The following is a 70,618-nucleotide window of genomic DNA, read 5'->3' on the forward strand; positions in this document are numbered from 1 at the left end:
GCCAAACGTTCCTGGGTCTGGGTGAGACCATGTGTCCCTGGATCCGGGTGAGGCCTCGTGCACCTAGGCCCGGGTGAGCCCAAGTGGCCCTGGGTCTGGGAGAGGCCAAGCGTCCCTGGGTCCGGGTGAGACCATGTGTCCCTGGATCCGGGTGAGGCCTCGTGCACCTAGGCCCGGGTGAGCCCAAGTGGCCCTGGGTCTGGGAGAGGCCAAGCGTCCCTGGGTCCGGGTGAGACCATGTGTCCCTGGATCCGGGTGAGGCCTCGTGCCCCTAGGCCCGGGTGAGCCCAAGTGGCCCTGGGTCTGGGAGAGGCCAAGCGTCCCTGGGTCCGGGTGAGACCATGTGTCCCTGGATCCGGGTGAGGCCTCATGCACCTAGGCCCGGGTGAGCCCAAGTGGCCCTGGGTCGGGGAGAGGCCAAGCGTCCCTGGGTCCGGGTGAGACCATGCGTCCCTGGATCTGGGTGAGGCCTCGTGCACCTAGGTCCGGGTGAGCCCAAGTGGCCCTGGGTCTGGGAGTGGCCAAACGTTCCTGGGTCTGAGTGAGACCATGTGTCCCTGGATCCGGGTGAGGCCTCGTGCACCTAGGCCCGGGTGAGCCCAAGTGGCCCTGGGTCTGGGAGAGGCCAAGCGTCCCTGGGTCCGGGTGAGACCATGTGTCCCTGGATCCGGGTGAGGCCTCGTGCACCTAGGCCCGGGTGAGCCCAAGTGGCCCTGGGTCTGGGAGAGGCCAAGCATCCCTGGGTCCGGGTGAGACCATGTGTCCCAGGATCCGGGTGAGGCCTCGTGCACCTAGGCCCGGGTGAGCCCAAGTGGCCCTGGGTCTGGGAGAGGCCAAGCGTCCCTGGGTCCGGGTGAGACCATGCGTCCCTGGATCTGGGTGAGGCCTCGTGCACCTAGGCCCGGGTGAGCCCAAGTGGCCCTGGGTCTGGGAGTGGCCAAACGTTCCTGGGTCTGGGTGAGACCATGTGTCCCTGGATCCGGGTGAGGCCTCGTGCACCTAGGCCCGGGTGAGCCCAAGTGGCCCTGGGTCTGGGAGAGGCCAAGCGTCCCTGGGTCCGGGTGAGACCATGTGTCCCTGGATCCGGGTGAGGCCTCGCGCACCTAGGCCCGGATGAGCCCAAGTGGCCCTGAGTCTGGGAGAGGCCAAGCGTCCCTGGGTCCGGGTGAGACCATGCGTCCATGGATCTGGGTGAGGCCTCGTGCACCTAGGCCCGGGTGAGCCCAAGTGGCCCTGGGTCTGGGAGTAGCCAAACGTTCCTGGGTCTGGGTGAGACCATGTGTCCCTGGATCCGGGTGAGGCCTCGTGCACCTAGGCCCGGGTGAGCCCAAGTGGCCCTGGGTCTGGGAGAGGCCAAGCGTCCCTGGGTCCGGGTGAGACCATGTGTCCCTGGATCCGGGTGAGGCCTCGTGCACCTAGGCCCGGGTGAGCCCAAGTGGCCCTGGGTCTGGGAGAGGCCAAGCGTCCCTGGGTCCGGGTGAGACCATGTGTCCCTGGATCCGGGTGAGGCCTCGTGCCCCTAGGCCCGGGTGAGCCCAAGTGGCCCTGGGTCTGGGAGAGGCCAAACGTTCCTGGGTCTGGGTGAGACCATGTGTCCCTGGATCCGGGTGAGGCCTCGTGCACCTAGGCCCGGGTGAGCCCAAGTGGCCCTGGGTCTGGGAGAGGCCAAGCATCCCTGGGTCCGGGTGAGACCATGTGTCCCTGGATCCGGGTGAGGCCTCATGCACCTAGGCCCGGGTGAGCCCAAGTGGCCCTGGGTCTGGGAGAGGCCAAGCGTCCCTGGGTCCGGGTGAGACCATGCGTCCCTGGATCCGGGTGAGGCCTCGTGCACCTAGGCCCGGGTGAGCCCAAGTGGCCCTGGGTCTGGGAGTGGCCAAACGTTCCTGGGTCTGGGTGAGACCATGTGTCCCTGGATCCGGGTGAGGCCTCGTGCACCTAGGCCCGGGTGAGCCCAAGTGGCCCTGGGTCTGGGAGAGGCCAAGCGTCCCTGGGTCCGGGTGAGACCATGTGTCCCTGGATCCGGGTGAGGCCTCGTGCACCTAGGCCCGGGTGAGCCCAAGTGGCCCTGGGTCTGGGAGAGGCCAAGCGTCCCTGGGTCCGGGTGAGACCATGTGTCCCAGGATCCGGGTGAGGCCTCGTGCACCTAGGCCCGGGTGAGCCCAAGTGGCCCTGGGTCTGGGAGAGGCCAAGCATCCCTGGGTCCGGGTGAGACCATGTGTCCCTGGATCCGGGTGAGGCCTCGCGCACCTAGGCCCGGGTGAGCCCAAGTGGCCCTGGGTCTGGGAGAGGCCAAGCGTCCCTGGGTCCGGGTGAGACCATGCGTCCCTGGATCCGGATGAGGCCTCGTGCACCTAGGCCCGGGTGAGCCCAAGTGGCCCTGGGTCTGGGAGTGGCCAAACGTTCCTGGGTCTGGGTGAGACCATGTGTCCCTGGATCCGAGTGAGGCCTCGTGAACCCAGGCCCGGGTGAGGCCACGTGCCCCTGGGTCTGGGAGAGGCCAAGCGTCCCTGGGTCCAGGTGAGACCATGCGTCCCTGCATCCGGATGAGGCCTCATGCACCTAGGCCCGGGTGAGCCCAAGTGGCCCTGGGTCTGGGAGAGGCCAAGCGTCCCTGGGTCCGGGAGAGACCATGTGTCCCTGGATCCAGGTGAGGCCTTGTGCAACTAAGCCCGGGTGAGGCCACGTGCCCCTGGGTCTGGGAGAGGCCAAGCGTCCTTGGGTACGGGTGAAGCCAGATCCTGGGTCCGGGTGAGGCCGTGCGCCCCTGGATCCATCCGGGTGAGGCTGGGTCCCAGGCCCGGGTGAGACCACGCGCCCCTTGGGTATGGGTGAGGCCACGTGCCCCTTAGTCCAGGTGACGCCGTGCCCCTGGGATCGGCCGAGACCAAACCAGAGGGAGTCAGACCTCCATTACCACCATTTGTCCACCATCCAGAGCTGAGGGGTCAGTGCTGACATGTACACATAAGGAACTACTGGATATCGAAATTGGGTCTCAAAAGAACTGTTGGTCCAGGGGGAAGCTCGCTACAGATTGATTCATTTGCCTGTCAGCATAAATATTATTGCTCGTCTCACATTCAGTTCTTATTAGTATATATCTAGTGACATTTGATCTCGTTCATCTAGAGGAAATGAGTAACAACATAGACTGAGGAACAAGAACAGAACCAGAAGCAAGGAGGCATCGATCGGACTATCGGGCCTCAGAGGGAGGATAGGGGAGGGTAGGGGGAGGGTGGGGGGAGGGGGAGAGTTCAACCAAAGGACCTGTATGCATGCATATAAGCCTATCCAACGGTTAAGTTCAACAGGGGATTGGGGCATGCGTGGGGAGAGGGGTGGGATGGGAATGGGGGGATGAGGACAAATATGTGACACCTTAATCAATAAAGAAATTAAAAAAAAAAAAAAGATGTCAAAACATCATGAGACACAGAAAATTAAAAACATGACTAATATGCCTAAGGACTTTTGTTAACATATAATTTGATGTACACTTTCATACACATGAACACATACACATAAACATGTGAAGATCTATACATGACCACAAGCACACAGATATAAAGGTGGTTGATTATTTAATTTCTTATTTTTCAATTACAGTTGGCATACAATATTAAATTAGTTTCAGGTGTACAACCCAATCATTATATAATATATAACTTACTAAGTGATCAACCCGATAAACCTAGTACCCATCTGACACCACAGTTTTTACAATATTATTGACTATATTTCCTATGTTACACTTTACATCTCTGTGGCTATTCAGTAACTACTAGTTTGTACTTCTTAATCTCTCTCCCTTTTCCACTCATCCCCACAACCATCCTCCCATCTGACAACCATCAAAATGTTCTCTATGAATCTATTTCTGTTCTGCTTGTTCATTTATTTTGTTGGTTTTTTTTTAGATTCCACATATAAATGAAATAATCTGGCATTTGTCTTTCTCTGTCTGACTCATTTAATTCAGCACAATACCTCTAGGTTCATCCATACTGTTGCAGATGGCAAGATTTTATTCATTTTTTATGCCTAAGTTATATTCATTGTATATATGCACCACTTCTTTATCCATTCATCTACTGATAGACACTTAGGTTGCTTCCATATCTTGGCTATTGTAAATAATGCTGCAATAAACATATGGATGCATATGTCTTTTTCATTTAGTATTTTGGGTTTCTTCAGATATATACCAGAAGTAGAACTGCTAGGTCCTTCTTTGTCTCTTGTTATATATAACCTTAGTTTTAAAGTCTATTTTATCTGATATAAGTATTGCTATCCCAGCTCTTGTTTGTTTTTTGTTTTTATTTCATAGAGTATCTTTTTCTATCCCTTTATTTTTATTCTGTGTGTGTCTTTCAATCTGAAGTAAGTCTCTTATAGACAGCATATGTAAGAGTCTCCTTTTGTTATCCATTCAGTGTCCATATGTCTTTTGATTGAAAAAATTTAATCTATTTCCATTTGAAGCAATTGTTGATAGATATGTATTCATTGCCATTTTATTACATATATATTTTTTTTCTTCTTCTTCTTAAAAAAAAACCTTTAACATTTCTTGTAATATTGTTTTAGTGCTGATGAACTCCTTTAGCTTTTCTTTGTCTTGGAAGCTCTTTATTTGTCCTTTGATCATAAATAAGTTTGCCGGGTAGAGAAATCTTGGGTGTGGGTCCTCCTTTTTCATCACTTTGAATATTGTCAATCCCTTCTGAACTGCAACATTTCTATTGAGAAATCAACTGACACTCTTATGGAAGCTCCCCTGTGGGTAACTAATGGTTTTACTCTTGCTGCTTTTAAGTTTCTCTCTTTGTCTTTAACCTTTGGCAATTTAATTAGGATGTGTCTTTGTGTGGGTCCCTTCAGGTTCATCTTGTTTGTCTATTGTGCTTCCTGGACTTGTATGTCTATTTCCTTCACCAGGTTAGGAAAGTTTTCTGTCATTATTTTTTCACATACGTTTTCAATTCCTTGCTTTCTCTCTTCTCTTCCTGGCATCCCCATGATATGAATGTTGATTTGCTTGAAGTTGTTCCCAAGGATCCTTATACTCTTCTCAATTTTTTTGGATTTTTTTTTTCTTTTTTCTGCTCTGAATGCATGTCTTCTGCTTCCATATCTTTCAAGCTGATCATTTGATTCTCTGCTTCATCTACTCCATTGTTGATTCCCTGTAATATATTTTTCATTTCTGACCAGTTCTTTTTAATGTTTTCTATCTCTTTTTATGTTTTCCATCTCTTTTTTGATGTTTTCACTAAGTGCATCTACTCTTCCCATAAGTTCATTGAACATGCTTATAACCAGTATGTTGAACTCTTCATCTGGTAAATTGCTTGTTTCCATGTTATTTAGTTCTTTTTTTTTTTTTTTTTGAGTTTTGTTCTGTTCTTTCATTTGGGACATTTTTCTTTGTCTCCTCATTTTGGCAGCCTCCCTGTGTTTGTTCCTGTGTATGGGGGAGAGTTGTTATATCTACTGGGCTTGTTAAAGTGGCCATATGTAGGGTTCCTGTTGGATTCAATGGCATAGCCTCCCCAGTCACCCAAGCTGTGCATCCCAGGTGCACCCCTCTGCATGGGCTGTGTACACCCTCCTGTTGTAGTTGAGCCTTGATTGCTGTTGGCACATCACTGGGAGGAATTTACCCCCACGCCAATCAGCTATGAACACTGGCTAGGACCACTGTGGAGGATCAGCTATGCAGGGACCAGCCTCATGGAGCAGAGCTTACTTCAGAAGGGCTCTGGTGCCTGCTGTGTCTACCCCTTGAGTGTGTAGCTTCTGGAGGTGGTTTCATGGTGCTTCAATGTGATCTGAAGCTGTCCATCAAGTGTGCTGTCTCTGGGGCCTCCAAGAAGGTGCAGGCCAAATCAGCTGCCACCTATACCCTGCCCAGGGCCACCGAGAATAAGCTACAAAGCAATATGTAGATACCAGCTATTTGTACTGGGTTTGGAGGTTCCCAGGAGAAGCCAAGCTGCAAACAAAGACCAGATGCCTCTTGTGCTGGGCATGAGATCACTTAGTTAGAAGTACGGGCATGCTGCTTGTTTGAGAGATGTTAGGTAAGTCCAAAGTATGAGATAAGATAGACAGTTTGAAAATGGCTTGAGTGGGCTCACTAGGTGGATAGGGTGGGGTTTCAGAGAATCACCAGGATGGGTTGAACAATGTTAGCCCTGTTGATGGAGACTCAGATATGGCACCTACGTGCCAGCTGTCTGGGGGGAGGACTCAAAAAAGGAACAATGGCCTCTGCCAGCACTTCTGTCTGGGAGAAAGCTGCCCCTCCAGCCCTTGCCCTAATGTTAGGCAATTAAGTTCCTCCTTGCAGGTCCCTGGTGCCTTCTGAGCTGCTGCCTCCGTACTGGAGCTTCGAGCAAGTGAAACCAAGTAAGTCTGCACGTAGGCCTGGGACTCCAGTAGCCCTCCATCTCACTCAGCTACAATCCCCACTGATTTTTATAGCCAGAAGCTATGGGGACTTCTCTTCCCAGCAATGAAACCCTGTGATGGTTGCTGTGGGGCTGGCATCCCTCCGTCCTCAGGGAGGGACCTCCACAGCTGAGATATCCCAGATTTTTAGCTGCCAGACTTGGTTGTGGGAACAGCCCATTCCACATCTCCACCCCTCTACCAGTCTCAAGGTGACTTCTTTTTTATATTCTTAGTTGTAGGACTTCTCTCTTCATCTAGCTCTCAGGCAGTTCTGAATGATGGTTATTGTATTGTTTAGTTGTAATTTTGATGTAGTTGTGGGAGAATTCAAGTACCACATTTACCTACAGTGTATCTTGACCTGAACCTCCCATAATGGTTTATTAAGCAAAAAGCAATCACGTGACACAAACTATTTTGTAAACTGCTTTCTTGACTTAAAAATAAGTCATAGAAACTTTTTTATACTAATATTAAAATTTTAATTTCTGACAAATATTGACAACTTAATTTCTGAGTGATATTTTAATATATTGATATATGTACATTAACCAATACCTACATTGATTAGCCTTTCTTTTATTGGTGGGTTTCTAGTTTACTTCTATTTTCCTTTAGTATAAATAATGCTTTAATAAACACTTAATAAATATCTTGCAAAATTATTTTCTTAAAATAAATGTCTTTAAGCAGAACTACTCGATCAAAAGTTTTACAAATTTTCAAGGAATTTTTAAATATTGAAAAATTGAGCTCCAAAAAGGTTTTATTAATTTATACTCATACTAAAAGTATACAAGGGTTTTTCATTTTCCTACATTGTTGTCAATACTCAATATTGCTCTAATTTTTGCTAACGTGATAAGTGAAAATGGTATATTCTGTTTGATGCACTTTTTATTATGAATAAAATTTAAATGATTTAAATGTATTCATTAATTACACCCAGGTAAAACAAACACAGTGTCAAAACAAGCCAAAGGAAAATCATTTGGGCAAAAAAATGAAAAAGGATCACAAGTCAAATTTATAGAAAATATTCCTTTATTAACTTTTGGTCAAGAATATGTTTGTATATTTTCAGAAAACAACTCCGAGGCCATGTGGATTCCTGCAACAGAGAGGAATTGACAGGAGTGCTCCAGCCATGAAGTCAGAAGAGAAACAGTCCAGAGATGGAAGACGCTGACCATGCCTTGCCCTACTAGCAGTCAGCAGATGTGCGTCACTGCAGATTGCCCAGGACCAAACCAGAGAGGGTAGGACCTGCATTACCACCATTTGTCCACCATCCAGAACTGAAATATCATTGCTGTTAGGAACACATAAACAACTGTTGGACATAGAAACCGGGACTCAAAAGAACTGTTGGCCCAGAAAGAAACTCACTATAGACTGATTCATTTGCCTCTCAGCATAACTATTATTGCTTGTCTCATTTTCGGTTCCTATAAGTGTATTCCTAGTATCACATGAGCTCACTCATCTAGGGGAAAAGATGAACAACATAGACTGAAGAATAAGAACAGCATTGATCAGACTGTCAGACCTCAGAGGGAAGGTAGGGGAGGGTGGGGACAAGGGAGATAGATCAACCAAAGGACTTGTGTGCTTGCATCTGAGCCTAACCAGTGATCACGGACAACAGGGGGAGGGGGACATGCGTGTGGGGGGGGGGTGGGGAGGGAATGGGGGCGGGTTGATGACAAATATGTGATACTTAATCGATAAAGTAATAAAAAATAAATGTATTAATTATTTGTATGTTTCTTTTGTGAATTGTTTCTTCATATTATTTTATGTTATTTTAGACAAGTCATTTACTCTTGTTGAGGTTCAACTTCCATAGTTGTAAAATGTCAATAGATTGCACATCTCAAGGTTGAAGTACAGATCAAGTGGACTAATGTCAATGAAAACAAAATAATAAATATTTATTTCACAAATATTTACTGAGTACCTATTGTACTAAGCTGTGTATAATACTCAGTGGAAGCTATTAAAGAAATGTAGTCCATGGCTTGTCATGAGATACACTGGTGGGTCTGAAATGATTTTGGAACCCTCAGAGAGTACCTAGATGTTGTCAAATGATGAAGGGATACCTAAAGACAAGAGCTACATTGACAAATTCTCTGAATTGCTTCCCTGGTTGACCTAGTCAAATACATATTGCCACAATGTCCAATAGCTCTGGACATTGAATTTGAATGGAATAAAAAGAATCAGCAAAAACATTGTATGTCTTTCCTTTCTTTCAATTGTAAAAGACTCTCAAAAAACAATTACGTGTTTCAGAAACACTCTTCCTATTGCTGATCAGACAGTAGGCAGCAGGTAGAACCTCTATATCCTGGAAATTATTATGCTAAAACAATAACCACACAAATAACTCTGCAGTCAGCAGGCACTGTACTCAAAAAAAGTCAAAAGACCACAGCAGTAGCTCAGTTCAATAAAGGCAATTCCAAACACATCAGTAGGTACCAGGGTAGACTTGGGGTTAGGTAAATTACCTCTCATAGTTTTTTTAGTTATTATATATATTATGTACTTGTGATTGTACAGGCATTTTTCTCATGTGGTTGTGTATTATTCCATCTATTTGGAAAAAATGCAAATAGCCACTATTTTAATCTCTTAGTAAATGGACATTTTCTCCCTCAATAGAAACAAGACTGGCATTGTCACAGCTTCAGATTGGATTAAATTTTCTAAATAAAAACTTTTCTTTAGTTCCTGTTCTTTTGTGCTTTCAATGATAAATTCAAAATCTGAAGTAATGGATCAGAGGGAGCAGTGGCTAATGTAAATCAGTCTCCATTTGTTGGCTTATTCTTTCCTGCAGGTTTGAACACCTCTTTGTAACTTCTAAGTAGCAATTTATGTCCATTTCCCTGCTAAAATGGACCTTTAAAAAATGCACTTGCCTCCCCCATTCCTCAAAGAGACCTACTTAGCTCTTATTCATTACCTGGGACAATCTATCAGAATATGCCCACCAGCAGGACAGCTGGAGTGATATAGAAAGAGTTCAGTCTGGGGCTAGAGACTTGGGTTCAAGTCTCAGCTCTGCCACTTACTAGCTGTGTGATCTCAGGAAACTCACTTTGAATTTCAATGTGGGGTTACGTTTTTTGAGCCTTCAAGTTTTTTATCTGTGAAAGAGAATGTGAGAACTTAAAAGATTTCTAAATTCTCTTCAGTGTCTAAGAATGCTATATCCTCTGTATTATAAGACATCTAGATATAGAAGTACCAAAAGGCTTGACTTTTCCTATCTTTAATGAAATATACAGGCATTCAATACATATTTATAGAACTCCTCCTATGTGCCAAATATTATGTTCTGTGCTGGAAAAACCTAGAAGAATAAAACAAAGTCACTGCTGTCAAATAAGTCATAACCTAGACTGTGAGACAAGTCAAGAAGAAATTTCAACACAAAGAAATGATGGCTGTGAGGAGATCCCTTTAAAGACCCCTTTCATGTAGCAAAAATTTGAGAGTTGCAGAACTTATCACTTCCAAAAAAGAAAAGGTAGTTAGATATTTGAAGTTTGAGAAGATAGTGTTAAAGTTGAACTAAAAAGTCTTTATATGTACAAAATATTATTGTGCTTGAGATGATAAATAAAAGAAAAAAATTAACTATCACTTATCAGCTATACAAAGTCACACCTGTGAAATAATAGACATAGAGTTATATTGGAAATTTAAAAATAAAAGAAAGCAAGGAAGGAAGGGTGGAAGGAAAAATGAAAACCACTCAAATACAGTATATCTGTTTATATTTTTAAATAGGATAGGTTGCCTAGGGGCGGTGTGGTAGTGATACGTGGAATGGCAAGCTTGGACTCTCCTCACAGGTTCTTGTCCTACAAAGTTTGAAGAACAAAATTCTCTGACTAAAAGATTTTAAACAAAAATGTGGAAGTTTATTGCAAGTGTATACAAATTCTGAGGAGGGATCCCCAAATTGGGAGAGCCTCTCTCAATATAAAATGGGAAAAATCTAGTCTTCTGATTCTCTTTGTCTACAGGTTTATAAATGCTGGAAGCTTCTTTGTCTCTTCATGACACTTTCTAATTGGACCATTCCTCATCGTATGTCCCCAGTGCTTTCCTAATTGGCTACTTTCCCTCTTTTCCCTGCATGGTATCAGTTTCAAAGTTTCAAAGCTCACCTGGTGCCCCCATTTTATTTTTCCCCTCATCTTGTAACATTCTTGTAAACAATCAGGTGGCTTGGAGCAATGCATTCCTCTCCCATGGATTCCCCTTCCCTAAAACTGCTTCTTTTTTTTTAAATTTCTTTATTGATTAAGGTATCACATATTTGTCCTCATGCCCCCATTCCCATCCCACACCCCTCCCCACACATGCTCCCACCCCCCTGTTGTTCCCAACCGCTGGTTAGGTGCATATGCTTGCACCCAAGTCCTTTGGTTGATCTCTCCCCTTTACCCCCACCCTCCCCTATCCTCCCTCTGAGGCCCGATAGTCTGATCCGTGCCTCCTTATTTCTGGGTCTGTTCTTGTTCATCAGTCTATGTTGTTCATTATTTCCACTAGATGAGTGAGATCATGTGCTATTAGAAATACACTTATAAGAACCGAAAATGAGACAAGCAATAATGGTTATGGTGACAGGAAATGAATCAGTCTGTAGTGAGTTTCTTTCTGGGCCAACAGTTCTTTTGAGACCCAATTTCAATGTCCAACAGTTCCTTATGTGTACATGTCAGCACTGACATTACAGTTCTGGATGGTGGAGAAATGGTGGTAATGCAGGTCCGATTCTCTCTGGTTTGGTCCTGGGCAACCTGCGGTGATGCACAGCTGCTAACTGCTAGTATGGGAAGACCAAGTCAGCATCTTCCATCTCTGGACTGCTTCTCTTCTGTCTTCATGGCTGGAATAGTCCTTGTCGATTCCTCTCTGTTGCTGGAATCCACATGGTCTCGGAGTTGTTTTCTGAAAATATACAAACATATTCTCGACCAAAAGTTAATAAAGAAATATTTTCTATAAATTTGACTTGGGATCCTATTTCATTTTTTGCCCAAATGATTTTCCTCTGGCTTGTTTTGACACCTTGTGTGTTTTTCATGGGTGTCTTGCTTTTAGCCTTACAATTAATTTTCTAAAGTATTAATTTTCTAGATGTAATTTACTTACAGGTTATTTTTCCTTACATGATATTCTTCTACTATACCCTCCTTTTTGATTTAAATGTTAGGAGGCTTTTGAAAATTTTATAATGTAGTCTTGATGGCTTTTACATTTTAATTTTTTGCTCTATAGTATTACTGTTTTAGGTTCATTACATGGTGCACAATTTTATCATGAGATGAAGTACCAATAAAAATTTTAGTTAACACTTTAGGAACACCTTTTTGTCCAGTACAATTAATTTTTCTAGAATATTCGCTTGTTTCAACTAGCCAATTTAAATTTGCCTGAAAACTTGACTACTATTTTACTGTCAAATTTGTTACTCTAACAACAATCTTATTTTACCCTGTAAATATTAGTTGAAGGGATTATTTGCCTTCTTGAGTAGGTCCTGAGCATTCCTGGTGGTAGGCTGGATTTAGATATCGTAAACCCACTTCCCCACACCATGGGTATAAGACAACTCAAACAATTCTTGTTGGAGTAAGAGGGCAGCTGTTGTCAGCCAAGTCTCTGTCGGTCACCTGGGTCCTGATCTGAGCTAGGCATGGGAAGCACGAAGCAGCCATGGGTGCAGGAGACCTCCCTCAGAAGGAGATAGGGTTCAGGCCCCTGCAATGTTGGGGCGGGGGGTGAGGGTCTGTGCCCCACCTCTGTTGATCCCCAAATTCTCTCTTGATGGCCCCTCTGTGACTGTGCCTGTGCCTGTCTTAGGTTGTTCCTTCCTTGAGGAATCTTACCTGTCTCTGGCTAACCAGCCATCCTCCGGGGCCAAGCAGGGTGACGTAAGGTTCAGTTTTGTCTCCTTGGTAGCCTATGCCCCCATTAAAACTGCTTCTTTCTGTCTCTAAAGTCCTTTCAGTAGGGACTTGGAGGAGGGGGATATAGGGAGGGAATGGGAGATATCTGTAATACCATCAACAATAAAAATATATATTTTTAAAAAATAGGATAGATTGTCTTTTTTTATGAGAGTCAATACTGTTCTTTGAATAAATATTTACTAAACATGGCCCAGATGCTGGGAAGAAAACAAAGATGAGCCTGGCAGAGGGCATAGAATTGAACCAGGTAACTACTTGGGCTCCTACCCCTAAACCCTGTGATACTCTCCAGAAAGCACTTAAATAATATACAAATGAGTGATCCTCTCCTCATATGTGAAAAGAAGGGAGAGACCCAAGCTGATCCTGGCACCAAATGCAAACATGGAAAATAATTACTGGCAGATAAATCAGTCAATTCAGCCTGTCAGAAAATTTCAATAGGTGAAATGACATGAAAGCCATTATGGCTTTCTCTATTGCACTAAGTATATCATCTTTCTCAGAAAATTACAAACTCATTTTTTTAAAATATATGTTATTGATTATTTTTTTATACAGAGGAAAGGAGAGGGATAGAGACTTAGAAACAGTAATGAGAGAGAAACATTGATCAGCTACCTCCTGCACACCCCTACTGGGAAGTGAGCCCACAACCAAGGTAGATGACCTGGACCAGAATCAAACACAGGAACCTTCAGTCCACAGGCTGACACTTCATCCACAGAGCCAAACCAATTAGGGCAAGCTCTTTTTTTTTTTCTTAAGCAACTTCACTTTCATGTCACCCTGCATTTCTCAGTGACACCCAGAGATTTAAAAAAAAAATGTATCGTTAATCTGTTTTAACTGTGTTTCCTCTATTCTTAGTTTTCTAATCAACTCACCCAAGAAATGCCCTCACTCTGTTGGTTAAGTCTTTGAGGACCAAGTAATTCTTCAATCTTCTATTATTCAGGGCCTTTGAGACATAAACTGCTTTGCTCTATGTTCTCCATAGTTTTCCAGTTTATATTCTTTCAACCAGTTTCTAAAAATAAAATTATTGAGTACTTGCTACATGTACTAGTAACATATTGTTCTGGGCTTGCCCTTCATAGAGCTTCCCCATAGAACCAAGTAAAGGAACAAGCAGAAGCAGTGGCAGTTGTGTTCAGCTTAAAAAATAAAAATGAATAGTGCAGCCAGTATGGAGAACAGCATGGAGGTTCCTCAAAACATAAAAAATAGAACTACCACATGACTCAGCAATTCCACTTCTGGGTATTTATCCAAAGAAATTCAAAACACTAATTCGAAAAGAGATATCCACCACTATTTCATCGCAGCATTATTTAAAATAGCCAAGATATGGAAGCAACCTAAGTGACCATCAATAGATGAGTAAATGAAAAAGTAGTGCATATATACAGTGGAATATTACTCAGCCATTAAGAAGAATGAAATCTTGCCTTTTGTGAGGTTTGGACTTTTATTTTACAGCAGCCAGTGATACCTTGCCTATTATAAAGAGTAAGCCAAACAAAACAAGGCTGAATAAAGGGAGGAATAGTGTTCAAGGAGAAAGGGCACAGTGACACAAAGGTTAGGATGATGTTCAAGAAACTGAGAATCCAATGTTTTTTGGAACATAAAGTAGGAGGAACAGAGAAGTGAGATGTTGGGTTTGAAGTGTAAACAGAGCTATAACACTAAACTATTAAAACCACATCGGGGACTTCATATTTCATTTGAAGAATATTAGAGAGACATTAAAGGGGTCCATGAAGTGGAATGCTAGAATCAAATGCATGCTTTAGGAAGCTCCCCTAGCTGTAATATGGATAGATTCTGGAAGGTCAATACTGTACCGATTGGGGGAGGCGTGGAGACTGTTGCAGCTGCACAGGGAGAGAATGATAATAGCCTGGCCTCAGGTGACAGCAATGGAGATGGAGAAGGGTCAACAGATGGGGGAGTTCAAGTTAAAGTCTCCAGGACTGAACAACACAGAATCTAGCTACTCTAAAGAGACATAAGACACAGTAGGATTCTGTCCCTTTTACCACAGCGGACCACTTCCAGAGACAGAATCAACAATATGAACTAGCATCGGCCATAATACAGGTTCTATATCCAGCAGGGTTTTTTTAGTTTCAAATAATACAAGCTAACCCTAGCAAGTTTAAACAGAAAATAATTCATTAAAGAATATTATGTCACTCAGAGAATTTCCTGAAGAGCCAGAGAAGCGTAATAAAGGTTTCTGAGCCAGGAATCATGTTGACATCACACCATATGCTGCTTCAATTGAAATTATCACTGTCTCCCCGGCTAGCCTGAGGCCTCACAGCTACCCTCTCCACATGGCCGTGGCCATCGGGTATAGGCTCTGTTGCTTCAGAAAATCAGATATAACTGCCACCATCCTCACCACAGTGTTTTTTTCCCCAGGTATCTTTTTATTTGTAGCACTAACTTCCAATTTGAAGTTCGGTGACAGTACTTTCCCTGCCTGCAAGAACCAAATACACATACCCTTTACAAGGAAAGGCAAAAACGCAATTTTTTGACTTCTGTATTGATAGGCGATGATTTATAAGGTAGTAAATTTATCAAATACAAAAGAATGTTCAAAGGTGGCCTAAAAGAATAACAGATGTTCACTTAATGAGGTGATTTTCTAGAAATAATTAGGGCTGAAGTCTTAATTAGTCTGCATAAAGCAAGGAAATCATAGGGTCAGAAACCTATAATGGTCACAGGTAAGTGGACTTCCTTCAAAGCAATCAAGAAACTAAGAAGGGATAACCAATATCAAGACACAAATCCACTCACAATCTTCAAAATACAGGGTATGCCTTTATTTTTATAAATGCATTCTTCAAACTATTTTAAAAAGAAAATATTAAAGAACATAACAGGAACTGACTCTCAAAAGCAATCCTGCAGTGAATCCTTATATAAAGCATTATTCCTTAATGTGTTTCATAAACCCTGGTTGACTATATTGGTTTACTCGAAGTAGGACACAAGTACTAAACAGAAAGAGATACTGGTTATTAATGATGCAAGGAATATCTGGTGAAGGATAATGTGTCTGTTGTTGAAACCTATGACCTGGTTATATAAGAAGTCATATGAGGCCCCTCTGGCAAAGTGCAGAGGGTTACAGAGGGCCAAGGAAATTTAATTTTTGAAAAAGAGAACAAGGTTATGGAAACTGAGAAGCCATGAATTAACTCCTAATTTACTGAACTATTCAACAGAGAAGTCATGTCAACATTCCAGAACCCTTCTCATGAAAACAATACTAGGCTAGGAAGGAACAAATAGGTAGACAATTAACACAGTCCTTACCATTAAAAAACCCACAGTCTAGTGAGGGAGTCTGATCTGTAGACAACAATTATAATAAATACAGAGAGACCAAATAGCTATGAAAAGAAGTCAAAGAGGTATACTGGGTTCAGAAGGAGAAAGCCATTAATTCTGAAATAAATTGAGTAAATAAGAAGGAGAAGGTGGCATCTGAGCTGGTTATAAATATTGCTGTGGTCTGAATATTTGTGTCCTCCCAAAATTCATAAGTAGATTTCTAGTTTTCAAGGTGATGGTATTAGGAAGTGGGGCCTTGAGGAGGTGATTGGGTCATAAGGTGGAGCCCTTATGAATGGGATTAGTGCTTATATAAGAGGCAGGAGGAAGCTCCCTCACCTCCTTCTGCCAGGGGAGGACCCACTTACAAGGCGCACTTAGGAACTACAAAGCATGCCCTCGTGTGACAACAAATCTGCTAGCGCCTTGATCTTTAACTTCCCATCCTCCGGAATTGTGAGAAATAAACTTGTTGTTTATAAGCCACCCAGTCTATGATTTCCCCGCCTTCACCACAGAGCCTGAAAGACTAAGACAACATAAACCCGAAGGACTGACGGCCAAAGAAAGGCTAAGGGGAGTGAGGGATAGACTTAACACCCTTTGAAGAAAGAGACTAATTCCAGTCACGGGCCTTCAGATGCTCTCTTTGACTTATTCTTTCCCAAGGATGGACTCCTTTCTCCTACAAACAGCCTTTTGATGTTTCTTGGGTTTAAACAAGATCATCCACTTTCCAACGGGTCTTGCCTAAACCGATAAACAGAAGCCCAAAGAGGGAAATCCGATCACCAACAGGTTTTCAGCCAGTCATAGTTGTATGGCCTTGGGCAATATACTAGTACTTTCTGAGCCAGCACTATTCAACACATACACAATGGGAGCAAGACACAAAAAGAGCCACCTCTGTAGGTTACATCCTCTACCACACACATTAAAAAGATAAAGAAACGTGTGAAATTAAGTTTGAGAGTTTATTTGAGTCAAAATGTCACTTCAATACGTAATCAATAGAGGTCTTAAAAATCCAGTGAGGCTTTAGCCAGTTTGGCTCAGTGGATAGAGCGTCGGCCTGCGGACGAAGGGTCCCAGGTTGATTCCGGTCAAGGGCATGTACCTTGGTTGCGGGCACGTCCCCGGTAGGGAGTGTGCAGGAGGCAGCTCATCAATGTTTCTCTCTCATCGATGTTTCTAACTCTCTATCCCTCTCCCTTCCTCTCTGTAAAAACTCAATAAAGTATATATATTTTTTAAAAAACTCAAGTGAGCCTTTTTATTTGACGTCATGGTACATTTCAATTTAACCTAGCCATATTTCTAGTTTTCTTTTAAAAAAATTGATTTTTCCTAAATGTATTTTTATGGATTGCAGAGAGGAAGAGATAGAAACCTCAATGATGAGAGAAAACCATTGATACAACGTCTCCTGCATGTCCCATCCTGGAGATTCAGTCTGAAACCCAGGAATGCGCCTTTGACCTGAAGTTAAAAGCAAGACTCTTGGATCCCCAGGCGGACACTCTACCCCCTGAACAAACCGTCAGGTACCCTTTAGCCACATGTGGTTGGTGGTATAGTACTGGAGAGTGCAGTTCTATATCTTAGCTTCCTCATCGGTGAAATGAGGATAACATCGCCTAGGCCACTGGAAGGACCAGGAGAGATCTCTTCCTGGGAAACCCCTGCATCCCGCCCTGCCCTGGGGAAGTCCCCAATCAATCTAGTTTCTCAAGGTCTTTTCTCTCCTGGCCCCGCCCTCCTGCAAAGGGGCCAATAAATGTAGTTTCCCAAGGTCTTTTCTCTCGTGGCCCCGCCCCCTTCAAGTCTCCGCCCCTTTCCCCGCCCCCTGCCGGCTCAGGGAGGAAGGGGCCAGGCCATAAATGCAGTGTGCTTCAAGGCAGCACAGCCTTCAACCACAGTGGGGCTGGCTCCTGCTTCTCGCACCCTTGACCTCCTTGGCTCTGCGTCCCCGCTCAGGGCTTGGGCAGTGTGGCTGCGGCGCTGCTGAAGGGGCCAAGGCTTGGTTGGGAGCGGAAGCCAGGAGCCAGGGTTGCCCCTGCGAGCCGCGCCTGGAAGCATGGATGTGGGCGAACTGCTCAGCTACCAGCCCAACAGGGGCACAAAACGTCCCCGGGATGAGGAAGAGGAAGAGCTGAACAGGCCCAGGAAACACGCTGGTCCTGGAGAACTTGGCCGCTTTCGGGAAGAGGGAACGACGGTGGGAAGAGCGGCGGAGGAGGCCCCCAAAAGGCTGCTTCCGATTAGGGACAGCGAGGGGGAGGGGGGAGAGGAGGAGGAGGAACCATTGGATGCAAGCTCCGTGAAGAAGATGATCCTCACCTTTGAAAAGAGATCGTACAGAAACCAAGAGCTGCGCGTCAAGTTCCCAGACAGGCCCGAGAGGTTTATGGAGTCCGAGCTGGACCTCGATGACATCATTCAGGAGATGCACGTGGTAGCCACCCGGCCAGACCTGTACCCCCTCCTCGTGGAGCTGGGCGCCGTTCGGTCTCTCCTCGGGCTGCTGGAACACGACAACACCGACGTGTCCATAGCTGTGGTCCGTCTGCTGGAGGAGTTCACGGATGTAGACGCCCTCCACGAGGGCGAAGAGGGAGCAGAAGTGCTCATCGAGGCTCTGGCGGACGGACAAGTGGTGGCGCTGCTCGTGCAGAACCTGGGGCGCCTGCAGGAGTCGGTGAGCGAGGAGGCGCAGGGCGTGCACGACACCCTGGCTCTTGTGGAGAACATGGCCGAGTTCCGGCCCCAGACGTGCGAGGAGGCGGCCCAGCAGGGCCTTCTGCGGTGGCTGCTGAAGAGGCTGAAGGCCAAGATGCCGTTCGATGCCAACAAGCTGTACTGCAGCGAAGTGCTGGCCATCTTGCTGCAGGACAGTGACGCCAACAGGGCACTGCTTGGGGAGCTGGAAGGAATCGACGTGCTTCTTCAGCAGGTGTCCGCCTTTAAAAGACGCAATCCCCGCACTGCGGAGGAGCAGGAGATGATGGAGAACCTGTTTGACGCGCTCTGTTCCTGCCTGCTGCTCGGTTCCAATCGGGAGCGCTTCCTGAAGGGCGAGGGTGTTCAGCTGATGAATCTCATGCTCAGGGAAAAGCAGGTGGCCAGGAGCAGCGCCCTGAAGGTGCTGGACCATGCCATGCTGGGGCCCGAGGGCTCCGACACTTGCCGTAAGTTTGTGGACATTCTGGGCTTGCGAACCATCTTCCCTCTCTTCATGAAGTCTCCCAAGAAGATCAAGAAGGCGGGGAGCACTGAGAAGGAGCACGAAGAGCACGTCTGCTCCATCCTGGCCTCCCTCCTGCGGAACCTGAGAGGGCAGCGGCGAACCCGGCTGCTCAGGAAATTCACTGAACGCGGCAGCGAGAAGGTTGACAGACTGATGGAGCTGCATTTTAAGTATCTGGAGGCCGTGCAGGTGGCCGACGAGAAGATGGAAGGGGCGAAGCACCACAGGCTCCTGCGAGGGGAAATGCCAGACAGCGACTCAGACGAGGAGTTCTACCTCCGGCGCTTGGACGCGGGGCTCTTTGTCCTGCAGCACATCTGCTACATCCTGGCGGAGATCTGCAATGCCAAGGACCCCCAGATCCGGCAGAGGGTTCACCAGATCTTAAACATGAGAGGGAGCTCCATCGACACGGTCAGGCACATCGTCGAGGAGTACGCGGAGAGCCTCGGGGACGGCCGGAGCCCGGAGTTCCGCGAGAGCGAGCAGAGGCGCATCCTGGGCCTGCTGGTCAACCTCTAGAGCCCGCCCTGGGCGGCACCCACACTCTCAGGGCCTTCCTCCCAGTTTCCTCTGGGCTCAATGTGACTTCCCGACACAGCGAACCCGTGTTTTGTGTGGGTTTTTTGTTTTAAATAGTACCAAAGAGTGTAAAACATTGTATTACTGTGGTACTGTACCCGTTTCCACGTAGATCGTTAGGAAGGGTTGTTCTAATGAAAGGGTCTGGGCTTGGCAACACATATATTAAAAGGCCTAAAGTTTTCTCTTGCTGTAGAAAAAAAAAAAATCAAAAATTAAAAAAAAAATAAAACCGTTTAGTGTCGTCTCATGTTCTTAGCATGAAATTCAGTCTCCTGATCATGACCCACAAGGCACTTTGAGGAAACTCCCTCCTCTGTCAGGCGCTGTAGGAGGCTTTTTGTAACAGGGTTTAAGGGGGAGCAGGGCATGTAGAACTCCAGCTCTCGTGGACTCTCAGCCAGTAAGTAGAAATTACAAAGGCAGACACGTGCAGTACAGCGGGTGCTAAGAAAGGGCATAATGAGGAGGGGCTGCTTACTCAGACCGAAGGGGACTTGAGCGACTCTAACAAAGTGACATTTGAGGCCTGAAGAATGAGAAAGAATTGGATGAGGAGCGGGGCTGGTGGCCTGACAGAAAGGGGGAGGATTGGGCACTTTGAGGCATAAACATAATTTTTGTGTAATTGGAGACAGTAAAGATGGGCTGTGGAGGATGCTTATAAATATTGCTCTGGTCTGAATATTTGTGTCCTCCCAAAATCCACAAGTAGATTTCTAGTTTTCAAGGTGATGGTATTAGGAAGTGGGGCCTCGAGGAGGTGATTGGGTCATCAGGTGGAGCCCTTATGAATGGGATTAGTGCTTATATAAGAGGCAGGGGAAAGCTCGCTCACCTCCTTCTGCCAGGGGAGGACCCACTTACAAGGCGCACTTAGGAACTACAAAGCGTGCCCTCGCGTGACAACAAATCTGCTAGCGCCTTGATCTTGAACTTCCCATCCTCCGGAACTGTGAGAAATAAACTTGTCGTTTATAAGCCACTCAGTCTATGATTTCCCCGCCTTCACCACAGAGCCTGAAAGACTAAGACAACATAAACCCGAAGGCCCGATGGCCAAAGGCTAAGGGGAGTGAGGGATAGACTTAACACCCTTTGGAGAGAGAGACTAATTCCAGTCACGGGCCTTCAGATGCTCTCTTTGACTTATTCTTTCCCAACGATGGACTCCTTTCTCCTACAAACAGCCTTTTGATGTTTCTTGGGTTTAAACAAGATCATCCACTTTCCAACGGGTCTTGCCTAAGCCGATAAACAGAAGCCCAAAGAGGGAAATCCGATCACCAACAGGTTTTCAGCCAGTCAGAGTCGTATGGCCTTGGGCGATATACGAGGACTTTCTGAGCCAGCACTACTCAACACATACACAATGGGAGCAAGACACAAAAAGAGCCACCTCTGTAGGTTACATCCTCTACCACACACATTAAAAAGATAAAGAAACGTGTGAAATTAAGTTTAAGAGTTTATTTGAGTCAAAATGTCACTTCAATACGTAATCGATAGAGGTCTTAAAAATCCAGTGAGGCTTTAGCCAGTTTGGCTCAGTGGATAGAGCGTCGGCCTGCGGACGAAGGGTCCCAGGTTGATTCCGGTCAAGGGCATGTACCTTGGTTGCGGGCACGTCCCCGGTAGGGAGTGTGCAGGAGGCAGCTCATCAATGTTTCTCTCTCATCGATGTTTCTAACTCTCTATCCCTCTCCCTTCCACTCTGTAAAAACTCAATAAAGTATATATATATTTTTAAAAAACTCAAGTGAGCCTTTTTATTTGACGTCATGGTACATTTCAATTTAACCTAGCCATATTTCTAGTTTTCTTTTAAAAAAATTGTTTTTTCCTAAATGTATTTTTATGGATTGCAGAGAGGAAGAGATAGAAACCTCAATGATGAGAGAAAGCCATTGATACAACGTCTCCTGCATGTCCCATCCTGGAGATTCAGTCTGAAACCCAGGAATGCGCCTTTGACCTGAAGTTAAAAGCAAGACTCTTGGATCCCCAGGCGGACACTCTACCCCCTGAACAAACCCTCAGGTACCCTTTAGCCACATGTGGTTGGTGGTATAGTACTGGAGAGTGCAGTTCTATATCTTAGCTTCCTCATCTGTGAAATGAGGATAACATCTCCTAGGCCACTGGAAGGACCAGGAGAGATCTCTTCCTGGGAAACCCCTGCATCCCGCCCTGCCCTGGGGAAGTCCCCAATCAATCTAGTTTCTCAAGGTCTTCTCTCTCCTGGCCCCGCCCTCCTGCAAAGGGCCCAATAAATGTAGTTCCCCAAGGTCTTTTCTCTCGTGGCCCCGCCCCCTTCAAGTCTCCGCCCCTTTCCCCGCCCCCTGCCCGCTCAGGGAGGAAGCGGCCAGGCCATAAATGCAGTGTGCTTCAAGGCAGCACAGCCTTCAAACACAGTGGGGCTGGCTCCTGCTCCTCGCACCCTTGACCTCCTTGGCTCTGCGTCCCCGCTCAGGGCTTGGGCAGTGTGGCTGCGGCGCTGCTGACGGGGCCACGGCTTGGTTGTGAGCGGAAGCCAGGAGCCAGGGTTGCCCGTGGGAGCCGCGCCTGGAAGCATGGATGTGGGCGAACTGCTCAGCTACCAGCCCAACAGGGGCACAAAACGTCCCCGGGATGAGGAAGAGGAAGAGCTGAACAGGCCCAGGAAACACGCTGGTCCTGGAGAACTTGGCCGCTTTCGGGAAGAGGTAACGAAGGTGGGAAGAGCGGCGGAGGAGGCCCCCAAAAGGCTGCTTCCGATTAGGGACAGCGAGGGGGAGGGGGGAGAGGAGGAGGAGGAACCATTGGATGCAAGCTCCGTGAAGAAGATGATCCTCACCTTTGAAAAGAGATCGTACAGAAACCAAGAGCTGCGCGTCAAGTTCCCAGACAGGCCCGAGAGGTTTATGGAATCCGAGCTGGACCTCGATGACATCATTCAGGAGATGCACGTGGTAGCCACCCGGCCAGACCTGTACCCCCTCCTCGTGGAGCTGGGCGCCGTTCGGTCTCTCCTCGGGCTGCTGGAACACGACAACACCGACGTGTCCATAGCTGTGGTCCGTCTGCTGGAGGAGTTCACGGATGTAGACGCCCTCCACGAGGGCGAAGAGGGAGCAGAAGTGCTCATCGAGGCTCTGGCGGACGGACAAGTGGTGGCGCTGCTCGTGCAGAACCTGGGGCGCCTGCAGGAGTCGGTGAGCGAGGAGGCGCAGGGCGTGCACGACACCCTGGCTCTTGTGGAGAACATGGCCGAGTTCCGGCCCCAGACGTGCGAGGAGGCGGCCCAGCAGGGCCTTCTGCGGTGGCTGCTGAAGAGGCTGAAGGCCAAGATGCCGTTCGATGCCAACAAGCTGTACTGCAGCGAAGTGCTGGCCATCTTGCTGCAGGACAGTGACGCCAACAGGGCGCTGCTTGGGGAGCTGGAAGGAATCGACGTGCTTCTTCAGCAGGTGTCCGCCTTTAAAAGACGCAATCCCCGCACTGCGGAGGAGCAGGAGATGATGGAGAACCTGTTTGACGCGCTCTGTTCCTGCCTGCTGCTCGGTTCCAATCGGGAGCGCTTCCTGAAGGGCGAGGGTGTTCAGCTGATGAATCTCATGCTCAGGGAAAAGCAGGTGGCCAGGAGCAGCGCCCTGAAGGTGCTGGACCATGCCATGCTGGGGCCCGAGGGCTCCGACACTTGCCGTAAGTTTGTGGACATTCTGGGCTTGCGAACCATCTTTCCTCTCTTCATGAAGTCTCCCAAGAAGATCAAGAAGGCGGGGAGCACTGAGAAGGAGCACGAAGAGCACGTCTGCTCCATCCTGGCCTCCCTCCTGCGGAACCTGAGAGGGCAGCGGCGAACCCGGCTGCTCAGGAAATTCACTGAACGCGGCAGCGAGAAGGTTGACAGACTGATGGAGCTGCATTTTAAGTATCTGGAGGCCGTGCAGGTGGCCGACGAGAAGATGGAAGGGGCGAAGCACCACAGGCTCCTGCGAGGGGAAATGCCAGACAGCGACTCAGAAGAGGACTTGTACCTCCGGCGCTTGGACGCGGGGCTCTTTGTCCTGCAGCACATCTGCTACATCCTGGCGGAGATCTGCAATGCCAAGGACCCCCAGATCCGGCAGAGGGTTCACCAGATCTTAAACATGAGAGGGAGCTCCATCGACACGGTCAGGCACATCGTCGAGGAGTACGCGGAGAGCCTCGGGGACGGCCGGAGCCCGGAGTTCCGCGAGAGCGAGCAGAGGCGCATCCTGGGCCTGCTGGTCAACCTCTAGAGCCCGCCCTGGGCGGCACCCACACTCTCAGGGCCTTCCTCCCAGTTTCCTCTGGGCTCAGTGTGACTTCCCGACACAGCGAACCCGTGTTTTGTGTGGGTTTTTTGTTTTAAATAGTACCAAAGAGTGTAAAACATTGTATTACTGTGGTACTCTACCCGTTTCCACGTAGATCGTTAGGAAGGGTTGTTCTAATGAAAGGGTCTGGGCTTGGCAACACATATATTAAAAGGCCTAAAGTTTTCTCTTGCTGTAGAAAAAAAAAAAATCAAAAATTAAAAAAAAAAATAAAACCTTTTAGTGTCGTCTCATGTTCTTAGCATGAAATTCAGTCTCCTGATCATGACCCACAAGGCACTTTGAGGAAACTCCCTCCTCTGTCAGGCGCTGTAGGAGGCTTTTTGTAACAGGGTTTAAGGGGGAGCAGGGCATGTAGAACTCCAGCTCTCGTGGACTCTCAGCCAGTAAGTAGAAATTACAAAGGCAGACACGTGCAGTACAGCGGGTGCTAAGAAAGGGCATAATGAGGAGGGGCTGCTTACTCAGACCGAAGGGGACTTGAGCGACTCTAACAAAGTGACATTTGAGGCCTGAAGAATGAGAAAGAATTGGATGAGGAGCGGGGCTGGTGGCCTGACAGAAAGGGGGAGGATTGGGCACTTTGAGGCATAAACATAATTTTTGTGTAATTGGAGACAGTAAAGATGGGCTGTGGAGGATGCTTATAAATATTGCTCTGGTCTGAATATTTGTGTCCTCCCAAAATCCACAAGTAGATTTCTAGTTTTCAAGGTGATGGTATTAGGAAGTGGGGCCTCGAGGAGGTGATTGGGTCATCAGGTGGAGCCCTTATGAATGGGATTAGTGCTTATATAAGAGGCAGGGGAAAGCTCGCTCACCTCCTTCTGCCAGGGGAGGACCCACTTACAAGGCGCACTTAGGAACTACAAAGCGTGCCCTCGCGTGACAACAAATCTGCTAGCGCCTTGATCTTGAACTTCCCATCCTCCGGAACTGTGAGAAATAAACTTGTCGTTTATAAGCCACTCAGTCTATGATTTCCCCGCCTTCACCACAGAGCCTGAAAGACTAAGACAACATAAACCCGAAGGCCCGATGGCCAAAGGCTAAGGGGAGTGAGGGATAGACTTAACACCCTTTGGAGAGAGAGACTAATTCCAGTCACGGGCCTTCAGATGCTCTCTTTGACTTATTCTTTCCCAACGATGGACTCCTTTCTCCTACAAACAGCCTTTTGATGTTTCTTGGGTTTAAACAAGATCATCCACTTTCCAACGGGTCTTGCCTAAGCCGATAAACAGAAGCCCAAAGAGGGAAATCCGATCACCACCAGGTTTTCACCCAGTCAGAGTCGTATGGCCTTGGGCGATATACGAGGACTTTCTGAGCCAGCACTATTCAACACATACACAATGGGAGCAAGACACAAAAAGAGCCACCTCTGTAGGTTACATCCTCTACCACACACATTAAAAAGATAAAGAAACGTGTGAAATTAAGTTTAAGAGTTTATTTGAGTCAAAATGTCACTTCAATACGTAATCGATAGAGGTCTTAAAAATCCAGTGAGGCTTTAGCCAGTTTGGCTCAGTGGATAGAGCGTCGGCCTGCGGACGAAGGGTCCCAGGTTGATTCCGGTCAAGGGCACGTACCTTGGTTGCGGGCACGTCCCCGGTAGGGAGTGTGCAGGAGGCAGCTCATCAATGTTTCTCTCTCATCGATGTTTCTAACTCTCTATCCCTCTCCCTTCCACTCTGTAAAAACTCAATAAAGTATATATATTTTTTTAAAAAACTCAAGTGAGCCTTTTTATTTGACGTCATGGTACATTTCAATTTAACCTAGCCATATTTCTAGTTTTCTTTTAAAAAAATTGTTTTTTCCTAAATGTATTTTTATGGATTGCAGAGAGGAAGAGATAGAAACCTCAATGATGAGAGAAAGCCATTGATACAACGTCTCCTGCATGTCCCATCCTGGAGATTCAGTCTGAAACCCAGGAATGCGCCTTTGACCTGAAGTTAAAAGCAAGACTCTTGGATCCCCAGGCGGACACTCTACCCCCTGAACAAACCCTCAGGTACCCTTTAGCCACATGTGGTTGGTGGTATAGTACTGGAGAGTGCAGTTCTATATCTTAGCTTCCTCATCTGTGAAATGAGGATAACATCTCCTAGGCCACTGGAAGGACCAGGAGAGATCTCTTCCTGGGAAACCCCTGCATCCCGCCCTGCCCTGGGGAAGTCCCCAATCAATCTAGTTTCTCAAGGTCTTCTCTCTCCTGGCCCCGCCCTCCTGCAAAGGGCCCAATAAATGTAGTTCCCCAAGGTCTTTTCTCTCGTGGCCCCGCCCCCTTCAAGTCTCCGCCCCTTTCCCCGCCCCCTGCCCGCTCAGGGAGGAAGCGGCCAGGCCATAAATGCAGTGTGCTTCAAGGCAGCACAGCCTTCAAACACAGTGGGGCTGGCTCCTGCTCCTCGCACCCTTGACCTCCTTGGCTCTGCGTCCCCGCTCAGGGCTTGGGCAGTGTGGCTGCGGCGCTGCTGAAGGGGCCAAGGCTTGGTTGTGAGCGGAAGCCAGGAGCCAGGGTTGCCCGTGGGAGCCGCGCCTGGAAGCATGGATGTGGGCGAACTGCTCAGCTACCAGCCCAACAGGGGCACAAAACGTCCCCGGGATGAGGAAGAGGAAGAGCTGAACAGGCCCAGGAAACACGCTGGTCCTGGAGAACTTGGCCGCTTTCGGGAAGAGGGAACGACGGTGGGAAGAGCTTCGGAGGAGGCCCCCAAAAGGCTGCTTCCGATTAGGGACAGCGAGGGTGAGGGGGGAGAGGAGGAGGAGGAACCATTGGATGCAAGCTCCGTGAAGAAGATGATCCTCACCTTTGAAAAGAGATCGTACAGAAACCAAGAGCTGCGCGTCAAGTTCCCAGACAGGCCCGAGAGGTTTATGGAGTCCGAGCTGGACCTCGATGACATCATTCAGGAGATGCACGTGGTAGCCACCCGGCCAGACCTGTACCCCCTCCTCGTGGAGCTGGGCGCCGTTCGGTCTCTCCTCGGGCTGCTGGAACACGACAACACCGACGTGTCCATAGCTGTGGTCCGTCTGCTGGAGGAGTTCACGGATGTAGACGCCCTCCACGAGGGCGAAGAGGGAGCAGAAGTGCTCATCGAGGCTCTGGCGGACGGACAAGTGGTGGCGCTGCTCGTGCAGAACCTGGGGCGCCTGCAGGAGTCGGTGAGCGAGGAGGCGCAGGGCGTGCACGACACCCTGGCTCTTGTGGAGAACATGGCCGAGTTCCGGCCCCAGACGTGCGAGGAGGCGGCCCAGCAGGGCCTTCTGCGGTGGCTGCTGAAGAGGCTGAAGGCCAAGATGCCGTTCGATGCCAACAAGCTGTACTGCAGCGAAGTGCTGGCCATCTTGCTGCAGGACAGTGACGCCAACAGGGCGCTGCTTGGGGAGCTGGAAGGAATCGACGTGCTTCTTCAGCAGGTGTCCGCCTTTAAAAGACGCAATCCCCGCACTGCGGAGGAGCAGGAGATGATGGAGAACCTGTTTGACGCGCTCTGTTCCTGCCTGCTGCTCGGTTCCAATCGGGAGCGCTTCCTGAAGGGCGAGGGTGTTCAGCTGATGAATCTCATGCTCAGGGAAAAGCAGGTGGCCAGGAGCAGCGCCCTGAAGGTGCTGGACCATGCCATGCTGGGGCCCGAGGGCTCCGACACTTGCCGTAAGTTTGTGGACATTCTGGGCTTGCGAACCATCTTTCCTCTCTTCATGAAGTCTCCCAAGAAGATCAAGAAGGCGGGGAGCACTGAGAAGGAGCACGAAGAGCACGTCTGCTCCATCCTGGCCTCCCTCCTGCGGAACCTGAGAGGGCAGCGGCGAACCCGGCTGCTCAGGAAATTCACTGAACGCGGCAGCGAGAAGGTTGACAGACTGATGGAGCTGCATTTTAAGTATCTGGAGGCCGTGCAGGTGGCCGACGAGAAGATGGAAGGGGCGAAGCACCACAGGCTCCTGCGAGGGGAAATGCCAGACAGCGACTCAGAAGAGGACTTGTACCTCCGGCGCTTGGACGCGGGGCTCTTTGTCCTGCAGCACATCTGCTACATCCTGGCGGAGATCTGCAATGCCAAGGACCCCCAGATCCGGCAGAGGGTTCACCAGATCTTAAACATGAGAGGGAGCTCCATCGACACGGTCAGGCACATCGTCGAGGAGTACGCGGAGAGCCTCGGGGACGGCCGGAGCCCGGAGTTCCGCGAGAGCGAGCAGAGGCGCATCCTGGGCCTGCTGGTCAACCTCTAGAGCCCGCCCTGGGCGGCACCCACACTCTCAGGGCCTTCCTCCCAGTTTCTTCTGGGCTCAGTGTGACTTCCCGACACAGCGAACCCGTGTTTTGTGTGGGTTTTTTGTTTTAAATAGTACCAAAGAGTGTAAAACATTGTATTACTGTGGTACTCTACCCGTTTCCACGTAGATCGTTAGGAAGGGTTGTTCTAATGAAAGGGTCTGGGCTTGGCAACACATATATTAAAAGGCCTAAAGTTTTCTCTTGCTGTAGAAAAAAAAAAAATCAAAAATTAAAAAATAAATAAATAAAACCTTTTAGTGTCGTCTCATGTTCTTAGCATGAAATTCAGTCTCCTGATCATGACCCACAAGGCACTTTGAGGAAACTCCCTCCTCTGTCAGGCGCTGTTTGGAGGCTTTTTGTAACAGGGTTTAAGGGGGAGCAGGGCATGTAGAACTCCAGCTCTCGTGGACTCTCAGCCAGTAAGTAGAAATTACAAAGGCAGACACGTGCAGTACAGCGGGTGCTAAGAAAGGGCATAATGAGGAGGGGCTGCTTACTCAGACCGAAGGGGACTTGAGCGACTCTAACAAAGTGACATTTGAGGCCTGAAGAATGAGAAAGAATTGGATGAGGAGCGGGGCTGGTGGCCTGACAGAAAGGGGGAGGATTGGGCACTTTGAGGCATAAACATAATTTTTGTGTAATTGGAGACAGTAAAGATGGGCTGTGGAGGATGCTTATAAATATTGCTCTGGTCTGAATATTTGTGTCCTCCCAAAATCCACAAGTAGATTTCTAGTTTTCAAGGTGATGGTATTAGGAAGTGGGGCCTCGAGGAGGTGATTGGGTCATCAGGTGGAGCCCTTATGAATGGGATTAGTGCTTATATAAGAGGCAGGGGAAAGCTCGCTCACCTCCTTCTGCCAGGGGAGGACCCACTTACAAGGCGCACTTAGGAACTACAAAGCGTGCCCTCGCGTGACAACAAATCTGCTAGCGCCTTGATCTTGAACTTCCCATCCTCCGGAACTGTGAGAAATAAACTTGTCGTTTATAAGCCACTCAGTCTATGATTTCCCCGCCTTCACCACAGAGCCTGAAAGACTAAGACAACATAAACCCGAAGGCCCGATGGCCAAAGGCTAAGGGGAGTGAGGGATAGACTTAACACCCTTTGGAGAGAGAGACTAATTCCAGTCACGGGCCTTCAGATGCTCTCTTTGACTTATTCTTTCCCAACGATGGACTCCTTTCTCCTACAAACAGCCTTTTGATGTTTCTTGGGTTTAAACAAGATCATCCACTTTCCAACGGGTCTTGCCTAAGCCGATAAACAGAAGCCCAAAGAGGGAAATCCGATCACCACCAGGTTTTCACCCAGTCAGAGTCGTATGGCCTTGGGCGATATACGAGGACTTTCTGAGCCAGCACTACTCAACACATACACAATGGGAGCAAGACACAAAAAGAGCCACCTCTGTAGGTTACATCCTCTACCACACACATTAAAAAGATAAAGAAACGTGTGAAATTAAGTTTAAGAGTTTATTTGAGTCAAAATGTCACTTCAATACGTAATCGATAGAGGTCTTAAAAATCCAGTGAGGCTTTAGCCAGTTTGGCTCAGTGGATAGAGCGTCGGCCTGCGGACGAAGGGTCCCAGGTTGATTCCGGTCAAGGGCACGTACCTTGGTTGCGGGCACGTCCCCGGTAGGGAGTGTGCAGGAGGCAGCTCATCAATGTTTCTCTCTCATCGATGTTTCTAACTCTCTATCCCTCTCCCTTCCACTCTGTAAAAACTCAATAAAGTATATATATTTTTTTAAAAAACTCAAGTGAGCCTTTTTATTTGACGTCATGGTACATTTCAATTTAACCTAGCCATATTTCTAGTTTTCTTTTAAAAAAATTGTTTTTTCCTAAATGCATTTTTATGGATTGCAGAGAGGAAGAGATAGAAACCTCAATGATGAGAGAAAGCCATTGATACAACGTCTCCTGCATGTCCCATCCTGGAGATTCAGTCTGAAACCCAGGAATGCGCCTTTGACCTGAAGTTAAAAGCAAGACTCTTGGATCCCCAGGCGGACACTCTACCCCCTGAACAAACCCTCAGGTACCCTTTAGCCACATGTGGTTGGTGGTATAGTACTGGAGAGTGCAGTTCTATATCTTAGCTTCCTCATCTGTGAAATGAGGATAACATCTCCTAGGCCACTGGAAGGACCAGGAGAGATCTCTTCCTGGGAAACCCCTGCATCCCGCCCTGCCCTGGGGAAGTCCCCAATCAATCTAGTTTCTCAAGGTCTTCTCTCTCCTGGCCCCGCCCTCCTGCAAAGGGCCCAATAAATGTAGTTCCCCTAGGTCTTTTCTCTCGTGGCCCCGCCCCCTTCAAGTCTCCGCCCCTTTCCCCGCCCCCTGCCCGCTCAGGGAGGAAGCGGCCAGGCCATAAATGCAGTGTGCTTCAAGGCAGCACAGCCTTCAAACACAGTGGGGCTGGCTCCTGCTCCTCGCACCCTTGACCTCCTTGGCTCTGCGTCCCCGCTCAGGGCTTGGGCAGTGTGGCTGCGGCGCTGCTGAAGGGGCCAAGGCTTGGTTGTGAGCGGAAGCCAGGAGCCAGGGTTGCCCGTGGGAGCCGCGCCTGGAAGCATGGATGTGGGCGAACTGCTCAGCTACCAGCCCAACAGGGGCACAAAACGTCCCCGGGATGAGGAAGAGGAAGAGCTGAACAGGCCCAGGAAACACGCTGGTCCTGGAGAACTTGGCCGCTTTCGGGAAGAGGGAACGACGGTGGGAAGAGCGGCGGAGGAGGCCCCCAAAAGGCTGCTTCCGATTAGGGACAGCGAGGGGGAGGGGGGAGAGGAGGAGGAGGAACCATTGGATGCAAGCTCCGTGAAGAAGATGATCCTCACCTTTGAAAAGAGATCGTACAGAAACCAAGAGCTGCGCGTCAAGTTCCCAGACAGGCCCGAGAGGTTTATGGAGTCCGAGCTGGACCTCGATGACATCATTCAGGAGATGCACGTGGTAGCCACCCGGCCAGACCTGTACCCCCTCCTCGTGGAGCTGGGCGCCGTTCGGTCTCTCCTCGGGCTGCTGGAACACGACAACACCGACGTGTCCATAGCTGTGGTCCGTCTGCTGGAGGAGTTCACGGATGTAGACGCCCTCCACGAGGGCGAAGAGGGAGCAGAAGTGCTCATCGAGGCTCTGGCGGACGGACAAGTGGTGGCGCTGCTCGTGCAGAACCTGGGGCGCCTGCAGGAGTCGGTGAGCGAGGAGGCGCAGGGCGTGCACGACACCCTGGCTCTTGTGGAGAACATGGCCGAGTTCCGGCCCCAGACGTGCGAGGAGGCGGCCCAGCAGGGCCTTCTGCGGTGGCTGCTGAAGAGGCTGAAGGCCAAGATGCCGTTCGATGCCAACAAGCTGTACTGCAGCGAAGTGCTGGCCATCTTGCTGCAGGACAGTGACGCCAACAGGGCGCTGCTTGGGGAGCTGGAAGGAATCGACGTGCTTCTTCAGCAGGTGTCCGCCTTTAAAAGACGCAATCCCCGCACTGCGGAGGAGCAGGAGATGATGGAGAACCTGTTTGACGCGCTCTGTTCCTGCCTGCTGCTCGGTTCCAATCGGGAGCGCTTCCTGAAGGGCGAGGGTGTTCAGCTGATGAATCTCATGCTCAGGGAAAAGCAGGTGGCCAGGAGCAGCGCCCTGAAGGTGCTGGACCATGCCATGCTGGGGCCCGAGGGCTCCGACACTTGCCGTAAGTTTGTGGACATTCTGGGCTTGCGAACCATCTTCCCTCTCTTCATGAAGTCTCCCAAGAAGATCAAGAAGGCGGGGAGCACTGAGAAGGAGCACGAAGAGCACGTCTGCTCCATCCTGGCCTCCCTCCTGCGGAACCTGAGAGGGCAGCGGCGAACCCGGCTGCTCAGGAAATTCACTGAACGCGGCAGCGAGAAGGTTGACAGACTGATGGAGCTGCATTTTAAGTATCTGGAGGCCGTGCAGGTGGCCGACGAGAAGATGGAAGGGGCGAAGCACCACAGGCTCCTGCGAGGGGAAATGCCAGACAGCGACTCAGAAGAGGACTTGTACCTCCGGCGCTTGGACGCGGGGCTCTTTGTCCTGCAGCACATCTGCTACATCCTGGCGGAGATCTGCAATGCCAAGGACCCCCAGATCCGGCAGAGGGTTCACCAGATCTTAAACATGAGAGGGAGCTCCATCGACACGGTCAGGCACATCGTCGAGGAGTACGCGGAGAGCCTCGGGGACGGCCGGAGCCCGGAGTTCCGCGAGAGCGAGCAGAGGCGCATCCTGGGCCTGCTGGTCAACCTCTAGAGCCCGCCCTGGGCGGCACCCACACTCTCAGGGCCTTCCTCCCAGTTTCTTCTGGGCTCAGTGTGACTTCCCGACACAGCGAACCCGTGTTTTGTGTGGGTTTTTTGTTTTAAATAGTACCAAAGAGTGTAAAACATTGTATTACTGTGGTACTCTACCCGTTTCCACGTAGATCGTTAGGAAGGGTTGTTCTAATGAAAGGGTCTGGGCTTGGCAACACATATATTAAAAGGCCTAAAGTTTTCTCTTGCTGTAGAAAAAAAAAAAATCAAAAATTAAAAAATAAATAAATAAAACCTTTTAGTGTCGTCTCATGTTCTTAGCATGAAATTCAGTCTCCTGATCATGACCCACAAGGCACTTTGAGGAAACTCCCTCCTCTGTCAGGCGCTGTTTGGAGGCTTTTTGTAACAGGGTTTAAGGGGGAGCAGGGCATGTAGAACTCCAGCTCTCGTGGACTCTCAGCCAGTAAGTAGAAATTACAAAGGCAGACACGTGCAGTACAGCGGGTGCTAAGAAAGGGCATAATGAGGAGGGGCTGCTTACTCAGACCGAAGGGGACTTGAGCGACTCTAACAAAGTGACATTTGAGGCCTGAAGAATGAGAAAGAATTGGATGAGGAGCGGGGCTGGTGGCCTGACAGAAAGGGGGAGGATTGGGCACTTTGAGGCATAAACATAATTTTTGTGTAATTGGAGACAGTAAAGATGGGCTGTGGAGGATGCTTATAAATATTGCTCTGGTCTGAATATTTGTGTCCTCCCAAAATCCACAAGTAGATTTCTAGTTTTCAAGGTGATGGTATTAGGAAGTGGGGCCTCGAGGAGGTGATTGGGTCATCAGGTGGAGCCCTTATGAATGGGATTAGTGCTTATATAAGAGGCAGGGGAAAGCTCGCTCACCTCCTTCTGCCAGGGGAGGACCCACTTACAAGGCGCACTTAGGAACTACAAAGCGTGCCCTCGCGTGACAACAAATCTGCTAGCGCCTTGATCTTGAACTTCCCATCCTCCGGAACTGTGAGAAATAAACTTGTCGTTTATAAGCCACTCAGTCTATGATTTCCCCGCCTTCACCACAGAGCCTGAAAGACTAAGACAACATAAACCCGAAGGCCCGATGGCCAAAGGCTAAGGGGAGTGAGGGATAGACTTAACACCCTTTGGAGAGAGAGACTAATTCCAGTCACGGGCCTTCAGATGCTCTCTTTGACTTATTCTTTCCCAACGATGGACTCCTTTCTCCTACAAACAGCCTTTTGATGTTTCTTGGGTTTAAACAAGATCATCCACTTTCCAACGGGTCTTGCCTAAGCCGATAAACAGAAGCCCAAAGAGGGAAATCCGATCACCACCAGGTTTTCACCCAGTCAGAGTCGTATGGCCTTGGGCGATATACGAGGACTTTCTGAGCCAGCACTACTCAACACATACACAATGGGAGCAAGACACAAAAAGAGCCACCTCTGTAGGTTACATCCTCTACCACACACATTAAAAAGATAAAGAAACGTGTGAAATTAAGTTTAAGAGTTTATTTGAGTCAAAATGTCACTTCAATACGTAATCGATAGAGGTCTTAAAAATCCAGTGGGGCTTTAGCCAGTTTGGCTCAGTGGATAGAGCGTCGGCCTGCGGACGAAGGGTCCCAGGTTGATTCCGGTCAAGGGCACGTACGTTGGTTGCGGGCACGTCCCCGGTAGGGAGTGTGCAGGAGGCAGCTCATCAATGTTTCTCTCTCATCGATGTTTCTAACTCTCTATCCCTCTCCCTTCCACTCTGTAAAAACTCAATAAAGTATATATATTTTTTTAAAAAACTCAAGTGAGCCCTTTTATTTACCTCATGGTACATTTCAATTTAACCTAGCCATATTTCTAGTTTTCTTTTAAAAAAATTGTTTTTTCCTAAATGCATTTTTATGGATTGCAGAGAGGAAGAGATAGAAACCTCAATGATGAGAGAAAGCCATTGATACAACGTCTCCTGCATGTCCCATCCTGGAGATTCAGTCTGAAACCCAGGAATGCGCCTTTGACCTGAAGTTAAAAGCAAGACTCTTGGATCCCCAGGCGGACACTCTACCCCCTGAACAAACCCTCAGGTACCCTTTAGCCACATGTGGTTGGTGGTATAGTACTGGAGAGTGCAGTTCTATATCTTAGCTTCCTCATCTGTGAAATGAGGATAACATCTCCTAGGCCACTGGAAGGACCAGGAGAGATCTCTTCCTGGGAAACCCCTGCATCCCGCCCTGCCCTGGGGAAGTCCCCAATCAATCTAGTTTCTCAAGGTCTTCTCTCTCCTGGCCCCGCCCTCCTGCAAAGGGCCCAATAAATGTAGTTCCCCTAGGTCTTTTCTCTCGTGGCCCCGCCCCCTTCAAGTCTCCGCCCCTTTCCCCGCCCCCTGCCCGCTCAGGGAGGAAGCGGCCAGGCCATAAATGCAGTGTGCTTCAAGGCAGCACAGCCTTCAAACACAGTGGGGCTGGCTCCTGCTCCTCGCACCCTTGACCTCCTTGGCTCTGCGTCCCCGCTCAGGGCTTGGGCAGTGTGGCTGCGGCGCTGCTGAAGGGGCCAAGGCTTGGTTGTGAGCGGAAGCCAGGAGCCAGGGTTGCCCGTGGGAGCCGCGCCTGGAAGCATGGATGTGGGCGAACTGCTCAGCTACCAGCCCAACAGGGGCACAAAACGTCCCCGGGATGAGGAAGAGGAAGAGCTGAACAGGCCCAGGAAACACGCTGGTCCTGGAGAACTTGGCCGCTTTCGGGAAGAGGGAACGACGGTGGGAAGAGCGGCGGAGGAGGCCCCCAAAAGGCTGCTTCCGATTAGGGACAGCGAGGGGGAGGGGGGAGAGGAGGAGGAGGAACCATTGGATGCAAGCTCCGTGAAGAAGATGATCCTCACCTTTGAAAAGAGATCGTACAGAAACCAAGAGCTGCGCGTCAAGTTCCCAGACAGGCCCGAGAGGTTTATGGAGTCCGAGCTGGACCTCGATGACATCATTCAGGAGATGCACGTGGTAGCCACCCGGCCAGACCTGTACCCCCTCCTCGTGGAGCTGGGACACAAAAAGAGCCACCTCTGTCGGTTACATCCTCTACCACACACAATAAAAAGAGAAAGAAACGTGTGAAATTAAGTTTAAGAGTTTATTTGAGTCAAAATGTCACTTCAATACGTAATCGATAGAGGTCTTAAAAATCCAGTGAGGCTTTAGCCAGTTTGGCTCAGTGGATAGAGCGTCGGCCTGCGGACGAAGGGTCCCAGCTTGATTCCGGTCAAGGGCATGTACCTTGGTTGCGGGCACGTCCCCGGTAGGGAGTGTGCAGGAGGCAGCTCATCAATGTTTCTCTCTCATCGATGTTTCTAACTCTCTATCCCTCTCCCTTCCTCTCTGTAAAAACTCAATAAAGTATATATATATTTTTAAAAAACTCAAGTGAGCCTTTTTATTTGACGTCATGGTACATTTCAATTTAACCTAGCCATATTTCTAGTTTTCTTTTAAAAAAATTGTTTTTTCCTAAATGTATTTTTATGGATTGCAGAGAGGAAGAGATAGAAACCTCAATGATGAGAGAAAACCATTGATACAACGTCTCCTGCATGTCCCATCCTGGAGATTCAGTCTGAAACCCAGGAATGCGCCTTTGACCTGAAGTTAAAAGCAAGACTCTTGGATCCCCAGGCGGACACTCTACCCCCTGAACAAACCGTCAGGTACCCTTTAGCCACATGTGGTTGGTGGTATAGTACTGGAGAGTGCAGTTCTATATCTTAGCTTCCTCATCGGTGAAATGAGGATAACATCGCCTAGGCCACTGGAAGGACCAGGAGAGATCTCTTCCTGGGAAACCCCTGCATCCCGCCCTGCCCTGGGGAAGTCCCCAATCAATCTAGTTTCTCAAGGTCTTTTCTCTCCTGGCCCCGCCCTCCTGCAAAGGGGCCAATAAATGTAGTTTCCCAAGGTCTTTTCTCTCGTGGCCCCGCCCCCTTCAAGTCTCCGCCCCTTTCCCCGCCCCCTGCCCGCTCAGGGAGGAAGCGGCCAGGCCATAAATGCAGTGTGCTTCAAGGCAGCACAGCCTTCAACCACAGTGGGGCTGGCTCCTGCTTCTCGCACCCTTGACCTCCTTGGCTCTGCGTCCCCGCTCAGGGCTTGGGCAGTGTGGCTGAGGCGCTGCTGAAGGGGCCAAGGCTTGGTTGGGAGCGGAAGCCAGGAGCCAGGGTTGCCCGTGGGAGCCGCGCCTGGAAGCATGGATGTGGGCGAACTGCTCAGCTACCAGCCCAACAGGGGCACAAAACGTCCCCGGGATGAGGAAGAGGAAGAGCTGAACAGGCCCAGGAAACACGCTGGTCCTGGAGAACTTGGCCGCTTTCGGGAAGAGGTAACGACGGTGGGAAGAGCGGCGGAGGAGGCCCCCAAAAGGCTGCTTCCGATTAGGGACAGCGAGGGGGAGGGGGGAGAGGAGGAGGAGGAACCATTGGATGCAAGCTCCGTGAAGAAGATGATCCTCACCTTTGAAAAGAGATCGTACAGAAACCAAGAGCTGCGCGTCAAGTTCCCAGACAGGCCCGAGAGGTTTATGGAGTCCGAGCTGGACCTCGATGACATCATTCAGGAGATGCACGTGGTAGCCACCCGGCCAGACCTGTACCCCCTCCTCGTGGAGCTGGGCGCCGTTCGGTCTCTCCTCGGGCTGCTGGAACACGACAACACCGACGTGTCCATAGCTGTGGTCCGTCTGCTGGAGGAGTTCACGGATGTAGACGCCCTCCACGAGGGCGAAGAGGGAGCAGAAGTGCTCATCGAGGCTCTGGCGGACGGACAAGTGGTGGCGCTGCTCGTGCAGAACCTGGGGCGCCTGCAGGAGTCGGTGAGCGAGGAGGCGCAGGGCGTGCACGACACCCTGGCTCTTGTGGAGAACATGGCCGAGTTCCGGCCCCAGACGTGCGAGGAGGCGGCCCAGCAGGGCCTTCTGCGGTGGCTGCTGAAGAGGCTGAAGGCCAAGATGCCGTTCGATGCCAACAAGCTGTACTGCAGCGAAGTGCTGGCCATCTTGCTGCAGGACAGTGACGCCAACAGGGCGCTGCTTGGGGAGCTGGAAGGAATCGACGTGCTTCTTCAGCAGGTGTCCGCCTTTAAAAGACGCAATCCCCGCACTGCGGAGGAGCAGGAGATGATGGAGAACCTGTTTGACGCGCTCTGTTCCTGCCTGCTGCTCGGTTCCAATCGGGAGCGCTTCCTGAAGGGCGAGGGTGTTCAGCTGATGAATCTCATGCTCAGGGAAAAGCAGGTGGCCAGGAGCAGCGCCCTGAAGGTGCTGGACCATGCCATGCTGGGGCCCGAGGGCTCCGACACTTGCCGTAAGTTTGTGGACATTCTGGGCTTGCGAACCATCTTCCCTCTCTTCATGAAGTCTCCCAAGAAGATCAAGAAGGCGGGGAGCACTGAGAAGGAGCACGAAGAGCACGTCTGCTCCATCCTGGCCTCCCTCCTGCGGAACCTGAGAGGGCAGCGGCGAACCCGGCTGCTCAGGAAATTCACTGAACGCGGCAGCGAGAAGGTTGACAGACTGATGGAGCTGCATTTTAAGTATCTGGAGGCCGTGCAGGTGGCCGACGAGAAGATGGAAGGGGCGAAGCACCACAGGCTCCTGCGAGGGGAAATGCCAGACAGCGACTCAGAAGAGGACTTGTACCTCCGGCGCTTGGACGCGGGGCTCTTTGTCCTGCAGCACATCTGCTACATCCTGGCGGAGATCTGCAATGCCAAGGACCCCCAGATCCGGCAGAGGGTTCACCAGATCTTAAACATGAGAGGGAGCTCCATCGACACGGTCAGGCACATCGTCGAGGAGTACGCGGAGAGCCTCGGGGACGGCCGGAGCCCGGAGTTCCGCGAGAGCGAGCAGAGGCGCATCCTGGGCCTGCTGGTCAACCTCTAGAGCCCGCCCTGGGCGGCACCCACACTCTCAGGGCCTTCCTCCCAGTTTCTTCTGGGCTCAGTGTGACTTCCCGACACAGCGAACCCGTGTTTTGTGTGGGTTTTTTGTTTTAAATAGTACCAAAGAGTGTAAAACATTGTATTACTGTGGTACTCTACCCGTTTCCACGTAGATCGTTAGGAAGGGTTGTTCTAATGAAAGGGTCTGGGCTTGGCAACACATATATTAAAAGGCCTAAAGTTTTCTCTTGCTGTAGAAAAAAAAAAAATCAAAAATTAAAAAAAAATAAATAAAACCTTTTAGTGTCGTCTCATGTTCTTAGCATGAAATTCAGTCTCCTGATCATGACCCACAAGGCACTTTGAGGAAACTCCCTCCTCTGTCAGGCGCTGTTAGGAGGCTTTTTGTAACAGGGTTTAAGGGGGAGCAGGGCATGTAGAACTCCAGCTCTCGTGGACTCTCAGCCAGTAAGTAGAAATTACAAAGGCAGACACGTGCAATACAGCGGGTGCTAAGAAAGGGCATAATGAGGAGGGGCTGCTTACTCAGACCGAAGGGGACTTGAGCGACTCTAACAAAGTGACATTTGAGGCCTGAAGAATGAGAAAGAATTGGATGAGGAGCGGGGCTGGTGGCCTGACAGAAAGGGGGAGGATTGGGCACTTTGAGGCATAAACATAATTTTTGTGTAATTGGAGACAGTAAAGATGGGCTGTGGAGGATGCTTATAAATATTGCTCTGGTCTGAATATTTGTGTCCTCCCAAAATCCACAAGTAGATTTCTAGTTTTCAAGGTGATGGTATTAGGAAGTGGGGCCTCGAGGAGGTGATTGGGTCATCAGGTGGAGCCCTTATGAATGGGATTAGTGCTTATATAAGAGGCAGGGGAAAGCTCGCTCACCTCCTTCTGCCAGGGGAGGACCCACTTACAAGGCGCACTTAGGAACTACAAAGCGTGCCCTCGCGTGACAACAAATCTGCTAGCGCCTTGATCTTGAACTTCCCATCCTCCGGAACTGTGAGAAATAAACTTGTCGTTTATAAGCCACTCAGTCTATGATTTCCCCGCCTTCACCACAGAGCCTGAAAGACTAAGACAACATAAACCCGAAGGCCCGATGGCCAAAGGCTAAGGGGAGTGAGGGATAGACTTAACACCCTTTGGAGAGAGAGACTAATTCCAGTCACGGGCCTTCAGATGCTCTCTTTGACTTATTCTTTCCCAACGATGGACTCCTTTCTCCTACAAACAGCCTTTTGATGTTTCTTGGGTTTAAACAAGATCATCCACTTTCCAACGGGTCTTGCCTAAGCCGATAAACAGAAGCCCAAAGAGGGAAATCCGATCACCACCAGGTTTTCACCCAGTCAGAGTTGTATGGCCTTGGGCGATATACGAGGACTTTCTGAGCCAGCACTACTCAACACATACACAATGGGAGCAAGACACAAAAAGAGCCACCTCTGTAGGTTACATCCTCTACCACACACATTAAAAAGATAAAGAAACGTGTGAAATTAAGTTTAAGAGTTTATTTGAGTCAAAATGTCACTTCAATACGTAATCGATAGAGGCCTTAAAAATCCAGTGAGGCTTTAGCCAGTTTGGCTCAGTGGATAGAGCGTCGGCCTGCGGACGAAGGGTCCCAGGTTGATTCCGGTCAAGGGCACGTACCTTGGTTGCGGGCACGTCCCCGGTAGGGAGTGTGCAGGAGGCAGCTCATCAATGTTTCTCTCTCATCGATGTTTCTAACTCTCTATCCCTCTCCCTTCCACTCTGTAAAAACTCAATAAAGTATATATATTTTTTTAAAAAACTCAAGTGAGCCTTTTTATTTGACGTCATGGTACATTTCAATTTAACCTAGCCATATTTCTAGTTTTCTTTTAAAAAAATTGTTTTTTCCTAAATGTATTTTTATGGATTGCAGAGAGGAAGAGATAGAAACCTCAATGATGAGAGAAAGCCATTGATACAACGTCTCCTGCATGTCCCATCCTGGAGATTCAGTCTGAAACCCAGGAATGCGCCTTTGACCTGAAGTTAAAAGCAAGACTCTTGGATCCCCAGGCGGACACTCTACCCCCTGAACAAACCCTCAGGTACCCTTTAGCCACATGTGGTTGGTGGTATAGTACTGGAGAGTGCAGTTCTATATCTTAGCTTCCTCATCTGTGAAATGAGGATAACATCTCCTAGGCCACTGGAAGGACCAGGAGAGATCTCTTCCTGGGAAACCCCTGCATCCCGCCCTGCCCTGGGGAAGTCCCCAATCAATCTAGTTTCTCAAGGTCTTCTCTCTCCTGGCCCCGCCCTCCTGCAAAGGGCCCAATAAATGTAGTTCCCCAAGGTCTTTTCTCTCGTGGCCCCGCCCCCTTCAAGTCTCCGCCCCTTTCCCCGCCCCCTGCCCGCTCAGGGAGGAAGCGGCCAGGCCATAAATGCAGTGTGCTTCAAGGCAGCACAGCCTTCAAACACAGTGGGGCTGGCTCCTGCTCCTCGCACCCTTGACCTCCTTGGCTCTGCGTCCCCGCTCAGGGCTTGGGCAGTGTGGCTGCGGCGCTGCTGAAGGGGCCAAGGCTTGGTTGTGAGCGGAAGCCAGGAGCCAGGGTTGCCCGTGGGAGCCGCGCCTGGAAGCATGGATGTGGGCGAACTGCTCAGCTACCAGCCCAACAGGGGCACAAAACGTCCCCGGGATGAGGAAGAGGAAGAGCTGAACAGGCCCAGGAAACACGCTGGTCCTGGAGAACTTGGCCGCTTTCGGGAAGAGGGAACGACGGTGGGAAGAGCGGCGGAGGAGGCCCCCAAAAGGCTGCTTCCGATTAGGGACAGCGAGGGGGAGGGGGGAGAGGAGGAGGAGGAACCATTGGATGCAAGCTCCGTGAAGAAGATGATCCTCACCTTTGAAAAGAGATCGTACAGAAACCAAGAGCTGCGCGTCAAGTTCCCAGACAGGCCCGAGAGGTTTATGGAGTCCGAGCTGGACCTCGATGACATCATTCAGGAGATGCACGTGGTAGCCACCCGGCCAGACCTGTACCCCCTCCTCGTGGAGCTGGGCGCCGTTCGGTCTCTCCTCGGGCTGCTGGAACACGACAACACCGACGTGTCCATAGCTGTGGTCCGTCTGCTGGAGGAGTTCACGGATGTAGACGCCCTCCACGAGGGCGAAGAGGGAGCAGAAGTGCTCATCGAGGCTCTGGCGGACGGACAAGTGGTGGCGCTGCTCGTGCAGAACCTGGGGCGCCTGCAGGAGTCGGTGAGCGAGGAGGCGCAGGGCGTGCACGACACCCTGGCTCTTGTGGAGAACATGGCCGAGTTCCGGCCCCAGACGTGCGAGGAGGCGGCCCAGCAGGGCCTTCTGCGGTGGCTGCTGAAGAGGCTGAAGGCCAAGATGCCGTTCGATGCCAACAAGCTGTACTGCAGCGAAGTGCTGGCCATCTTGCTGCAGGACAGTGACGCCAACAGGGCGCTGCTTGGGGAGCTGGAAGGAATCGACGTGCTTCTTCAGCAGGTGTCCGCCTTTAAAAGACGCAATCCCCGCACTGCGGAGGAGCAGGAGATGATGGAGAACCTGTTTGACGCGCTCTGTTCCTGCCTGCTGCTCGGTTCCAATCGGGAGCGCTTCCTGAAGGGCGAGGGTGTTCAGCTGATGAATCTCATGCTCAGGGAAAAGCAGGTGGCCAGGAGCAGCGCCCTGAAGGTGCTGGACCATGCCATGCTGGGGCCCGAGGGCTCCGACACTTGCCGTAAGTTTGTGGACATTCTGGGCTTGCGAACCATCTTCCCTCTCTTCATGAAGTCTCCCAAGAAGATCAAGAAGGCGGGGAGCACTGAGAAGGAGCACGAAGAGCACGTCTGCTCCATCCTGGCCTCCCTCCTGCGGAACCTGAGAGGGCAGCGGCGAACCCGGCTGCTCAGGAAATTCACTGAACGCGGCAGCGAGAAGGTTGACAGACTGATGGAGCTGCATTTTAAGTATCTGGAGGCCGTGCAGGTGGCCGACGAGAAGATGGAAGGGGCGAAGCACCACAGGCTCCTGCGAGGGGAAATGCCAGACAGCGACTCAGAAGAGGACTTGTACCTCCGGCGCTTGGACGCGGGGCTCTTTGTCCTGCAGCACATCTGCTACATCCTGGCGGAGATCTGCAATGCCAAGGACCCCCAGATCCGGCAGAGGGTTCACCAGATCTTAAACATGAGACGGAGCTCCATCGACACGGTCAGGCACATCGTCGAGGAGTACGCGGAGAGCCTCGGGGACGGCCGGAGCCCGGAGTTCCGCGAGAGCGAGCAGAGGCGCATCCTGGGCCTGCTGGTCAACCTCTAGAGCCCGCCCTGGGCGGCACCCACACTCTCAGGGCCTTCCTCCCAGTTTCTTCTGGGCTCAGTGTGACTTCCCGACACAGCGAACCCGTGTTTTGTGTGGGTTTTTTGTTTTAAATAGTACCAAAGAGTGTAAAACATTGTATTACTGTGGTACTCTACCCGTTTCCACGTAGATCGTTAGGAAGGGTTGTTCTAATGAAAGGGTCTGGGCTTGGCAACACATATATTAAAAGGCCTAAAGTTTTCTCTTGCTGTAGAAAAAAAAAAAATCAAAAATTAAAAAATAAATAAATAAAACCTTTTAGTGTCGTCTCATGTTCTTAGCATGAAATTCAGTCTCCTGATCATGACCCACAAGGCACTTTGAGGAAACTCCCTCCTCTGTCAGGCGCTGTTTGGAGGCTTTTTGTAACAGGGTTTAAGGGGGAGCAGGGCATGTAGAACTCCAGCTCTCGTGGACTCTCAGCCAGTAAGTAGAAATTACAAAGGCAGACACGTGCAGTACAGCGGGTGCTAAGAAAGGGCATAATGAGGAGGGGCTGCTTACTCAGACCGAAGGGGACTTGAGCGACTCTAACAAAGTGACATTTGAGGCCTGAAGAATGAGAAAGAATTGGATGAGGAGCGGGGCTGGTGGCCTGACAGAAAGGGGGAGGATTGGGCACTTTGAGGCATAAACATAATTTTTGTGTAATTGGAGACAGTAAAGATGGGCTGTGGAGGATGCTTATAAATATTGCTCTGGTCTGAATATTTGTGTCCTCCCAAAATCCACAAGTAGATTTCTAGTTTTCAAGGTGATGGTATTAGGAAGTGGGGCCTCGAGGAGGTGATTGGGTCATCAGGTGGAGCCCTTATGAATGGGATTAGTGCTTATATAAGAGGCAGGGGAAAGCTCGCTCACCTCCTTCTGCCAGGGGAGGACCCACTTACAAGGCGCACTTAGGAACTACAAAGCGTGCCCTCGCGTGACAACAAATCTGCTAGCGCCTTGATCTTGAACTTCCCATCCTCCGGAACTGTGAGAAATAAACTTGTCGTTTATAAGCCACTCAGTCTATGATTTCCCCGCCTTCACCACAGAGCCTGAAAGACTAAGACAACATAAACCCGAAGGCCCGATGGCCAAAGGCTAAGGGGAGTGAGGGATAGACTTAACACCCTTTGGAGAGAGAGACTAATTCCAGTCACGGGCCTTCAGATGCTCTCTTTGACTTATTCTTTCCCAACGATGGACTCCTTTCTCCTACAAACAGCCTTTTGATGTTTCTTGGGTTTAAACAAGATCATCCACTTTCCAACGGGTCTTGCCTAAGCCGATAAACAGAAGCCCAAAGAGGGAAATCCGATCACCACCAGGTTTTCACCCAGTCAGAGTCGTATGGCCTTGGGCGATATACGAGGACTTTCTGAGCCAGCACTACTCAACACATACACAATGGGAGCAAGACACAAAAAGAGCCACCTCTGTAGGTTACATCCTCTACCACACACATTAAAAAGATAAAGAAACGTGTGAAATTAAGTTTAAGAGTTTATTTGAGTCAAAATGTCACTTCAATACGTAATCGATAGAGGTCTTAAAAATCCAGTGAGGCTTTAGCCAGTTTGGCTCAGTGGATAGAGCGTCGGCCTGCGGACGAAGGGTCCCAGGTTGATTCCGGTCAAGGGCACGTACGTTGGTTGCGGGCACGTCCCCGGTAGGGAGTGTGCAGGAGGCAGCTCATCAATGTTTCTCTCTCATCGATGTTTCTAACTCTCTATCCCTCTCCCTTCCACTCTGTAAAAACTCAATAAAGTATATATATTTTTTTAAAAAACTCAAGTGAGCCCTTTTATTTACCTCATGGTACATTTCAATTTAACCTAGCCATATTTCTAGTTTTCTTTTAAAAAAATTGTTTTTTCCTAAATGCATTTTTATGGATTGCAGAGAGGAAGAGATAGAAACCTCAATGATGAGAGAAAGCCATTGATACAACGTCTCCTGCATGTCCCATCCTGGAGATTCAGTCTGAAACCCAGGAATGCGCCTTTGACCTGAAGTTAAAAGCAAGACTCTTGGATCCCCAGGCGGACACTCTACCCCCTGAACAAACCCTCAGGTACCCTTTAGCCACATGTGGTTGGTGGTATAGTACTGGAGAGTGCAGTTCTATATCTTAGCTTCCTCATCTGTGAAATGAGGATAACATCTCCTAGGCCACTGGAAGGACCAGGAGAGATCTCTTCCTGGGAAACCCCTGCATCCCGCCCTGCCCTGGGGAAGTCCCCAATCAATCTAGTTTCTCAAGGTCTTCTCTCTCCTGGCCCCGCCCTCCTGCAAAGGGCCCAATAAATGTAGTTCCCCAAGGTCTTTTCTCTCGTGGCCCCGCCCCCTTCAAGTCTCCGCCCCTTTCCCCGCCCCCTGCCCGCTCAGGGAGGAAGCGGCCAGGCCATAAATGCAGTGTGCTTCAAGGCAGCACAGCCTTCAAACACAGTGGGGCTGGCTCCTGCTCCTCGCACCCTTGACCTCCTTGGCTCTGCGTCCCCGCTCAGGGCTTGGGCAGTGTGGCTGCGGCGCTGCTGAAGGGGCCAAGGCTTGGTTGTGAGCGGAAGCCAGGAGCCAGGGTTGCCCGTGGGAGCCGCGCCTGGAAGCATGGATGTGGGCGAACTGCTCAGCTACCAGCCCAACAGGGGCACAAAACGTCCCCGGGATGAGGAAGAGGAAGAGCTGAACAGGCCCAGGAAACACGCTGGTCCTGGAGAACTTGGCCGCTTTCGGGAAGAGGGAACGACGGTGGGAAGAGCGGCGGAGGAGGCCCCCAAAAGGCTGCTTCCGATTAGGGACAGCGAGGGGGAGGGGGGAGAGGAGGAGGAGGAACCATTGGATGCAAGCTCCGTGAAGAAGATGATCCTCACCTTTGAAAAGAGATCGTACAGAAACCAAGAGCTGCGCGTCAAGTTCCCAGACAGGCCCGAGAGGTTTATGGAGTCCGAGCTGGACCTCGATGACATCATTCAGGAGATGCACGTGGTAGCCACCCGGCCAGACCTGTACCCCCTCCTCGTGGAGCTGGGCGCCGTTCGGTCTCTCCTCGGGCTGCTGGAACACGACAACACCGACGTGTCCATAGCTGTGGTCCGTCTGCTGGAGGAGTTCACGGATGTAGACGCCCTCCACGAGGGCGAAGAGGGAGCAGAAGTGCTCATCGAGGCTCTGGCGGACGGACAAGTGGTGGCGCTGCTCGTGCAGAACCTGGGGCGCCTGCAGGAGTCGGTGAGCGAGGAGGCGCAGGGCGTGCACGACACCCTGGCTCTTGTGGAGAACATGGCCGAGTTCCGGCCCCAGACGTGCGAGGAGGCGGCCCAGCAGGGCCTTCTGCGGTGGCTGCTGAAGAGGCTGAAGGCCAAGATGCCGTTCGATGCCAACAAGCTGTACTGCAGCGAAGTGCTGGCCATCTTGCTGCAGGACAGTGACGCCAACAGGGCGCTGCTTGGGGAGCTGGAAGGAATCGACGTGCTTCTTCAGCAGGTGTCCGCCTTTAAAAGACGCAATCCCCGCACTGCGGAGGAGCAGGAGATGATGGAGAACCTGTTTGACGCGCTCTGTTCCTGCCTGCTGCTCGGTTCCAATCGGGAGCGCTTCCTGAAGGGCGAGGGTGTTCAGCTGATGAATCTCATGCTCAGGGAAAAGCAGGTGGCCAGGAGCAGCGCCCTGAAGGTGCTGGACCATGCCATGCTGGGGCCCGAGGGCTCCGACACTTGCCGTAAGTTTGTGGACATTCTGGGCTTGCGAACCATCTTCCCTCTCTTCATGAAGTCTCCCAAGAAGATCAAGAAGGCGGGGAGCACTGAGAAGGAGCACGAAGAGCACGTCTGCTCCATCCTGGCCTCCCTCCTGCGGAACCTGAGAGGGCAGCGGCGAACCCGGCTGCTCAGGAAATTCACTGAACGCGGCAGCGAGAAGGTTGACAGACTGATGGAGCTGCATTTTAAGTATCTGGAGGCCGTGCAGGTGGCCGACGAGAAGATGGAAGGGGCGAAGCACCACAGGCTCCTGCGAGGGGAAATGCCAGACAGCGACTCAGAAGAGGACTTGTACCTCCGGCGCTTGGACGCGGGGCTCTTTGTCCTGCAGCACATCTGCTACATCCTGGCGGAGATCTGCAATGCCAAGGACCCCCAGATCCGGCAGAGGGTTCACCAGATCTTAAACATGAGACGGAGCTCCATCGACACGGTCAGGCACATCGTCGAGGAGTACGCGGAGAGCCTCGGGGACGGCCGGAGCCCGGAGTTCCGCGAGAGCGAGCAGAGGCGCATCCTGGGCCTGCTGGTCAACCTCTAGAGCCCGCCCTGGGCGGCACCCACACTCTCAGGGCCTTCCTCCCAGTTTCTTCTGGGCTCAGTGTGACTTCCCGACACAGCGAACCCGTGTTTTGTGTGGGTTTTTTGTTTTAAATAGTACCAAAGAGTGTAAAACATTGTATTACTGTGGTACTCTACCCGTTTCCACGTAGATCGTTAGGAAGGGTTGTTCTAATGAAAGGGTCTGGGCTTGGCAACACATATATTAAAAGGCCTAAAGTTTTCTCTTGCTGTAGAAAAAAAAAAATCAAAAATTAAAAAATAAATAAATAAAACCTTTTAGTGTCGTCTCATGTTCTTAGCATGAAATTCAGTCTCCTGATCATGACCCACAAGGCACTTTGAGGAAACTCCCTCCTCTGTCAGGCGCTGTTTGGAGGCTTTTTGTAACAGGGTTTAAGGGGGAGCAGGGCATGTAGAACTCCAGCTCTCGTGGACTCTCAGCCAGTAAGTAGAAATTACAAAGGCAGACATGTGCAGTACAGCGGGTGCTAAGAAAGGGCATAATGAGGAGGGGCTGCTTACTCAGACCGAAGGGGACTTGAGCGACTCTAACAAAGTGACATTTGAGGCCTGAAGAATGAGAAAGAATTGGATGAGGAGCGGGGCTGGTGGCCTGACAGAAAGGGGGAGGATTGGGCACTTTGAGGCATAAACATAATTTTTGTGTAATTGGAGACAGTAAAGATGGGCTGTGGAGGATGCTTATAAATATTGCTATGGTCTGAATATTTGTGTCCTCCCAAATTTCATATTGGATTTAATTCAACTAAAAATTATGTGGAGAGAGCATCTACTATGTGCTATGAACTGCACTCAGGGCTACTGTGTGCTTGTAGAATTAAAAAGAAAATAATAAAGGAACCACTCCAGAAGAAAAATTTTGAGATAAAGGCATTGTCTGGCAGCGGAATGCTTACTCATACCTTATTTTTCAAGCCCTGGATCAGGGCACAAAGTTTTCCTAGTAGAGCCGGCAATGATTTTCAACCCCGACTTGCCAAACACATTTGTGTAGTACACAGCTGCTTGGATTCATGTAGCAGCCATGACTGTTTTGGGAATCTAGAATATAAAGTTGAAGGAAACCAGTACATGATCTTAAGCACTTTCACCCTTATTGCGAAAGACATACACAGGCAAACATTCAAGTAACTGTAATGCAAGGCAGAGAAGCATTGAGTGTTCTAATTGAGGCATGCACATAGCTCTATAGGTATCTCTAATACCACAGGATACCACACAAACAAACATATCTATCCAACAGCATGATATTGTGAGGAAGCTACCACAGGATTTATACAACCCAGCAACAAATACAGACATCTGAAAATGGATGGGAATCACCTGTGAAAATATCAGCGGGATATACATATACTCAGATAATATTGTAATTAATTAGAGTTGCCTGGCTCTAGAAGTACAGAGCTAAAAAATATATCTCTTGGGAGACCATAAAGACAATTACATGCTACAGTAAGCACTGGCTAGAGTTGTGATCAACTAATTCAAGCAAGGTCCTAAATAATTATGGGTATTGGGAACTCTTTCTCCAAAAGAAGTGATGCTTCACATATTACATCATTAACCTACAGTATACATTAACTCCCCAGAGAGAGTGAACTTTGTACATGTAAATAGGTCAAGAAAAAGATGTGTAAAAAAGTATTTGCTATCATATCTAATAAAAGAGTAATATGCAAATTGACCATCACTCCAACACACAAGATGGCTGCCCCCATGTGGTCAAAGATCCTGCCCCCATGTGGACACAAGATGGCCACCACAAGATGGGAGGCACCAGGCCTGCAAGGGAGGGCAGTTGGGGGCAATCAAGCCTGCAGGGGATGGCAGTTAGGAGGGACCAGGCCTGCAAGGGAGGGCAGTTGTGGGTGATCAGGCCAGCAGGGGAGGACAGTTAGGGGTGACCAGGCCGGCAGAGGAGGGAAGTTGGGGGCAACTGCGCCTGCAGGGAAGGGCAGTTGCGGGGGACCCAAGCCTGCAGGGGAGGGCAATTAGGAGTGACCAGGCCTGCAGGGGAGGGCAGTTAGGGGCAAACAGGCTGGCAGGGGAGCAGTTAGGCATCCATCAGGCTGGCAGGGGAGTGGTTAGGGGGTGACCCGGCTGGCAGGCAGAAGCGGATAGGGGCAATCAGGAAGGCAGGCAGGCGAGCAGTTGGGAGCCAGCAGTCCTGGATTGTGAAAGGGATGTCCGATGACCCTAAATGGGCCGTCGGACATCCCTTGAGAGGTCCCAGATTGGAGAGGGTGCAGGCTGGGCTGAGGGACACCCCCCCCCCCCGTGCATGAATTTCATGCACCGGGCCTCTAGTGTGGCTATAAAAAAGAAGGAAAGCTTACCCTTTGGGACAGCATGAATGCACCTAGAGAGTATAATGCTAAGCAAAATAAGCCAGGCAGAGTAAGACAAATGCCATGTGATCTCATTAATATGTGGAATCTAATGAACAAAATAAAATAATGAACAAAATGAAACTGGAAGCATGGACATATGGAACAGACTGGCCGGTGCCAGAGGTGAGAAGGGTGGGAGTGCATAGATAAAGAAGGTGAAGAGATTAGCTAAAGAAAACATATGCATACCCCATGGACGTGGGGAGTAGTTTGGTAATGGCGAAGGGAGGTGGAGGCGGGGATGGGTGGAGGTGGGCAAAGGGGGAAAAATGGGGACACCTGCAATAATGTCAATATTAAAACTTTTAATAAAAAATAAAATAAAACAATGAGGACAGAGGTCTAAAAAAGTATCTATAATATATATTTAAAGGGAAATGAGAATTTCATAGTATTGGTGTGTGTGTGTGTTGGGGGGGGGGGGGTAATGCCAAAAGGAATCCCCATTTATTCCTATGATATGATACCTGGTACTTCAATGTGAGATAAAATGTGGGTACATGATGGGGATGTTTATCTTTGGTTCCAAGGTTTGCAGGAAGTGATTATAGGGTTAAGCCTTGGACTGACCTGCTGGCAAAGTCACAAACAAGTCCCAAGCTTGGAAGGGCACAGTCCTCTAAGCATAATTAAGCTTGATCCTTAGATCTTTCCTGGGTAGCTAGTGGCTGTGGGAGGGGCAGCAAGTGCTGCCAAAACAAGCGAAACTTACAAGAACATTGTCAGTTGCCTTGTTTGTCCCTGACAATAAATAAAGCCTCAGCTTTGCAGTCTGGATGGGTTCTGTGGCCTCAGCCAGGCACAGAAAGATCCACCCAGGCTCCCAACTTCATGAATCTATTTCTGCGTCTTGTTTTCTTTATTTCTATTATTTTCTCAATCCCTGGCCACTTCCATTTAGAACCGGTTCTTTCATCTCTCTTTCCATGTGGGACGCAGAGAAGGGAGATCCCCGCCACCCCGCCATGTCTGGCCCCCGCCGCATCAGGCCCCCGCAAGGTTAACCTGGCAGGTAGAAAACACAAGAGACCATTGCTCTTATCCTAAGAACTACAGTAATCTGAATGAGCTACAAAACCATATTTTCTTTCTAACTAATCAAAGGGCTGAGAATATGACACAAAGAAACTTAAATTATCTAGCCTTTAGGAAATGACAAGTCTTTTATAGAAGGGATGAAATTTATGGCTGCTCCCATCTCAGATAAAGCAGTGGGAGGTAAAATCTGCCACAGCCAGAAAAACACACACACACACACACACACACACAAAAAAAAAAACAAACAAAAAAAACACGACACTAGCCAAAATGATGTAAGAGCTTTAAGACAATTATGACAGATTAAAATTCCAAAGCACCCCAACTGCACAGTAAATCTGAGCTACACTCCAACATTTTCGGGAATTCACCAAGAGGTCAAGGGTAGTAAACTAAAAGCTGGAGTCACGGTAGGAGAGCTGGGAGAGACACGCTATGAAGCACAGGGCATTTGCACCAAATGCAAGTCTGCCAGTCTTCATAAGAGAGGGAAAGGACATGAGAGCTGGGAGAAATCCATTGGAGGCCATTTAGGAATTCATATACCAAAGGTTTGGGTAAAGACAGCACAACTGAGGGCCATTAAAGATCTTCATCAAATGCAAGATTTCTCTACTCAAAGCCTGGGGACAGAGAAACAGGGATGAAAATGATTCCCAAGGTATAGACAGTTAATGGTGGTTGCAGAGAACATTAAGAACTCCCTAGTTATTTAATTAGCTGGCAGCCGTCTCTAATGCATAAAATGAGATCTTTTATGGTTAAGAAATCTGGTGACTCAACTTTACATCATAATGAGAACTCTGGACACATACCAGCACCCAGATATTAGTGATGCAGAAATCAAAACACTTGAAGCCAATGAATAACTGAGTAAAAATAAGCAGCCAACCAAGAAGCCTCACACAAGGAATGTGCCCCTTTTCTGGGGGTGAATATTATTCACACAATTATCTACTTTTTAATATAAAAGATCTAGCATAAAATAAATAATAAAAATACATATGAGACAAAAAAAATATGACCCATGAACAAAAGAAGAAAAGGCCAAATGAAGAAAACCCAGAGCTTGATGCAGAAAAATTAAAATAACTGTAATTAAAAAACATTTTTGAAGTACTAAATGATCTTGTGGAAAAAGTGGACAAATTGTGTAAGCCAATGGGAAATTTCAGCAGAGACATGGAAACTATGAAAAAAAGAATGAAATGGAAATGCTAGAAATGAAAATAAAATAACAGAAATAAAGAGTTCATTTGATGGGCAGACTAGATATAACAAAGGGAAGAACCAGTGAAAATAAAACAGGCATAATAGTAAAGTGAAGTATAAATAGAAAAAAAGTAAAAAGGAAACAGAACACAGTGACCAAGTTTTGTGGAATAATATTAAAAAGTCATACATGCATGTAATTCAAGTCCCTGAAAGGAAAAACAATAAATTATTTGAATAAATAATGCCTAAGAACTTCCTGATATAGATATCAAAACAAAGACCAGTGACCCCAAGAAGGATAACTAGAAATAAAACCATATGTAGGCATAGCACAAACTGCTTCAAAAAAAAAAGAAAGAAAGAAAGAAAGAAAGAAAGAAAGAAAAGAGCACAAATCTTTAAAAAGCAAGAAAATAGAAAACATATTGCACATGTAGGGCCAATACAAATTATGGGTGACTTCACCAGAAACAGTAGAAACCAGGAGGCAAATGAATGACATTTTCAAGGAGCTGAGAATAAAAAATAGTGTCAAGCTAAAATTCTATTTCTAGAAAAAACTTTAAAAAATTAAGATGATTGAAATCACTGGTGGTAAAGCTAAACTTTTAAATAAAGGAATCTGGTACAATTTGGTGGCAATTTGCAAGAAGTTAAAATTAGATCCAACTATGACACCATATGCAATACTAAGTTACAAGCACTATGAAAAAGTAGAGATTAATTCTTATTTTACCTTTTTGTAGGAAAACACTTTCTTAACATGACTCACAATCATGAGTAAAGAAAAGATTAGTACTCAATTAAAATAAGAAAAAATAAGAAAAAGTGGGAGAAAGATATAATAAATAAATGTCACAAACAGGAAACTGTTGCAAATATGGTAGGTATTAATCCAACTATATCAATATCACCTTAAATATGAATGGTCTAAATACATCGGTTAAATGACAATATCAGCATAGGTAAAATAAGACAAAACTATGTTTTGTCTACAAGAAATTCAGATTAATCATGAAGACTTAGATCAGTTAATAGTGAAGGGATGGACAAAGATGTACCATTTTAACACTAATAAAAAAATTGGAGCAGCTATATTAATTCTAACAAAGCAGACTTCAAAATAAGGAAAATTATCAGAAATATGGAGTGCATTACATAAAAAGGTCAGTTCTCCAAGGAGAAATAACAATTTTAAATATGTATGCACCTAGCAGCATTATGTCAAAATGCATGAGGCAAAAATTGATGGAACTGAAAGGAGAAATAGACAAATACACTCTCAGAGTTAGAAACATCAACAGTCCTTTTTTCAGCAATTGATAGATTAAGCAGACAGAAAATCATTAAGTATATAGTTAACCTGGTCAACACTATCAAACAACTTGATCTAATTGACATTTATAGAATAATCTTTCCCAAAACAAAATACACTTGTATATCGAGCTCACATGGAACATTAAACAAGATAGAACACATTCTTAGTCATAAAACACAACATAATTTTAAAAGATGTGCTAAGACAATGTGTGTGTGTGTGTGTGTGTGTCTGTGTGTGTGTGGCTGTGATATATATTGTATTATAATTATATTGAATTATCTATCTATAAACACTTTTATTTGAATAAAAAAGAGAAAGCCCTCAAACTACCAACCTATCTTTACCCCTTAAGGAACAAGAAAAATAATAAACTAAATTCATGCTGAAACTGGTTTGGCTCAGTGGATAGAGCGTTGGCCTGCGGACTGGAAGGTCCCAGGTTTGATTCCGGTTAAGGGCATGTACCTTGGTTGTGGGCACATCCCCAGTGGTGGGGGGAGGGGTGCAGGAGGCAGCTGGTCGATGTTTCTCTCTCATCGACGTTTCTAGCTCTCTATCCCTCTCCCTTCCTCCCTGTAAAAATCAATAAAATATATTTAAAAAATAAATAAATAAACTAAATTCAAAGCTAGAAGAAGGAAGAAAATAATAAAGATCAGTGTAGAGATAAATAAAATAGGGAAGTAAAAAGAGAAAAATCAATAAAATACCAGTAAGTGTTGTTTCTTTGAAAATATCAACAAAATTGCTAAACCTTTAGTTAGAATAACAAATTTTTAGAAAGAGGATATACAAAATCAGAAGTGAAAGTGGAGATATTACTACTACCCTACAGAAATAAAAAGTAATTAAGATAATACTATGAACAATGTTATACATCAACAAATTAGATATCTTAGATGAAATGAGAAAATCCCCAAAACACGCAAATTACCTAAACTGATATAAGAATTAGAAAATTTCAACAGACATTTAACAAATAGATTTATAAAATTGGTAAGGAAAACCTCTTAACAAAGAAAAGTCCAGACCGGATGACTTCACTGGTGAATTTTACCAAACTAACACCAATCCTCTCAAATTCTTTCAAAAATTGCAAGAGAAGGGAATATTTTGAGCTCATTCAATAAGGCCAGCACTACCTTGATATCAAAGCCAGATAAAAATATCAGAAGAACATAAAATAGTAGATGAAAAATTTTTTATGGGTATAAATGCCCAAATCTTCAAAATACTAGAACTCATGGACATGGACATCAGTGTGGTGATGGTGGGTGGGGAGAGGAGGGGTAGAAGGGAGTGGAGGTGGAAGAAGGCATAAAGGGGATAAATGGTGATGAAAAAATAAAATAAAATAAAAAATAAAAGGAAACATTTAAAAGGTGTGTTCACTCAGTATTGTTCTTAATTTGATTAAACAAATATTTATTAACATTCTATTTTATAGGAACTGTGATAGGTACTGGAGATTCCAGTAAATGAATCCAAGATGCTTACTTTTAGAAGTACAAATAGACATATACATAAAAAAGTAGAATATACTTATTACAGATGGAGAAGTATGGTAGGTTGGGCTCTGGAATCTGTTAGCGAAAGAAATAGGCAAAAGATAAAGTGAGTCTTAAAGGATGAATAGAGATTTTTGATTTGCAAAGGAGAATAGGACATTCCATTTTCACTGAAGCTGCAGGTATTCCAATTTGGGGAGAATGTACGTTGGTGAGAGATTAGACTAGAATATGAGAATATTGTATGAAAGAATACAAAGAAGCATGAGGGAGCCATGAAAAGTTTGGGGGGAGCACAGAACATGATTGGATGTGTAACATGAACTTTAGCAAGGTAATTCAGTATTTGTGTGGAGGGCAGCAATAATAGGAATAAGACCATTACCCTATTCCAAAGGAGAGAAAATGAGGGCCTGAGCTCAGAAGGTGGCAGGTATATGAATAACATAAAGATACAAAGAAGCACTCTAAACTTAAAGGGATTGTCAACTTATCAGTTCAGACAAATTTAGCCTGGCTGCTACTAGGAGGTCAGTGTCTTCCCTAATGCCTCTATCGGCTCTAGGCATGCCTGTGTATCCATGTTTGCCCTGAGTCTTTCAAAAACCCAACTGATGTTTCATTTATAACAGAGCTCAGGTGTCTGCCCTTTGTGCAAACACAGTGACTCCATAAACTTCAGAAGGGCCTTAATCAATTATGTCACATCCCTTTTATGAAGTAGAACGATTGTTTGCTTAGCTGCGAGGCTCACAAAGAGCAGTTCCTCTGTGTTTTCTACAAGGTTGCATTGATTCCCGTTATAGCCTTATCTGAGCTGTATTCCCAGGCATCCACAGTGGCTCTTCCACTCAACAGATGCTGACAAGGGCCATCAGGATTTGAGATGAACAACTTTTATATTATATTCAATATTGGCTTTTGTTTCCTAAAATGTAAATGGCATACCTTTTAATAAATGTACTGAAATATAACCTAATTTAATTAAAATTCCATGGGCAATAACTGAAAGGTAGTCTTGGGTTTTTATCTGTTTGGTTTGCAAGTAACACATCATTATTTAAGTAACTAAATTACAGTTACTTTGAATAAAAATACAACTATAAGGGTTAGCTGTTTCTTTATAGATGAAAACCAGTTGATTTTCTTCTCTACAGATAGTGAAGCTATGGAATTAAACACAGATATAATTCTTCCATGCCTCACTGGTCTCCAAATCAGACTAGGCAATATCTTTCCTTTATTATTCATTACTTATAGCTTCTTTTTATTCTTACATGTATTGAGAGGTGTAGTTTTTTTTTTTTAAAAAACTGTATATTATTCTGATTGGAAGTCACAAGTGTGGTGTAAATCAGTTCAACAAATTTTCCTAGAGCCAGGACATCTGAACCTGTGATCACAAGAGAGCTCTGTCTCAGAGAGACTCAGCCCAACCACAGCAAGAAGGGAACCAAGGAATTGCGGACTCATCATGGAGATGGCAAAGCTCTCTTACATGTATGTACAGCACTGCAGACACAATTTCCCAATAGGAACTACAATTAACCAAGTCCAGAAGGATTCTTTATAGGATGAAAAGAATATTCTGACAATGACAACTACAAGGAATAGCCCAAAATATTGGGAGATTTACTAAATTTCTTAGGTTGTTAATTTCTAATTTGATTCAGTTATGGTTGAAGAAAAAACTTCGCATGAGTTCAATCTTTTTTGTTCATGGAGACTTGTTTTGTCTTGGAATATACTGAAGAAGTTTCCATGTTGTTGTGTGCTACATTCTATTTGTTAGTTAGGCCAGGTAGTTTAAAGTGCCATTCAATCTCATATTCTTGCTGACTTTATGTCTAGATTTTAAATATATAACTATATATTGTCTGCTTATTTTATATTTACTTTACATGTACTTTGAGACTTTTTCTTATGTACACATAGATAAATGACTGTTATATATTCCAGGTATATTACTCTTTTATCATTATAAAATATCCAGTTTGTCTCCAGTGATATTTCTTGTTCTAAAGTCTATTTTGTCTGATATTAATACAGGTACTCCAGCTCTCTTATGATTAATTTTTACAGTATATCTATTACTACCCTTGTATTTTCACCTATTTGTGTCTTTGAATCTAAAGCATATATCTTATAGATAAATACAGTTTTCTTGCTTTTATATTCAGTCTGACAGTGTCTGACTTGATTAGAATGAATAATCTCTTTATATTTTGTGTAATTTTTTATATAGTAGGGTATTCATTTGACATTTTGCAGACTGGTTTTTATATATCCCATGTCATTTTTGTTTCTCTTTTTATTCTTTACTTCCTTTTTTGTGTTTAAAAATAACTGTTAGTGTAGCATCTTGTTTATTTGTTTTAGCTATATTTTTAAAAGTTATTTTCTTACAGCTGCTGTTCTAGAGATTACAACATGCATATTTAATCTATGCAATCTACTTCCTGTAAAAACTGACAATTCCAATAAAATATAGTAACTTTGCTGTGTCACAGCTCCAGTTCTTCCCCCTCATTTGTGCATATACTTTGCACCTATACATATTATAACTCAACAGTAAAGTATATAATTATTGTTTTAAATAATCATACTTGCTAAAGAAAGAGAAAAAAAAGACTCATTTTTTTCTGAATGTTGGTCATACTTTCCTGTTACTTTGTGTGTCTCATAATTATTTTTGATGAAAACTGAACATTTTAGATGAAACATTTTATGTACTTTAGATTCTGACATACATCAGATACTTACAATGTTTATGTCTATTGATCTTTATTTCTTCCCACAGACTAGATTTCCCATCTGGTGTCTTTTTATTTCTGAAGGGCATTCTTTCTTGAAGGGCATATCTGCTAGCAACAAATTCTTTCACTTTAAAAAAAATTGCATCTCTTTATTTAACTTTCATTTTTGAAGGGTAGTTTTACTAACTATAGAATTTGGGGATGATTTTTTCTCTCCTGAACATGTCCTTTCACTGCCTTCTTGCTCCCATTGTTTGGGATGAGAAGTCCACTGTTAAATGTATTGTGGTACTCTTTTATGTGATGAGTCATTTTCCTCTTGCTGCTTTTAAGATTTTTCTCTTTGTCTTTCAAAATTTGACTATAATCTTTCTAGTTGTGATTATCATTATATTTATCCTACTAGTGTTTGTTGAGCTTTTGGGATCAGTAGATTAATATTTCTTATGAAATGTGGAAAACTTTTAGCCATTATTCTTTCATGTATTTGGGTGCTCCTGTATTGGGTGCATATATGTTTACCAGAGTTATTTCTTCTTGTTGGATTGCTCCCTTTAGTATTATGAAGTAGCCTTCCTTATCTCTTGTTATGTCCTTCACTTTGAGATCTAATTTGTCAGATATAACTATTGCTACCCAGCTTTTTTTTTTCATTTCCATTCCCCTAGAAAAACTTTTTCCATCCCTTCACCCTCAGTCTGTGTGCGTCTTTTTTTCTGAGGTGGGTTTCTTGTAGACAGCAGATATATGGGTCTTGTTTTCTTATCCACTCTGTTACCCTATGTCTTTTGATTGGGGAATTTAATCCATTTACATTTAAAGTAATTATTGATAGGTACTTATTTGTCGCCATTTTTATTCTATACCCCTGTGTTCCTTCTTCGCTTCCTATTTCTTTTTCTTTTTTCTTTTTTTTTTACAGCAGACCCTTTAGCATTTCTTGCATTGCTGGTTTGGTGGTTATAAATTCCCTTAGTCCTTTTTTGTCTGTGAAGCTCCTGATTTCACCTTCAATTTTGATTGATAGCCTTGCTGGGTACAGTATTCTTGGATTGAGACCCTTCCTTTGCATGACTTTGTATATTTCATTCCATTCCCTTATGGCCTGATGAGTTTCTGTTGAGAAATCAGATGCTAGTCTGATGGGGGTTCCTTTGTATGTAACTTTCTGTCTCTCTCTGGATGCTTTTAAGATTCTTACTTTGTCATTGGTGTTTGCCAATTTAATTATAATGTGCCTTGGCTTCGGTCTTTTGGGGTTCATTTTGTTTGGGACTCTGAGGGCTTCTTGGATTTGTGTGGATTTTTTCTTCCCTATATCAGGAAAGTTTTCTGTCATTATTTCTTCAAACAGGTTTTCTATTCCTTGCTCAGTTTCCTTTCCTTCTGGAATCCCTATTATGCGGATGTTGTTTTGTTTTGTGTTGTCCCAAAGTTCCCTTAGGCTCTCCTCCTGCTTTTTAATTTTTTTTTTCTAGAAGCTGCTCTACTTGGGTATTTTTTTCTATCTTGTCTTCTAGCTCACTGTTGCGGTCCTCTGCTTCTTCTCGTCTACTCTTCATGCTTTCTATTGAGTTCTTTACAGTAGCAATGTCATTTTTCATTTCTTCTTGGTTCTTCTTCATTTCCTCTTGGTTCTTACTCATATTGTCGAATTTGTCTTCCATTCTTTTCAGCCACCTTATGACCATTTCTCTGAATTCTTTCTCTGATAGGTTGCTGGCCTCTGATTCATTTACTTCCTTTTCTGGTGATGCCTGCTTTTCTTTCCTATGGGGGCTGTTTCTTTGTCTCCCCATGGTCTCTCTTCTCCAGATTTCTGGTTATGTAGTTCTCTCTCTCCTTTCCATGGTGGAGTGAAGAGTTCCTTTGAGTCCAAGCGTTCACGCCACCTGGGACCGGTGCTCTGGGGCTCAGAGCTGTTCAGCGGTCATCGCAGTTGTTGATTTTCAGGCCTCCGACAAGATCCACTTTCCTTTTCAAGATGGTGAGATTTCCCCGTTCGAGCCGTAACTCAGGGAAGGGACCCGGCCACCGTGGGGTCTGCCCTGTCAGGGGAACCCTGTCCAGCAGTCCCCCACCCTCTCCTGGGGTTCAGCTGTCCCTTAGCTTGTCACCAAACACTGCCCGTGCGCCCCTCAGTTGTTCTTTCTTTCTGTTCCAGGATAAGACTGGGAACACATCTGTCCATTCTGCTGCCATTTTCTCCGCTCTAGCCATTATTCTTTCAAATAATTTTTTTTCTGTCACTTGTTGTCCTCCTCCTCCTTCTGGAACTCTCATTACACAGATATTGGTATGACTGATTCTATCTCACAGATCTCGGAAGCTCATTTCATTTTTCTTTAATCTTTTTCTCACTAGCCTTTGTATTATATAATTTGTATTTATATTCCTTCCTGTATATCATTCTTTTTCTTTTGCCATCTCATTTGTTTTTATTGAGCCCACCTAGTGTATTTTCATTTCAGGTATTGTACATATCAACTTTGAACTTATTTGATAGTTTTTCTTCCTCTATTGAGATTCTCAACTGAGTCATTACCATCACATTTCCTTTAATTTTTTGAACATAGTTTACTTAGATTCTTTGAACATATAATAACATTTTTGAATTATTTGTCTGACAAATTGAACATCTGGGCTTACTCCGTATCATTTTCTATTAACTGCCTTTTTTACTCCGAATATGGGTCAAAATCTTATACCTTTGTATGTCTCATAATTTTTTTTCTGAAAACTAGACATTTTCAATAACACAATATAACAATTAAGTTCAGACTTAATTTTCTGATACTTAAAAAAAGTAACTAGCCTGGACTTGAACTGTAAAATCTGTCTTCACTGCAGTATGTTGATGTTGATATCTCTGACTAGATTTCATTCTTAATTGTAGGGATTCCCCTGTATCTGCATAGCTAGTGGTAAGTCAGTGATTTAGGCAAAAATTGTGCTCAAGTTCTCCAAGACCATAGGCTTCTATACCCCATGCCCATTCTATTTGTATGGGTCTGAAAGTCCATTCAAATTTTAGCCACTTTTCAAGTTTTCTTAGCCTTCTGTTTTATAGGCTCTTTTCAGAATATAGTTTCTCAGTCAGTGAGAGATGTGTAGAATGCTTGTCCAGCCTTTATGTTGACTCTTGGTAACTCCTTGTTAAATTTCTAATTCATCTGCATTTTTTCCTACCAGAACCACAAACTTGGGCTAAGAATGATAAATATTTCTATGGATTTTGACCAAGTGTACCACTTTTAGCCAATAAATCTGACATTCATCCTTTTTATCCTGCCCCTCAAATGAAGTGTACCCACTTTCTCAGCAAATTTTCTGGGTTTCCAGACACAATGATAAAATGGCTGCTCTCTTTGTGTTGGGAAGTGGGAGAGGGCATGGTTGGAATGTGCCAGCTAAGCAGGCCACAGATTCTCACTGATCTTATTAGAAGCTATAGCAGTTTTGATAAGTTCATTGTCTGCCTTGTGTTGATTTCCAGAGCCCTAGCTTTCTAGGGCTTATTTTGTGGAGAGGATTCATCTAGCCATATCCAGAAGTTCCTCAACTCCCTAATTTTTGAAATTAGGTTTAGAATGAGAGAGTTCAGCATGATGGACTTCAGTGATTCTAGTGATAATGTAAGTGTGCTTGACAGAGAAACAGAAACTGGGTTTTTATCCATAAAACTTTATAAAACCAGATTCAACTGACCTGAAAGAATATAATTTTCCTTCTTCTCTGATACATTCTCACCAAACCCATAATTCTATCTTGTGCCTGCCTAGAAATTTATCTACAATTAACAGGCAATAAGAGAAACACATAATAACAATTCAGACTAATCAGGGCTTGGGAAAAGACCCACTTATGTATAGATTAAATAGGACATAGTGTCAAAAAATATTTGAAGAGGGTGAGTCTACAAGAGAAGAGGGGAAATATTAAAAGAGACACAAGGGAGTAAGTAGGAGTAAGGAGATGACAGGAGGAAAAGAGTAAAGGGACTAGAGCAAGTGATCATTGTGATAAGAGAAAAAATAACCTAAATCTAGAAGTCCCAAATAAAATCAGACTATTTCTCTGAGGAGAATATTTTATGAGTCTCAGAGATTCTTAGATATACACAAGGAAAGCAAGAATGGAGTACACCTTTATGACCATGGTATCTTCCCAGTGAGCATGTCACACTTTCTTTAGTATTTTTATCTGTGAAAAACTGCAGTATTGATATAAAGTTCTAATTTCCCACAAGTGCTTATCTCTCAAAGATGTCGGGTCTCTGCATGACACAATACACATTGCTGCCCACAACATTCCCAGTGTCATTTCTCTACTGCCAATTTTTATAACTCTGCAAGGAATAGGGAACCAGGAGAGAGATATTTGACTCAAGCTAATCCATGTCTTCATGTCTACATAAAAATTGAGAACATGCTAAGCTGTGTTAAGTATTTTACAAAAAATAATACTATAAAGTATGGTCATTTAATGGTAGATTAGATTGATTTATCACTTTCAATTATTTTCTGTTCTCCCCAAAAGAGAACACATATTGGTAACAGGCGTGGACATTAGACTTTCTCCATTGCTCATTCCCTGGTGTTATGAATGTACTTCTTTAGCCTGTATCTCAGAAAAAATAATTCATGTCATGCATAACTACATAGGAACTACAACTAACATGTAACATGAGCAAGATATAAACCTGTGTTACTTGAAGTCACTAAGATTTGGAGGTTATTGTTACATAGTCTTAAGTACTGGGAACTAATATGTTTTATTATCCCTATTTTTACATGATAATATTGAATCATATAAAGTTATCAAAGATATATGATTGCCTGAAAACATACAATAAACGTGTGATGAACCTGAGAGCCCACACAATGCCTAAGCTTTTCTAGCTCTTATTATTTGGATTTAATACATCTTGTGTGTGTCTGATTCTGTCTAATTATTCAGATCCAGCCCTTTGATGGTCGTGCAGTTAAACATAATCCATTGATGGGGACTCATTGGGATATCAGCCCTAGATTCAACAATTTAGTAAGCTAAAATGAAAAGTAGTAATTTGTTATTACTCTCTTCATTAAAAATATAAAAGGCATCATTGGGTTTACTGAAAGACTCCTGAGAACATTTCATTGATATTAGGCTATATTTTGTAAAGTTCCATATCTCTTTAATGACAGACATATTCCAGGCCAATATTCTTTAGGTTTATGATCCTAGATGCAATGAAAAAAAGTTGGGAATGAAAACAAAACAAAACTAGATTCCAGTCCTGGCAACATCACTTGTCAAGGTTCAACCTAGGATAAACCACTCAACTTCCTATAGTTTCCATCACATTATTTGTTAAATAAGAATAGTAATTCCTATAATGCCACCTAAGGCAATTATTAAAGAGATGAAATTAAATATATGATATTCCTTTATCTATTATAAAGACCTACGGACAAATATAAAAGTTTGTTCTTCTCATTAGAATCTCAGCATGAGAAAGGTTTTAAAAGACCACATACAGATCTTTAACTTGCAAAGAGAAATGCCAATTTCCATGTAAGGAAAGGAAATAAGAAGAAAAAGGATATTATTTTCACCTTTATAAAACTTCACTAAAGCTCCTACATATGTTTTTGTGAGTCTATTCTCATTTCTATAGTGGGGAGAAGTAAACACATTCTGGACCAAACCTAGTAAAAGTGAACTCCTAGCTGCCTGGAGTTGGAATGGGAGGAGAATAGTTAGAGAAGGGAAAAGATTATTTGCTATATACAAGGTTTCTGCTTTTGTAACTATTTATATAGTAAACCAGCTATATGCATATACTAAATCAATCAATCATTCTATTAAATTTTGAAACAGCTCAAGAAATCATCTTTTCATTCATTAAAAAATATTTGAGGGACTTCTAAGTGCCAATTATTGTTCTAGGTATTAGAGCTACAGCAGAAAACAACAGGTCCCTCAAATTTTAGTGAAGAGTGACCAACAATAAACATAAAATGAACAAATAAATGATAATAAACATAATTTTCAATAGTGATAAGTTCTGTGGAGTAATTAAAGTAAGGACTAGAGGCTGAGTTGGGGTGCAGAGATGGACAAATGTTTGAGCTGAGATCTGAAACAAGAGGGTATGAGGGAAGAGTCTTCTAAACAAGAGAGAAATGCAATTGTAGAGACACAGAGATACAAATGAAAAACAAATATAGTTCAAGTACAGTAAATTTGAAGGAACTTAGTAAGATATGAGCACCAAGAGGCTCAGTTATGTAGGACTAGTAGGCCAGAAGAGGTGTGTTTATTTATACAAAGTGTAGTTGTAAATTATCAGAAAGCTATATTCAGAGGAGTGATATGTCCTTGTTTACATTTTTTAAAATATTTTTATTGATTTTTTACAGAGAGGAAGGGAGAGGGATAGAGAGCTAGAAACATCGATGAGAGAGAAACATCGACCAGCTGCCTCCTGCACACCCCCTACCAGGGATGTGCCCGCAACCAATGTACATGCCCTTGACCGGAATCGAACCTGGGACCTTTCAGTCCGCAGGCCGACGCTCTATCCACTGAGCCAAACCGATTTCGGCCCTTGTTTACATTTTTAAAAGATAATTTTTTTTTATTCCTGTGCAGAACATGAATAGCTGTGGATCAAGAAGAGTCAGGGAGATGAGTGAAGACATGGGTGCAGTAATCAAGATAGAAGATGATTATAGCTTTGACTAGGATTTAGTGGAGGTGGGGAAAAGTGGTCAGATTGATGATACATTTGGCAATGGATCCAAGGAAACTTCCTGATGGTTTGAATCTGCAGTGTGAAGTAAAGAACAAGCAACGGGATTCCAGGCTGGATTAGGATTTTGACATTTTACTAGATTAGGAAGACCTGTGACGGAGCCAGTTTGATGAGTGATGATGAACAGATTTATTTTGGATAGTATTCTAGGTGACTATTAGACATCCAAATGGACATGTCTAGTAAGCATTAGGCATTTAAGTATGGAGATTAGAGGAAAAATATATAATACCTGGGAGTATAGATTAGAGATTAATTAGTATACGTATTTAATTTTGATCCCCAAATTGATGAGTGTAGATAAAGAAAGAAGACCAAAGAAAACACCTGGACCAATACATTATTTAGACTCAGAAGTTTCTTATCACTCACACAGAAATAGCACATTAGCTATGAAATAAATATTTAGTAAATGGATAAATTTATACAATAGGGACTGCTTAATTTGTTAGGAAATTTTTTCATATGTCATGTCTAGGCCAACACTTGATATATCTACTAAAATATGCTAAATTTGTCAATCATATGTTATGCTAATAAATATTGGGGATCAGTAAACTTTAAGTCTTCATTTTATTGTATTTATGCCAGTATATTTCACTAACTCCCAGACAGCCTATGTGTAGTATTAATGGGTTTCATCTGGCCTGGGGAAGAGGGAAATCTTAAGATGATACTGTTTAGTCCCCATTCAAAGGACAGATATGAAGTGGAGGCTTTCCTGTATTTTCTCCATCTGCTCTGCATAGCCAGGTGATAAAATCATTGTTGTGGAGCTAGCCCAGGCAAATGACATTCTCACTCAATCATCAATGTTCCAAAAGGAATCATATACTGCTGGGGTGGCTATAGTAAGTTAATAGGTTTCCATCCTTCAGGAAATTCACATGCTTATGTGATTGGAAACATAAATCCTGTTGTTGCATTGACTTGGCTCCCATTTTGATTAATGATGGCCATGTGGACAGATTTGGGGTTGTCTCTAGTTGCTGATTCCTCTCTGCTTCATGAAATATACCCTAGTCTAGAATCTTCCTTCATGGTTTTGCTCCCTCTAATTTTTCTCCCCACCACCAGCTATGCAAATTCTCATTTATCCTCATGTTTGGAGTTGTATGGCTCTTGAACTGTTTCCTTTCCAACGTTTAATTTAAATATAAATATTGTGTCCTTTTGCTTCAGGTTTTTTTTTCTTGTTGCTATTTATAGGTAAACTCATAGCATTCAAGAAAAATCAATTTTCTTTCCAGAGATAACTGTCTTGCCCTGGCTGGTGTGGCTAAGTTGGTTGGGCATCGTCCCATGCACCAAAAGGTTGCTGGTTCAATTTTCAGTCAGGACACAGGCCTGAGTTGCGAGTTGCAGGCTCCATCCCCTATAGGGGGCATGTAGGAAACAGCCAATCAATGTTTCTCTCTTTCCCTCTCCTTTCCTCTCTCTCTAAAAAAAATCAATTAAAAAATCTTAAAAAGAGAGATAACCAGATAATGCTAAATTTATCAATTTTATATTATGCTAACAAATCCATAGTTTTATATTTTATTCCACAGATGATATTGACATTTCTTTTAAATGTTGTCTTCTGTCTTTTTAGGCAGTTAATTAAATTAATAGATTTTTTTTGGGGGGGTTATAGCAGAGGAAATAGGGTAAGCAGAAAAATATGGAAATAAAAATCTTAGGTATTATGTAGAAAGAGCATTTTTTTGTGAAATGTATCAAGTAAAGAATATTCAATATTATATTACTATGTCTTTACTTCTTCTATTTTTATGTTTTAAAGGAAACCTATAGACCAATAAAAATACTTTGTAGTATACAGAGAACAAGAGGGCTTTTACCTTTATATAAAATTACTTCCTAGGAGCCAAGACCCTACAATGGCCCCACTTGAGTCTCTGCAAAAGCATACCCTGAGCTGAGAATTTGAGTGTAAGTAGTTTATATAGGAAATATTATAAGAATTGGGAGTGGGGAAGTAAGACAAGGAAGAGAATAAAGCCAACCCAGCTAAATTAACAAGCAGCTACCACAGTGGGCAACTGGGGCTCAGATCTTTCAGGGGATCGTCGGATATTGTATAGAATGGAATGAGAAAGCTTGTGTATTTGCCATTCAAATTTCATTTTTCATTGGCTGAGTTCTCCTTAGAATCAACCAACTGATATTCTAGCCTGTTTTGTGTGGGCCTATCATATCAGAAAAAAACTTCAGACAGAAAGATGCAGGTACTTAGAGTAGAAAGCTGTCAGTTTCCTTAAGAACTAATGCCAAGGCAATATGGGTGGGACACTCTAAATCTCAGTGGCTTAAAAACAAAACACTATTTTTCTCAATAATACTGCATGTACATCACAAGTGGGGATTATAGTTTACTCGGTGACATCTTGACTAGGATGAGGCTATTTGAAAGCTGATGATCTTTGCTGGCAGAAGGGAACAGCTGTCAAGGTTGACACGGATAATTAAATTTGTATCATCTCCTGCCTAGAAGCAACAGATATCACTTCTTTTGATAACTCATTGGCTAGAAATAGTCGTAGGACCCCTCTTAGCAATATGGAAGCCAGGAAATTCAATTTTGTATGTACTGGGGGGGAAAGAAAAAGAAAAAGACTGGATATAAATTAGCACCACAATTTACCATAGTTTTCCCTTTTGGTCACCAAATATTTGGTTAACTGGCCTTCTCTACGCAAAATGTACTCACCCTCTTCCTCAGAAAAAGTACCCAGAAGTCCCTTCCAGTCACAGCATTAGGTTATCCAGCCCTTCTTCATGTACCCAGAGGACAATGGTAGAACATGAATAGGATAATTGCAATAAAAACACTCCCATTTGGAAATGGGAACAATGGAAATGCAACGCAGATTCTAATCTTTGGCAATTCTGCTACCCACTGGGGTGGGAGGGGGGGGGCATTTTAAGGGCTTTCTATGGAGGAGGGAATTACTTCTTGATCAAATTCTAATTCTCCTCCAAAGAACTTCCTGTCTGTTTCCAACATGAACCATGTCTCTTCTGGGATATGTTTATTTTCCACTATCTTTTTCAGTCAGATTTAAAGTGGCAGTTGGTAAGATGGTGGCATACGTAAATGTGCTACTCAAATGTTCCCACAACCACATCAAAATTACAACTAACCTACAGCACAACCATCACTTGGAACCACCTGAAATCTAGCTGAACAGAAGTCCTACATCTAAGGATATAAAGAATAAGCCACAGGGAGACAGGTAGGAGGAGCAGAGATGCAGAACGGGCTGGTCCAGCACGTGGGTAAGTTGGGAGGGTAAGTTGATGTAGAGGTCAACCCTGAGGAGTAAGCTGTCCAAGCCCTATACCAGGGCCCCAGCTCAGGGTTCCGGGGCCAGTAAAAGAGGTCCTCATAATGTCTGGCTGTTAAAACCAGCAGGGATTGTGGCTGAGTGAGACAGAGGGCTGCTGGAGTACCAGGCAGTTCTTCTTAAAGGACCTGGAAAGGGATCCTTCTGAACTCCGGCACAGTAGCAGCAGCTTGAAAAACATCAGGGACATATAGGGAGCAGCTGAATTTTCTGGCAGCAAGGCAAGGGCTGGAGGGACATCTTTCTTCCAGACAGAAGTGCTGGTAGAGACCTTCCCCTTTAGAGCCTGCAGGTGGGCACCATATCTGAGTCTTTCTCAACCTGTCTAACACTGCTCAGCTGCACTCATGATTCCCTGAGACCTTGACTTACCCAACTCGTGGGCTTACAGAAGCCATTTCTAGTGGTTTTTCTTTCTTTTTTTCCTTATTGATTAGGTATTACATATGTGTCCTTATCTCCCCATTGCTCCCCCCCTCCTCATGCCCTTACCCCCCTGGAGTCTGTGTCCATTGGCTAGGCTTATATGCATGCATACAAGTCCTTTGGTTGATCTATCCCCCTCCTCCCACCCTCCCCTACCTTCTCTCTGAGATTTGATGGTCTTACTGATGCTTCTCTGTCTCTGGATCTGTTTTTTTTCATCAGTTTATGTTGTTCATGATATTCCATAAATGAGTGAGATCATGTGATATTTATCTTTCTCTGACTGGTTTATTTTGCTTAGCATAATGCTCTTCAGTTCCATCCATGCTGCTGCAAATGATAAGAATTCCTTCTTTTTTATAGCAGTGTAGTATTCCATTGTGTAGATGTGCCACCATTTTTTAATCCACTCATCTGCTGATGGACAATTAGGTTGTTTCCAAATCTTAGCTATGATAAATTGTGCTGCTATGAACGTAAAGGTGCATATATCCTTTCTGATTGATGTTTCTAGTTTCTTGGGATATATTCCTCGAAGTGGGATCACTGGGTCAAATGGGAGTTCCATTTTTAGTTTTTTGAGGAAACCCCATACTGTTTGTTCTCCACAGTGGCTGCACCAGTCTGCATTCCTAACAGCAGTGCACAAGGGTTCCTTTTTCTCCACATGCTCGCCGTTGGTTTTTCCATACACATGTCCTATTTGGCTCATGTCACAGATTTTCCTAAAATCTCTCAAACGAAAAAACACCTGTCCTCAGTGTGCCCTGTACCTCTTGCTAAATGGCCCTAGGCCTTGCACTAGTGGCAGCTAGGCTTGGTTCAGGGCTTGGCCTCTCCCACCACAAGTAGCAGCCACCTGCAGATTGCATTGTAGCTTATGCTACTGGCCACAGGCAGGGGACAGGTGGCAGCTGACCTTTGCCTGTAGCTTCCCAGGAGGCCCCGGAGCCAGAACACCAGATGGACAACTTTAGACCATGCTAGAGCACCACTCAAACCCTCTAAAAGCAACACACTTAAGGTACAAACTCAGAAGGTACCTGAGTGCTGAGGAAGGGAGTCCTGCTGCTCTGTGAGGTCGGCCCCTGCACAGCAGATGTACAAAGATCACAGGAGGTCACAGCCACAGCTTGAAGCCTTAAGGCCTGGGGGTAAATTCCTCCCATTGACATGCCAACAGCAATCAAGGCTGAACCTGGACTACCTAACTCAAGTGATCAGGGAGGCTGTACCACTGGACCTTACAGGACATCTACTACATAAGGCTACCAAGCCTAGGAGACATAGCAACTCTACCTAATACATGGAATCAAACACAGGGAGGCAGTTAAAATGAGGAGACAAAGAAACATGTTACAAATGAAAAAACAAACAAACAAAACAGAACTCCAGAAAAAGAACTAAACAAAATAGAGGTAAGCAATTTATTAGATGCAGAGCTCAAAACACATGTTATTAGGATGCTCAATGAACAGCAGAAGAGTAGATGAACTTAGTGAAAACTTCAGCAAAGAGATAGGAAACATAAAAATGGAGATAGAAAATACTTTAAAAAGCCAGTCAGAAATAAAATAATATATTAACTGAAATGAAGACTACATTAGAGGGAATCAACATTGGAATAGATGAAGCAAAACAGATGATTAAATCAGTGGTATGGAAGATAAAAACAAACAAACAAACAAACAAACAAAAAAAAAAAACCCAGAAAATACCCAATCAGAACTGCAAAAAGAAAAAAAAAAAGGATTTTAAAAATTGACAATAGTATAAGGAGCCTTTGGGACAATTTTATTCGTACCAACATTTGCATCATGTGGGTATCAGAAAAAGAGAGAGAGAGAGAGCAAGAAATAGAAAACCTATCTGAAAAAGTAATGATGGAAAACTTCCCTACCTGGTGAAGGAAATAGACATATAAGTCCAGGAAGTGCAGAAAATCCCAAACAGGATGAACCCAAAGAGGCCCACACCAAGACACATCATAATTAAAATGCCAAAGTTTAAAGACAAAAAGAGAATCTTAAAAGCAGCAAGAGAAAAGCCGTTAGTTATCTACAAGGGAGCTCCCATAAGACTGTGAACTGAATTCTCAACAGAAACTTTACAGGCCAGAAGGAATTGATAGTAAATATTCAAAATTATGAAAAGCAAGGTCCTATCACTACAATTACTCTACCCAGCAAAACTAAAATTTGTCCATTTAGACTCAAAGGACAAATAGCTTCCCAGAAAAGAAATAGGTAAATGAGTTTATCACCACCAAACCAGTATTTCAAGAAATGTTAAAGGGTTTTCTTCAAGAAGAAGATAAAGGAAAAAAAAGATAAAAATATGGATAATAAAATGGTAATATATATATCAATTATATATTATATATCAATAATTACTTTAGCCCTGGCCAATGTCTCTCAGTGGTTAGAGTGTTGGCGCATGCACTTAAGGTCATGGGTTTGATTCCCATCCGTGGGTCAGGATGGGTGTGGGAGGCAACCAATTGATGTGTTTCTCTCACATTAATGTTTCTATCTCTTTCTCCCACCTCCCTCCCTTTTACTCTCTCTGTAAAGCAATAGAAAAAGTATCCTCAGGTGAGGA

General features: G+C 45.9%; 7 protein-coding genes across 7 annotated transcripts; all 7 read left to right on the forward strand.

The window, feature by feature from the left end:
• The first annotated feature begins 17,898 nt into the window (after positions 1-17,898).
• On the forward strand, positions 17,899-19,590 carry LOC129151132 (beta-catenin-like protein 1). Its single transcript, XM_054725028.1, has one exon. The coding sequence runs from the start codon at positions 17,899-17,901 to the stop codon at positions 19,588-19,590; it is 1,692 nt and encodes a 563-aa protein (XP_054581003.1).
• A 2,633-nt stretch (positions 19,591-22,223) lies between these two features.
• On the forward strand, positions 22,224-23,915 carry LOC129151133 (beta-catenin-like protein 1). The gene has a single exon (XM_054725029.1). It carries the CDS (start codon positions 22,224-22,226, stop codon positions 23,913-23,915), a length of 1,692 nt encoding a protein of 563 aa, XP_054581004.1.
• A 2,634-nt stretch (positions 23,916-26,549) lies between these two features.
• On the forward strand, positions 26,550-28,241 carry LOC129151134 (beta-catenin-like protein 1). The gene has a single exon (XM_054725030.1). The coding sequence runs from the start codon at positions 26,550-26,552 to the stop codon at positions 28,239-28,241; it is 1,692 nt and encodes a 563-aa protein (XP_054581005.1).
• A 2,638-nt stretch (positions 28,242-30,879) lies between these two features.
• LOC129151135 (beta-catenin-like protein 1) lies at positions 30,880-32,571 on the forward strand. The gene has a single exon (XM_054725031.1). It carries the CDS (start codon positions 30,880-30,882, stop codon positions 32,569-32,571), a length of 1,692 nt encoding a protein of 563 aa, XP_054581006.1.
• A 4,249-nt stretch (positions 32,572-36,820) lies between these two features.
• LOC129151137 (beta-catenin-like protein 1) lies at positions 36,821-38,512 on the forward strand. Its single transcript, XM_054725035.1, has one exon. The coding sequence runs from the start codon at positions 36,821-36,823 to the stop codon at positions 38,510-38,512; it is 1,692 nt and encodes a 563-aa protein (XP_054581010.1).
• A 2,637-nt stretch (positions 38,513-41,149) lies between these two features.
• On the forward strand, positions 41,150-42,841 carry LOC129151138 (beta-catenin-like protein 1). The gene has a single exon (XM_054725036.1). It carries the CDS (start codon positions 41,150-41,152, stop codon positions 42,839-42,841), a length of 1,692 nt encoding a protein of 563 aa, XP_054581011.1.
• A 2,637-nt stretch (positions 42,842-45,478) lies between these two features.
• LOC129151139 (beta-catenin-like protein 1) lies at positions 45,479-47,170 on the forward strand. The gene has a single exon (XM_054725037.1). The coding sequence runs from the start codon at positions 45,479-45,481 to the stop codon at positions 47,168-47,170; it is 1,692 nt and encodes a 563-aa protein (XP_054581012.1).
• The last annotated feature ends 23,448 nt before the right edge of the window (positions 47,171-70,618 follow it).

This window comes from Eptesicus fuscus, chromosome 13 (genome assembly GCF_027574615.1).
Source record: "Eptesicus fuscus isolate TK198812 chromosome 13, DD_ASM_mEF_20220401, whole genome shotgun sequence".
NCBI classification, from domain to species: domain Eukaryota; kingdom Metazoa; phylum Chordata; class Mammalia; order Chiroptera; family Vespertilionidae; genus Eptesicus; species Eptesicus fuscus.

Excerpts from the sequence above, each read along its gene's own strand:
- LOC129151132 (XM_054725028.1), top strand. The coding sequence starts at position 17,899 with ATGGATGTGGGCGAACTGCTCAGCTACCAGCCCAACAGGGGCACAAAA.
- LOC129151133 (XM_054725029.1), top strand. The coding sequence starts at position 22,224 with ATGGATGTGGGCGAACTGCTCAGCTACCAGCCCAACAGGGGCACAAAA.
- LOC129151134 (XM_054725030.1), top strand. The coding sequence starts at position 26,550 with ATGGATGTGGGCGAACTGCTCAGCTACCAGCCCAACAGGGGCACAAAA.
- LOC129151135 (XM_054725031.1), top strand. The coding sequence starts at position 30,880 with ATGGATGTGGGCGAACTGCTCAGCTACCAGCCCAACAGGGGCACAAAA.
- LOC129151137 (XM_054725035.1), top strand. The coding sequence starts at position 36,821 with ATGGATGTGGGCGAACTGCTCAGCTACCAGCCCAACAGGGGCACAAAA.
- LOC129151138 (XM_054725036.1), top strand. The coding sequence starts at position 41,150 with ATGGATGTGGGCGAACTGCTCAGCTACCAGCCCAACAGGGGCACAAAA.
- LOC129151139 (XM_054725037.1), top strand. The coding sequence starts at position 45,479 with ATGGATGTGGGCGAACTGCTCAGCTACCAGCCCAACAGGGGCACAAAA.